The sequence below is a fragment of the Euleptes europaea genome, chromosome 12 (assembly GCF_029931775.1).
Source record: "Euleptes europaea isolate rEulEur1 chromosome 12, rEulEur1.hap1, whole genome shotgun sequence".
NCBI lineage: Eukaryota > Metazoa > Chordata > Lepidosauria > Squamata > Sphaerodactylidae > Euleptes > Euleptes europaea.
Window position 1 is genome coordinate 7,929,807 of NC_079323.1, and position 70,191 is coordinate 7,999,997.

Below are 70,191 nucleotides of genomic sequence, written 5' to 3' on the forward strand. Positions count from 1 at the left end.
AGCCGTTTGGGAGCCTCTAGCGAACGGGGTGGGGGAGGGGGATGAAAAGGGAAGAGAAGGAGCCATCCTAACATCACGCTACTGGACGATGAAAAAAAAGGAGGCGGGATCTAGGTACAGAAAGCCCAATCAATTGTCCCAGAGATTAAAAAAAAAAAAGGGCGGGACTGAGAGGCGGCAACGAATCAAAAAGCCTGGTCTCCCGACCGTCGCTGAGCGCAGGGCAATAAAGGCGTTGAAAGAGGCGGTGCTTGATCGAAAGTAACAGGGGGGAGGGGAGGGAATAGGCCAGGCAGTGTGGCCCAATCGGCGCGCGGCGTCGGGGCAGAGGCGGCCAATGGCGCGGCGGTAGCGAACCCAAAGCCTCGTCCACCAACCGTCGCTGAGCGCAGGGCAATAAAGGCGCTGGAAGAGGCGGTGCTTGATCGAAAGTGACAGGGGGGAGGGGATAGGATAGGCCAGGCCAGGCGGCCCAATCGGCGCGCGGCGTCGGGGCAGAGGCGGCCAATGGCGCGGCGGTAGCGAACCCCAAAGCCTCGTCCGCCAACCGTCGCTAAGCGCAGGGCAATAAAGGCGCTGGAAGAGGCGGGGGTGACGGTGAAGAGGAGGAGGCGGGGGGCGAGCGGGATAGGCCGGGCGGAGCTGCCAATCGGCGCGCGGCGCCGAGGCGGCCAATGGCGCGGCGGCCAGCGAACAAAAGGCGCGTCCCGAGAGCCCGCCCCCTCCTCCCCGGCGTCTCCCCGGAGCCATTTCGCATGACGCAACGGCCGGAGGAAGGAGGAGGGGGAGGGGGAAGAGGCGCTCGCCCGCCTGCCGCAGCCGCCGCCATTTTGTGCGTGCGCTCGTGAGGAAACGGAGGAGGAGGAGGAGGAGGCGGCCGGGCGAGGCGGCGGCGGCGGCCCGGCGAGGAAAACGACGGCGGCGACGGCGCGGACGATGGTCTAAGAGCGTCTCGGCGGGAGCGGCGGCGGCGGGGGCGACGAGAGCCGGCGCGGGAGGCTTCGGCAGGGGGGGGCGGCCGGTAGGCCTCGGCCTTCTCTTCTCTCTCCGCGGCCTGTCAGCCCCGCGGGGGGGGAGGGGAGCGAGCGAGCAGCATGTCGGGCGGCGGCAGCAGCAGCAGCTCGAGCGGCAGCGAAGGCGGCGGCGGGGGCGGCGGGGTCGGCGGCGAGGACGCCTGCCGCGACTACCAGTCGTCGCTCGAGGACCTGACCTTCAACAGCAAGCCCCACATCAACATGCTGACCATCCTGGCCGAGGAGAACGTGCCCTTCGCCAAGGACATCGTCTCGCTCATCGAGGCGCAAATCGCCAAGGTTTTTATACGCTCTACGCCGAAATACGCCCTCTCTTAAGACCCCCCCCACCCTCGCCCCCCCCACCCGCCCCTGTCCCCCTTCCCTTCCTTTTAGGAGCGCCCCCCCCCTCCGCCCCTATTTAGTCACAGGCAGGGAGTGGAGAGGGAAACAGAGGGGGTTGGCCGACACGTACACGAGTGGGTGTGAGATCGTGCCCCGCGGACACGTGTCTTTGCGCACGCCGCTGCCGGGCCTGGAACAACAGGTGGGGGCGCGCGTGCGCATCTGTGCGTTTTTGGGACACGCGTCTGTGCGTTCTGGACTCGCATTTATGTGTTTTGGACACGCATCTATGCGTTCTGGGCTCGCATCCATGTGTTTCGGACACGCATCTATGCGTTCTGGGCTCGCATTTATGTGTTTTGGACACGCGTCTATGCATTCTGGGCTCGCATTTATGTGTTTCAGACACACATCTATGCGTTCTGGACTCGCATCCATGTGTTTTGGACACGCATCTATGCGTTCTGGGCTCGCATTTATGCGTTTTTGGACACGCGTCTGTGCGTTCTGGGGCACTTTCCCACTGTGCTGAATAATCCGCTTCCGATCCGCTGCCAGTGCACTTTGCATCTGGGCTTTACGGTGCGAAATGACCAAATCCAGTTGCAAACGATGGTCGAAGTGGGTTGAAAATGGATTATTCAGCATGTGGGAAAGTGCCCCATGACTCACATCCATGTGTTTTTGGACACGCGTCTGTGCGTTCTGGACTCGCATCCATGTGTGGATTATTCAGCATGTGGGAAAGTGCCCCATGACTCATATCCATGTATTCTGGACACGCATCTGTGCGGTTTTACCTTGGAAATGCAGGGCGTGCGTATCAGACATGGGTACTTAAGCACAGGCATATGGCTGTGAGGTATTTTTTTTCGGGGGGAGGGGGTCTTTAGGTGTTTTTTTTTTAAGGGTGGGGGCTCAGGCGTGTCTGGAGGTGTGGGGAGAGGAGGTTGACAAGGGGATTGGGTGAGGCCGGGTGTGGAGAGATGGGTGGTTGGGGCCCTGGGCAGTTAAGGAGAGAGGGACCCTAAGAGTGTTTGGGTTGGGGGGAAAGGGCATGGGTATCAGCCTTTAGTTTGACTCTTTTTTTGCCCCCCCCCACCTCCTGTAGGTGCCCTTAGAGTGAGCTTGCATTAGGAATAAGAAAGTAAAAGCCTTCGAAGGTAGTTAAATGTTTGCCATATTGGGAATCGTGAAACGTTCAAAAAGTCAGGCTGGGGAATTTTTACCCCCCCCCCCCAAACTGTTCCACCAACATCAGGGCAAGTTTAAATTTAAAAAAAATTCAGGTAGAACTATGGGGTATGGGTTGGGGGATAGATTGTAGCTAGAGAGGGCTATAGTCTGACCCCTGGGTGTGTGTGGGGGGGAGGGAATTGATGTGGGGGGAGGGAATTGAAGAGTAGAAGGGAGCAGGGAAAGGGTGCGGAACTGGGGAGTCTAGAACTGGGCCCCAGTGGAAATAATGACTAGTATGAGTCCTTTTTTTGTGGGGAACCAAGAGGCTTTGGGGGATCTGGGTGTTTTAAGATTGGAAATCCCCTAGTTTGGATACTTGGATATGGAAGGGAGTTGTGGCAGAGACGAAGGTTAGGACAGGTGGCAAGAGAGAGGAACAGGGTAGGTTAGGAACAGGAAGAGGCTTTTTAAAGCGAGAGAACCCTGTTTACAGAAGGGATAATGACAGTGACACTTAAATGAAAAGGGCAGATGACAAGATGTAAGAGTAAATTCATCCAGCGGTTAAAGCAAAGTAAAAACAGATTGGGGGTGGGGGAGGGAGATGTCGTTTCACGGCAACCTTACCCGGAAGCAAAAGCTCCAGAGAAACATGGTAAATTTGAAGGGTGGAGGGAAGCTGTCTCCCCTTCCAAATACATATCAGGAAATGGAGATGGCTTTTTTCCAGCCTGCAGAAATGAGGCACACAACATGGCGGCCTGGCAGCGGCTGTCGAGCAGCAGATCTGCCTCGCCACTGTAGTTTTTCTGAGCGTTAATCCTGGAACTCTTATTTTAATTAGCTGTAGCATCTGATAGCATTCACAAATCTTGTACTGATACTTTTAAGTATGACATGGGGGGAGAGGTTTTGAAAAGATGCCACGCGACAGGAGAGAAGTAGGCTTGTGTACGGGATTGCTCCAGGTCGTGTAATCTAAGAAGGGTAGTGTAGTCTCAAGAGGTATCGGAAGGCATTTTATGTAGTGTTGAGAGTAGAATTTCCCCCTCCCCTCTCAGTTTGACTCAGCAGGGTCTTTAAGGTGGGAGGCCACTCTGTTCTGAGTAATACGATGGAGGTGTGCCAGATGAGAAGGGTGCGTGTGTGCATGGTAGACTGGCCAGAACAGCCCATTCGGTTAAAGGCAGGGGAAAGAAACGATCCACGCTGCTGGGAAGAGCTGTGTCGGCAGCCTGTGGGATCCCAACATGGCGCCTGAGAGGCACATGACGCAAAAAAAAAGAGAAAAAAAAGGAAGAGTAGGCGAGGCCCGAGCAGTGTGTTTGCTGACATGTCAGCTAGCTGCACATGTTTCAGATTTTATTACACCTTTTATGCCCAAGGGTTTCTGATCCTTCTCTCATTAGAATATCAAAAGGGGTTTCCTCTCCCAGTCAAACATAGCAGTTCAGTCTCTTTTCTTCTCCTCCTCCCTCACATCTCCAGGTTGCTGGGTTTTTTGTTTTGCCAATCTGGGATTTGAAATGATGATAAAATTTAATTGTGGGAGGGGGAAAGCTGCTTATAGTACAGGGTGGTTAACCTCAGCACATTCACCAGGTACTTTCCCTCCTCATTTTAAAGTTGTTTTCAGTCTTTCTGTTACTGCCTGCACAACATCCTAGCTCCCAACATTGTTAAGCTATTGGTTAGATGGGAGGTGGCATAATTTCCCCACAAGTGTATTTAAAGATATCTAAAACCTGTACCTCTAATTGGATTTGCCTAGTTGTCATTAGTGGTGGGGATGAAACAACATGAGTCTTGAGTTCTCTGAAAAACCACTCGAGAGTGTTGTCTGAAGAGTTTATTTTTTAGTGTAACACAGTGGTTTGATTACATTTTTAATAAATGATTTTGAAATGTGTGACTGGTATTCTAAAAACTGTAAATAAAATGTGTGAAATATGTATTTGTCTTTTTATTTACCGGGTGTAGTGCAGATTCTGTTTCCAGAGTGTTAATTATTCTGTGGCCTGTGGTTACAACTAAAGAGTTATGTTGGAGGTTCAGATCTTTTGGGGAAGTATAACCGGAAAACCATGGACCCACACATTTTAAACATTTGTTCGGGTGGCATTTGAAGGAGTGCAGCAGGCATTCTATAAAGAAATCCAAATATGTTTTCCCTGCAAATTGCCCTTGAGGTTAATTGCCTTCCGTTTCTTGGTGGTTTGTATTCCCTTCCCACCTTCCACACCTGCTTGGGGTAGTCCAATGATGGTTTACCTTGATTTGGAGGAGACAGTCCTCAGTAATTCCAGTGTTTCCTTTTTGAGACTAATGGAAGAGATCGCTAACAAAAACTTTACATGGAGACTTAAATACCGGCAGTCTAAAGATCTGGTTCTTAAACATGGCAGTCAAAACGTTTTAACTACTTAAAAAATGGGGTTTGTGCCTTCATCTCTAAAACCCAAGTTTGTGATAGACTTGCTTCCTTATTGTCTCACGTGCACTTTCCACAGTCCTGAGAGTATTATGGGGGCACTAACCCTTGCGCTAGCAGTTTTGCTGCTTAATAAATTAAAAGAAAAATAGCACATGCTTATCTTTTGGGAATAAGATCTTTTTGAGTCAGCTGTGTTTCTGTGACAGCCGTCCTTGTATGTCAGAACTATCACATTTGGAGCTTAAAAGCAAGGGCGCTCAATAAATAGTGTTAAAAGTGCCTCAATCCTTCCCAGCCCCTAGTATAACAACTAAAATTGGATCCTGACAGTGCATACTATCAACTGGTATCTAATCTAATTGTTTTCATTCCCAAACTATTAGGTAGTTAATAACTTCCTGTACATGACCTATGTATCAGTTTGTGGCCTTTATTTAATATGGAGGTATACTTCATTAAGTTTTCCTAATATGCCATCTGATGAAAACCCCATCTGGTTGAAGCCTTGGTATAGTTCTCCTCTCAAATAAAATTTAAAACAACCGTCTACTAATATGGTTTGAACGTTCTGTGTGAAGCCCTTCCATTTCCCCCCACCCCTTCACACATTTGGGAATGGTTTGGGTGTACCAACACTAGAATTCTTGTGTTGCCTGACTACCATTGGTAAATTTAATTCATAACTTATTTACGCTATTTAGCGGGGAAGAAATTAAAGACAATAAAGAGCAATTCCTCGTTTGTCTGGACAGTGGGTTTTGACAATGGTTTGCGGACCCTGTTGGCTGCCAGATGTAAAAATACATGTGCCTACTAGATCTTTTAGGATTGCTGGGTGGTAAATGGGAATTTTTTTAATCCTGTGGGGAAAGGACAGCGAATACGCAGCCTGTGTTAGCATAATTTAATGCTCCTTCCCAGCAAATCATTACACACCGATGCTTTTTGGAAACTTCCTACCCCTTCCTGGTACGGATTCATTTGGACCAGAACTAAGAAGGCTTCCATTTTCTTTGGAAGTTCAGTCTCGACGACACGCTATGCGCTGCACGACCTCGGTGCCTCTTGTGTTTGAGAAAGGTTCCGACTTGTTCCTTGGACATTGAGGGGTGCCCAGACTCCGAAGGCTGTCTCCCCTGTCAGTCCTTGATTCCAGTTGATCCTGTATGCTCAACACCATAATTCCACTGTGGATTTATCCTTTTTTTAATCCAGCTGTGTACCCTAACCCGCAGCTTTGAAAAATGAGTGGGATTGCTTCAACTGGCCTAAGATATGCATACCCATTGGTTTGGATTGCAAATGTGGGTCACTCCAAAGACTGGTGTTTTTTCTGCTGCAGTCCTCCCCACCCCCCACCCCCCGTTTGTAAAAAGCACGCTTTTTTGAGGGACCATGTATTGATTCATGTCCCATCTTCTAAAGGTACCAGTAGAAACTAGCATGGGGATCGTTTGAAGTGGGCTGTAGTAACAGAGGTACAAACTGCTGTGTTGTATACACCCAGCGGTTAAAGTCATGCCATGGGCCAATTCTGATTGCCATGGCAAACACACAAATGTCCCCTTTGCTTTAAAGACGACACAATCTGCCCAACGTAGCTTAACAAATGGTATTTAACTAGGCAGCTGTTCCAAGTAGATTATATGCAACATCACTTGGTTCGTAATTGGTACAAAGTAAAAGGTCTGGTGCTTTGAGGGAACAATAATGCCAATTTTGTTTTTCAAAAAAAAAAAAAAGATCAAAATGTTGTATAACTAAATGTCTCAGTTTTCTTCTTATCACTCCAGGCACCTTCTAATGAGAAACTTCCTGTTATGTACCTAATGGACTCCATTGTCAAGAATGTTGGAAGAGAGTATCTTTCTGCGTTTCCTAAAAACCTAGTTGCGACATTTGTAAATGTGTTTGAAAAGGTATATACAGACAAGCTTTCAGAAATGTTTTCAAATTTAGTCCTGTGTAAATAAATACTTGGCAATCAGTCTTGGGCTTTCTTGGGCACTACAGTGTAAGGAAGGAATACAGTACAACCTATGTCCAGACTTCATTTGTTCATGCATGGCTGATACTCAGAATAGCGTTTATGTAAAAATGTTTGCTGTGAGAAAGATTTAAGATCCAGAATGAGGGAAGAACTGAATGAATGTTTGCCCTTTTAATTTTACCATTAATTACAGTGTGCTTCTTCTTGGTTGTGAATGCTTTTTGTGGCTTAAAAAAATGTAACTAGTTCACTCTGGGGCTTCTTTCATGAATAACGAATTTTTTTTTTTAGCCTTACAGAAGAATTTTTAAATGGACGTTAGCATAGTCTTCTATTCATTTTGATTTAGACAGTAATTTGGTTAATGCCCACTTATGGGAATTCTTCCTTTCAGAAGGCTGTAAATGTTAGTTATTTAAACTGACTCAGCAATGGTCTGGAAATCTATTTTGATGTGGGCCCCTTTGTCTCTGATATCACACAGCCTTTTCAGTTTGGTACTCTGGCCTTTTCACGTTTCTTTTTTCAATCAGAGCCGCTTGATCGTACATGGCATTTCTAGCACAAGAAGTGTCTGTGTGGAGGAAGATCACGATGGGGCAGCCATGTTTGTCTGTAGCAGTAGAAAAGAGCAAGAGTCCAGTAGCACCTTATTTCTGGTAGGGTGTGAGCTTTCGTGAGTCACAGCTCACTTCTTCAGATACCGTGTGACTCACGAAAGCTCATGCCCTGCCAGAAATTTTGTTAGTCTTTAAGATGCTTCTGGACTCTGCTCTTTTGTACTGTGTGGAGTTTTTCAGCAGACTTGCATGAAGAGAAAGTAATTAGAATCTTTCAGGGTCTGTTTTTGTGGTGAATCACTCATACGTCAAAGCAATCAAATCTCCACCTCTCATGTTATTTTACATTTTTGTTTAATTTTTATTTCATTTATTAAAACATATCCTGCCTTTCCTGTTGGTTCAAGGCGGCTGACAATAAATGCCATTTGAGACAAATCTCTCTGCAATGTGATCTACAATCCAAATAGGTTGTATCTTCCTACCATACATGACTGATTGGCTCTGTTGGTAGCAGAGACAAAAGAACTTTGATCCGCAGCTGATAAGACAGTTTGAACCTGATCCTTCAGAGGAAGGTTCATAGATGTGCACAGGATTGCAGTTAATGCAATTTTATACGTGTGTATCAGTTTGAGTCATCTGGATTGTCTCTATCTCTTCAAGGAATACTAGGTGTAAAGTATCAGCGTTGTGATTTTAATCTTCCTGTGTGAATTGCCTTGAGGGGTCTTAACAGACTACAAGGCAGGATGTACATTTACGCAATTAATATATTGCTAATAATTCCTGCAGTGGAAGGCCAAATAAGAGGTTTTAATATATTCATGGCTACGCGATACAGACCATGATCCTTTGTTCACTTGCATAGGGACAGTTCTGTTTACTCCAGTACATACATGGTGAGCAGGTGCATCTGTGAACTTGTGCTAAGAAGCATAACAACTGTTTTCTAATAACTTGACAAGCCATAGAATTGTTCTGTTGTTCTTAGGTGGATGAAAATACTAGGAAAAGTTTATTTAAGTTGCGTTCTACGTGGGATGAAATTTTCCCTTTGAAGAAACTCTATGCCCTCGATGTCCGGGTGAATTCGATAGATCCTGCTTGGCCAATTAAGCCGCTGCCCCCTAATGTGAATACTTCTAGCATCCATGTGAATCCTAAGTTTTTAAATAAATCGGTAAGTTGCCATAACTGTTGTGTGATTCTTTAAACAGTAGTGCTCTTATAGTATGTCTGACCGTTGGAGTTCGACGAAAAAGGTGGACGGGTCTGATGAAGTTCTGAAAGTTTGCAGCCCTAACATGGTAAATGAGGGAGAAGCCCGGAGAAGAATATTCGTTGCTCACGTATAAATGTCTGAAACCTGTGTGGCTTCTAAATTCTAGTTAAATGCAAAGTGATTAAAACATTTTAAATTGACAGGGGAAACAGTGTAGATTTGAATTAACGCATGTTGCCTCTCACGCCTAAGAGTCATGTTCTTTGCCGTTTTCTTGGTAGCCTGAGGAACCCCCTGCACCTAGTTCTACAGTCTGCCCTCCTGTTATCTCCTCTACTCCGATTGTTCCTGAAATACAAAAGAATTTGACGCAAGAGCAGCTAATAAGACAACAGCTACTGGCAAAGCAAAAGCAGTTGTTAGAACTTCAGCAGAAAAAATTAGAACTGGAGTTAGAGCAGACTAAAGCACAACTGGTAAGTAGGATAGATGTGGCTGTGGTTGTCAGGATCAATTTCCCCGCCCACCCCAATCAAATGAGTGGTTGGATCCCATGGATATGTTCTGCTAGCTGGCTCCTTTTTTGGTGTCAATAGAAGGTTCCTCACACCAGACAACTGCCAAAGTTAGTGGAATGGATCTGTGGCATCTATCCTAAGATCTCTTGGTAGACCCGCAGTGGTCCATTCATTCCAGTTGACCTTTGAGTTGCAGGACTATTGCAGTTGGTATAGTTTTTCTTGCCAAGGGAATCAGCAGGATAACTGCAGTACAGTGAGATCGAAATGTGAATGGTTTCCTTTAAAAAACAACATATTTTACTGTTTTTATAAAGGGATACAAAAAGTAAAAAGGAATAAAAGGAAAAGGATCAAATCTGTTTCTTCCAACCATTACACAGTCTAAACTATTGTCGGAGCAAAATGACATCAGTCGTCGTAAACATATAAACATTATTATAAGCATTTGTTTAGTTTCTAAAATAATTCTCTAAACTCTTTGTTTATAATAAATATTCATGGCACGTGAGTAATGATAATATAAAGGTTGCCATTTTATCATGAATTCGTCCACTGAGTTCACTTTTTACAAGTGAGTTAATCTAGCCATTAATGCAAAGTCAGAAAGTTTAAAAACGTGAATGGTTTCTTGTGCGGCGCCTTCAGCGTATCGGCAAACACACAGTTGACCCTTCCATGTGAACATGACCATTGTCAGTGTAGCAAGTTTCCATCCCAGCTGCATCATGTACTTCAGCCCGCTGCTTGCCGTCACGTCCAGTTTCTCCAGCCTTGCCAGCAAACATGATTGGTGTGGCTCACAAATTGTAATTTAATAAGGTATGGGTTGGGATTAGACTTCCTATAGTGTATTCACACCCTTGGGGAAGTTTAATGTATAGACCAGCAGTCATGGAAAGCACTGTAGGAATGTTCTTGGTTTTACTTTCATCCAGAACTGAATGCCTTTGTGTATTGTTGCGTTTTGTGCTTTTCTGTAGCGGCTCTTGCAGGCTGCCTCATTTAGAAGTTTTCATTCCAGTTATTTATTAGTTTTAAATAAAGTCGGTCTTGCGAAGTCTATTGTAACGGTGTTGGGTTATTAGCCCCACCAATAAAGATTTAAAAACATAAAGAACAACATGCCTTTGGAAATACATATTACATCTCTCAGGACTTGGTGGTGAAAATAGCATTTTAGACATTCACAGACATAAGTATTGCAGAGGAATGCTAACAACTGAGATTTGTCCAGAAGTAAGTTAGATGGCTTAGTAACATCAGTTTTGTAGAACTTGGGAATTACAACCCTGGAAATCTCCTTATGTTAATGCCTATTTGAGTTACTATACGAGACATTGTCTTGTGCCGTTTAGGTTTTTTTACATATATTGCACATGAACATGATGATATTTGGAATGCTTCTGTTCTAAATATTTCCTGTTTGTTCTTGAAACTTTCTAGGCAGTTTCTCTTAATGTCCAGCAAAATACACCCAGTATGGGTTCAGTCCAGCCACCTTTGAAACCGCATGCTCCACAGCCACCTCACATGCCAGTCAAACCTCTCCATCCGGCTTGTCTGCCACCGGAGAAAAACCGCCTGTCTCCACTTCAAGATGTCAAAATGGCCAACAGAGACCCTCGTCTTAACAGAATGAGCCAACATCCTCCTCATTCTAAAGATCAGAGTCATAGGAAGGATTTTGCAATGAATCCAGCCAATCAGCTTGACAAGTCAGGTAAAATTCTGCAGGCTGAGAAGCATAACGTATCAAAGCAAGAAAAGCTCAAGCAGGGTGACAAAATGCAGAAGAAGGAGTTTGATCAGTTAGATGCAAAATTGAAATCGAAATTTCCATCTCCCTTGCAAAACAAGCTTCTTCACCCTAAAGATACCAGAAACCAAGAGTGTGAGAATACAAGAGCGTCTGAGATGAGCAAAAGAGACCCGCGGTTAAAAAAACATCTTCTGGACAAGCCTGATAGTAAAGAAGATGATATAAAAGAAAAGAGAAGAAGCATGGAGAGAAAAGATAAAGAAGAGTATCGATCTGTTGGCGGCAGAAGTAAAATTATTAATGGTGTTGTCCAAAAGCAGGACACCAGTGTGGAAGAGTCAGAAAAACAGGGTGGAAAACTAGGAAGGGCAAGTACTAGGAAAAGGTCACGTTCTCCTCGGTCTCGCTCACCGTCTTCCCATTCTCCAAAGCGAAGAGATAGGAGATCACCCAAACGGAGACTGAGGAGCCTTTCTCCTTCAGGACTAAAAATTGGGAAACCTCGGCAGTTGGGGCCCAAGCAGTCCCATCCAGAAGATTTTGGGCAAGGTTCCCGGGATGAAAGGGGCTCTAATAAGAGGAGCTTCAAGCAGGAAATGAGGGATTCCAGGAGGCCAAAGAAAGTGCACGAAGACCGGCCACCGGAAGGGATGAATCAGCACTCTTCAAGAGCGAGTTCGGAACCCAAAGAAAACATGGAAAACTGGCAAGGTTCCAAGTCAAGCAAAAGGTGGAAGTCTGGTTGGGAGGAAAATAAAAGGTAAGTTGGGATTTGTGACCTGATGAAAAATGCAGATCTAGCTTTGCTAGAGCCAGCATGGTGTAGTGGTTAAGAGCAGTGGTTTGGAGCGGTGGACTCTAATCTGGTGAACCGGGTTGGTTTCCCTGTTCGTCCACATGAAGCCAGAGGGGCGACCTTGGGCTAGCCACAGCTCTCTTAGAGCTCTGTCAGCCCCACCTACCTCACAGGGGGTCTGTTGTGGGGAAGATAAGGGGATTGTAAGCCTGTTTGATTCCTCCTTAAGGGGTAGAGAAAGTCGGCATGTAAAAACCAACTCTTCTACTTACGCTGAAGAAACAACTGGTTGGACCCAATCAGCTTTTCCATTGGTGGAAAAGAGAGGAAAGGGACTCCTTTAACCACACGAAAGGATCCATTCTAGGAATGATGGGACCTGCCTGGACAACAGCCGTGTTGGGGGAGGGGCTGTTGTAAGGGGAAGAACTTCCAAGCCAAAAAAGCTTGTCTGGATCCAACCCGGTACCTCGATCAGAGAAAGTGACATACTTATTTTCACTTGCATTGTGCGTAAGGGCATTAGCTCTGTGGACGATAAGATGTTTGTTTCCTTTATCGCTTTTAGTCCTCCATCTGCTGAAGACCATCAGGGAGCTTGTAAATCACCTCACCCAAGGCACAGGGACTCCTGGGCGAGTAGCAAAGGGTCGACCTCACCCCGCACGCCCAAGCAACAACATCGATTAAGCGTGGATGCCAACTTGCAGATTCCCAAAGAACTGACTGTGGCAAACAAGAGAGATTTAATTAAGAAGGTAGTACATTAAATATTTCCTTGATTTTTTTTAAAATGTAGATACAGACATATGCGTATATGAAACTCGCAGAATGTTACAATTTTCCTTTTTCCCTCCCCCCTTCCCCCACAGGCAAATGAACGCCTGTCATCTGGGGAAATAACACAAGATGAGTTCCTTAGTTTGGTTCACCAGATTCGCCAGCTCTTCCAGTATCAGGAAGGCAAACATCGATGTAATGTGTGGGATAGTCCCTCAGCGGAAAAAGGCGTTTTGAAGAAGAAGCCCCTGTTGTCTGATGCCGATTTAATATACCACGAACATAAAGCTAAGCTAAAAAGGACACAGGTTCAGCATTCGTTTCCGAGGCTCAACTTGGATCCTGATGAACTTTTAGAGTATCACTTGAGCGATACGTTGCTTTCCGGGCTGGAATGCGAACAAACGAAAAGCAAGCAGTTTAGCGAACGATCGAGGCGGCATTCCCCTGTAGGTGGCAGTAGACCATTCTCGGATAATTCAACACACGATGGTCGGAGAAGACACGATGAGTCCACCTCTTCAAAAGGTACAAGGCAATGGGCGGGGGGGGTGTAAACTCATGGAGAATCCATAGATTTTGGAGGAGTTAGTCCATCTAGACCAGCAGTTCCCAAATGTTTTGAGTCATGGAACACTTTTCAGGAGAGAAATTCATCACAGAGCACTAATTTTCACCTAGCACCTGAAAGGGCCGATATGATGGACAACAGACGGCAAACTTTTGAGTTTGGCACAATAAACACTTGACTAGTCCTTTATAGTTACTGCTTCACAGCACACTGCAGGAGCTAAATAATTTCTATTCAGTAATTACCTACACACAGTTCATGCCTGCAAAAATTCACAATTTTGAGATCTTGTCACATTTTATTTATTTTTCCAATCTCTACGGAGCACCAAGTGCTCTGTGGAGCACAGTTAAGGAATCGCTGATCTAGACCAAAGCTTCTCAAACTGTGGGTCGCGATCCCATATGGGGTCGCATAACAATGTGGGGGTCACGAAAAATTTGGCAACAGTAAATGGTAAAATTAGACATATACCAAAGAATTTTTTAAAAATGAATTTCTTTATGATTTATTATCAGTAAATGTTTGATTTGTGTACCTATTTTATATACCTATATACCCAGGGTCGCGTAACAATTTCGCGGGCAAAAAGGGGTCGCAAGTGGAAAAAGTTTAAGAAGCCCTGATCTAGACTAGCATCCTGTTTCCTACAGTGGCTTACCAGATGTCTCTAGAAGTCAAGAATGCAGAAGAAGCAGCCAACAGCCTTTCGTTGTTGATCCCCTGTAACTTGTACTTAGTACCATGCTGCTTCTTAATGTGGAGATTCCCTTTTAAAGATATATATATAGAGATAGAAATAGATATATAGATATCTTTATCTTGGAACCTTTTCTTTATGTAATAGGAAAAGTTGTCACCAATCCTATCTTAGCCCATAACAATGCTTTTCTCTTTTCAAGGTGTTCGAGAAGAGCAGAGGTCTCCCTTTAGCGACCAGTACAAGCGACCAAGATTCGAAGAGACAGAGAAACACTTTACGGAGAGTTCAGGATCACGCTTTGGGGTCATCGATGGAAAGCCAAGATTCGGCGCACTAATGGAGGAGAGGTCTCATTTTGAGGGCTCTCCGAGGCATCCCACTGCAAGGCCTGGCGGAGAGGGACAAGCGAGCCATTTTGATGGGCCCGCTAATACAAATTCTAGAATTGAAGGACCACCAGCACAGAGCAATTTAAGGTTTGAAGGGACCCTAGGCCAGCCTACGTCTCAATTCGACAGCCCCCCAGGGCAGTCAGGAGGAAAGGGCTCTCTGATGTTTGATGGACCCCCAGGGCAGATGGGTGGTGGTCCTCTGAGGTTCGAGGGGCCCTCTGGGCAAGTTGGGGCCGGGTCTGCTATACGTTTTGAAAGCCCTATGGGGCAGCCAGCAGGGACGTTGAGGTTTGAGGCACCCACAGGTCAAGCGATGGGTGGCATGAGGTTTGAGGGGCCTCACGGCCAGCCGCCAGGCGGGTTGAGATTTGAAACACCTCATGGCCAGCCCTCTACAGGGATGAGGTTTGAGGGACCGCATATTCAGCCATCCTCTGGGATGAGGTTCGAAGGGCCCCTTGATCAGACCTCAGGCGGGATGAGGTTCGAAGGGCCTCACGGCCAGCCGTCAGGCGGGATGAGGTTTGAGGGGGCCCATGGCCAGCCGTCGAGTGGAATGAGATTTGAAGGGCCCCACGACCATTCTGTGAGGCCTCACGGTCCCCCCGGAGCCGGACTGAGATTTGATGGCCCTCACAGTCAACCTGTAGGGCCTCATGGTCAACCGGGGGCTGGGCTACGGTTCGAAGGGCCACATCTACAGCCTGTGGGGCCCCACGGTCAGCCCGCAGGTAATTTGCGGTTTGAAGCGCCACATGCTCAGCCTTTGGGCCCACCTGGTCAGCCAACAGGCGGTCTTAGATTCGAGGGGCCGCACGGCCAGCCCGGCGTCGGGCCTAGGTTCGAGGGGCCTCATGGACAGCCTGGGGGGTCACACGGACAGCCAGGGATGGGCCCTAGATTTGAGGGGCCCGCGGTCCAGTCTGGGGGTGGACTTCGGTTCGAAGGACCCATCAACCAAGCCGGCCCCAGGTTCGATGCCTGTCAGTCCAGATTTGATGGTCAGCCGTCCCTTTTGCAAAGGCTGGATGGATTGCACGTACAGCCTGGTCCGAGGTTTGAAATGGGGCCTAATCAGCAGACTCCATCTCGGTTTGACGGTCCACCCGGTCAGCCAGTGCAGCCAAGATTCGATACACCGATACCTCAGAGGTTTGAAGACCCTCAGCACCAGCCAGCAGCACGATTTGATATCCCTCTTGGTCAAGGTCCAAGAATGGAAAATGTAGCCAGTCTCCCGGCCTCAAGACATGAAACTCCACCTTACGGACAAACTGGACCATACAACGAGCCTCCCAACCAGCCTTACAATGGGCCAGCGCAAGGAATGCAGTTTCAAAGACCAGAGCAGATGTTCGATTCTCCTCAAGGACCAAACTTCAGCGGGCCACCCGTTTCCACCGCACAGACCTTTCCTAATGCACTTAACAGGGCCCCTGGGCATTATTATGATGACAAGAATCTTCAGGGACCTCAATTTGGAAACTTCAGTAACATGGCGGGAAATGTTCAGCAGCAAGTAAGGGTTAAATAGAATTTCACTTTGCTTGAATAATATTCAGATCTGCTTTTCTGAACTCTTGGTAGCAGGGAAATCTTTTTTGCATGCTAAAAGTAATTTAAATTTTCTTGTCACTAGATTGAAGCAAGTCAAAGGATTTCAGGCAGTCAGGTTGGTGCTATGAAGATGGCTAGCTCTGTTTGTGAGCTAGATTTATTCTTGATCCACAGAAATTTAGAAAATCTTTGCATTTATAGGCACATAAAGGTTTGGATCCTTTCCCCTGAGAACTATGGTGCCAGAAGCTTTCTGAAGGATCCAGCCCAATGACTGATTTTAAGGGAACGTAACAGAATTCTCATGTTTGAAGAAATATTTAACAAAACTAAATGTATGTTGTGCGTCCCAATATACTGGTATCTTTGTATTTGGTTTCATTGTGAAATCATGATAGAATCAGCTAAACCAGTATAATCCTTCCATCGTAGGCTGAGTGAAGTATAACAATAAGTGATTGTAATTTTGTCAGTATAAGGAAAATTCAGTTAATAGTGCTCACATTTTCAATACAGGTGCTTCTTGAAAGCAAACTTAAGAGTTCATCTTGGTGTTCAGCAATTCTGGATGATATAATTTGTTCCAGAAATCAATTTGTTTTAGTTTGACTTTAATATTGACGTTTAACATTTTAATTTTTTGCTGTGGGGTTTCGTTGATACAACGCTGCACTTCTGTAAATGGCTTCGTTGCTGCTGGGTTTATAGCCAGGTGCAAAATAAATTCCGTTCATTGTTTTGGAATTAAGTAGTAAGATAGCTGAACGGTTAGACTTAAAAGCATTTTTCCCCCTCCCATCAGATTCCTGTTATGTCAATAGGATCTACTCAGCCTGTACCTTTCAGTCAAGGGCAGCCACTCTTACCAGTTCATGTTCAAAATCCTGGTACCTTTGTCCAGACTCAAGCAGGTAAGCATCTGAAGCTTTTGTTGTCTTTGTGAAAGCCAGTTTCTGTAAGCCAGCATGGTGTAGTGGTTAAGAACAGTGGTTTGGAGTGGTGGACTCTGATCTGGAGAACCGGGTTTGATTCCCCACCCCTCCACATGAATGGCGGACACTAATCTGGTGAACCGGGTTGGTTTCCCCAGTCCTCCACATGAAGCCAGCAGGGTGGCCTGGACTAGTCACATCTCTCTCAGCCCTCACAGGGTGTCTGTTGTGGGGAGGGGAAGGGAAGGTGACTAAGCCGGTTTGATTCTTCCTTAAGTAGGAGAGAAAGTCGGCATATAAAAACCAACTCTTCTTCATCAGAGGCCTTTGTTTGGAGCGTTCTGTTCACATTTGCACTTTCCATTCCCAAGCACATTCAGCAGCTGGGGTCTCTATGTCTGCCATGCCTCGGCTTCGGTCACTTGTGAACAGAGCATTTGGGCCAAGCTGGTATGCCAGTCTTGCTTTATGGGTGGCTCTGGGGCTAAGTGGGAAAGAGGTCCATGAAATTCAGAGCTCACATTCACTGCCCTGGCCACAATCCAGAAGACTTTGGCATTGCTCTGTGTTGGACCTGTTGAGTTTTTTAATTTGTGATTCTAAAAACAACAACCCCTCTTTGTGCCACACAGGAGGACGTTTTTTTTGGGGGGGAGGGATAAGGCATGAGGGCCTAGTGTCCAAAGGCAAACTTTCCAAAGCCACTGTTCTCTGTAACCTTTTTTGGCATGCCTGGGGTAGGGGTGAGTGTTTGGGCAGGGGCTTCTGGTAGCAGCAAGACTGGCGGCTTTCCCTTTGGGATGGGAAAATAGTTTGTGGGACCGCTGCTGTAGAAGTGGGACAAACCAGACTGGGGTTGAAAGGAGATAGGAGAAGAAATGAACACACGGAGGGGGAAAATAGTTGAATTGGGGAGGGAAGAAAGGGAGAACATATGAACACATGAAGCTGCCTTATACTGAATCAGACCCTTGGTCCACCAAAGTCAGTACTGTCTACTCAGACCAGCAGTGACTCTCCAGGGTCTCAGGCAGAGGGGCTGTGGCTCAGGGGTAGAGCATCTGCTTGGCGTGCAGAAGGTCCCAGGTTCAATCCCTGGCATCTCCAGTTAAAGGGACTAGGCAAGTAGGTGATGTGAAAGATATCTGCCTAAGACCCTGGAGTGCCACTGCCGGTCTGAGTAGACAATATCGACTTTGATGGACCAAGGGTCTGATTCAGTGTAAGGCAGCTTCATGTTTTCATGCGTATTCAACTCTCCTTTGGACGCATGGAATTAGTTGTGTGTATCTTTTCCATTGAAATCCAGTGGCGTGACTTGGGAAATAGCGCAAAGATGTAGAAAGGGGATAGAAGTGAGTGACTTGTTTTTGAAGCTTCTGGGGAACCAAGTTTCTGACTTTGATGGACGAAGTGTAAGGCAGCTTCAGTGTAAGGCAGCTTCATGTGTTCATGTGTGTTCAGCTCTCTCTTGGACGCATGGAATTAGTTGTGTGCATCTTTTCCATTGAAATCCAATGGCATGACTTGGGAAATAGTGCAGAGATGTAGAAAGGGGATAGAAGTGAGTGACTGCTTTTAAAGCAATGCTGGGGAACAAATGGTTGTGGGGTAACCATATGATCAATTAAGCCTTAACTATTGTGAACTATGGAAGGATGTTGCGTTGCACTTTCCAGGAGAAGGTACTAAGTATGGAATGAAATGTTCATCACTTTCTAGGGAATGCCCCAGTTTCCTACACCGATAATCACCTTGGACAGCTTGATGTAAATGAATTGTACTCAAAGCTACTTTTAACAGGAATCCTCAAAGTATTGCAACCTGATTCCACTTCAGCCCGTAAGTATAATTTTCACCCTTGTGATATTTGTGCTGAACCCTCAACAATGTTAAACGTGCAAGATAGGATGTCCTAAATGTTTTATAATGGTGGGCACTGTTTAAAATTTGCAGTAAAGAACCATTGGCTTTCTTTTTTGCTGGGCAGAAACGGGTAGAATGTGGAAATAGATCCTTGTCTTTTCTCTGTGTATAAAGCAGAATGGGAAATATCTTCTATCATTTGCTTTTCCCCCCAGCCCAACAGGCAAAAAATGCTAGAATGGTTAGACTTAAGATCTGGTTCTGCTCTTTACTCTGCCATGGAAAGTCTCTGGGTGACCTTGGGCCAGTCACACATCCTCAGCCTAGCCCACCTTTCTTTCAGGATTGCTGTGAATAAAATAGAGAAAGGGGGAAATGTTGTGAGCCTCTTTGGCTCCCCACTGGGGAGAAAGGCGGAGGATCAATGAGATATATAAACTAGAGGTTTTAAAAGGATTTTTAAAATGCCTGTTTGTGGTAAGCAAGGGGTTTTTTTAAGAAAAGAAAGAAAAGTAACCCTGACTCTTTTTGCAAAAATTGCTAGGTCAGAGATGTAGCATCATATCTGTCAGATAGGGTTTCTGACAGCATGGGCCAAACAGGATGGTTCCTCTGTAAACAATATGGATCCTTCCGTGCACTCCCCCTCCCCTCCTGTTTTGCACACGAGCCACAAGCTCCGGTCAGAGATCTACAATTGTATGGAGACCCGCCCGTGTAAATCTTTCATCTGATACCGGGCCTCGCTCACAATGCCAGGAACCCCACCAGCCCCTTCTCTGATCGCCCTTAAGTACCCAGTACTTGGTTTGCTGAAGTCGTTACCGGGAGAAAGAAATCTCATTGTTTCCTTTGTATTCCTGTAACTCAATCTCATCCATTGTATCCGTTCTATAAATATAGCAATGTCCCAATGCTCTGTATTCTAACCTTCTCCGTCTTGCTGAAACTACTACCTCATGAATAAACTCTCTGAATCACTGCTCCGTCTGGATTTGAGTTCTGTTGCCTGAGACGCCGTAGGCTTGCTGAAACCTGACAATATCCTAGATATGGCTGTTTTACAGTATCACAGTTCTAGAAGCTGATGTTCCTTCTTAACACTGACAACATCTCCTGTTTGTTTAGAAGCCAGTGAAGTTTCCACCCAGCCCACACCGGAGGAAGAGGAGGAGGACCTAGACCAGAGTGAAGATCAGGATGTCCCTGACCTTACTAATTTTGTAATAGAAGAACTGAAACAGTATGTATATCAGTGAAGGGGTAATCGCAAAAGCTAGTCACAGCATGTTAACAAGTAGTCAGTTTCATTGTCTTTGGATCTGACGCGAAAGGTCAGGAAAAGCTCCTCTTTTAAGAGCAAGCGAGGGCAAAGCCAGACGGTTTTCATGTTGTTACTGAGGATTTAAATACTACCCTGGCATTTAGAATAGGGTATTTTATTGAGTTACATGCTAACAAATGGCAGGTTTAAAATTGACTCCTTTGATCTAGATCAGGGGTATTATGGCCCACAGGCTGGAGCCGGCCCCTTGAGAGCTCTTATCCGGCCTGTGGGTCAGCTGAGGCAGCCACACACACACCCCAGACCCGATCTGGGCTGGCGAGGCCTGGCACGACCAAGTGACATTTATGTCATATCCGGCTCTCATAACAATTGGATTTGACATTCCTGGTCTAGATGCAAAGAATAGTGAGGGCCTTCATAAGGAAACATAGCTGCTTCTGGGTTCCCTGTACCTGGCCATGGTTTATATATGCTGCTTTGCTTCATTGCCTCTATTCCTGCAGAGCATTTGTGAGTGAATTACGCCATTGAGAAACTCACCAGAGTCCTTTTAGACACCTTCCAATTTGAAAACAAGCTTCGCCTTGCTTTTTTTTTTTACGTTGTCCAAATTTGTAAAGTTTGCCTCCCTCCCCCCCCCCCCGGTTCCCTAAAAGCAGCCCCCCGGCAACTGCTAAGAGGTTTCTGTCTTGCTTGCAGACGTTACGATAGCGTTATCAACCGGCTGTACACTGGCATCCAGTGTTATTCTTGTGGGATGAGATTCACGACGTCGCAGACGGACGTGTACGCCGACCACTTGGACTGGCACTATCGCCAGAACCGCACAGAAAAAGACGTCAGCAGGAAAGTCACTCACAGAAGATGGTACTATAGTTTAACGGTAAGGGCTGGCTCTGTATGGGCTGGGCATAGAGACTTAATTTCAGGGCATTGTGGCGGATGATAGTAAATTAAAAACAAAACGTGAAGGTAGTTTGCGCTTCAAGTGTAGCCTTTTGTAGACCTTCAGAAATTTAAGTATGCTGAAAATTCTGAGCCCCCGTGAAAGCTTATAAAGTTTCTTCTGGAAGGGGAGTTTTGTACTAATGACTATAGGAATGCCCTCAAATCACCAGCAGATTTTTGCCTCTAACCTCTTTCTTGGATTGTTGCTGATTTCTGCCTCTTTGACTGAAAGTATAATTGTTTTTCTGGGCTAAATCCTGCCTGCCTAAACTAGTCTGGGAGTTACATTGTTTTGTCAACGTTGCATTAACACAGTACTGCCCTCTGACGGTCACAGCTAGTCCTGGCGTGTGTGAAGCTGCCTCTTCCTGTTGCTCTATTTTAGAATATTTGCTGTTGGTAAGAGCCAAAATACGAATGTGTAAGCTTAAGAAGCTTGTGGTTCTAATAAGAAATGAAAGCAGTAGTAAATAGTATTAGTAGTCTGGAAAGCCTAGCTTGGCCTGAGTTGATCAGGGCTTGGGTGCCAAGGAGGTTTGAACACAGTTAGTAGAATCATAGAGTTGGAATGGCCCTCCAAGGTCATCTTGTCCAACCTCCTGCACAATGCAGGACATTCACAACTACCTCTCCCCCACACCCCCAGTGACCCCTACTCCATACCCAGAAGATAACAACAACAACAAAAAACCCTCCAGGATCCCTGGCCAATTTGGCCTGGAGGAAAATTCCTTCTTGACCCCAAACTGGCAATCGGCATGACCCTGGGCATGTCTCAAAGGGCCACGGGAACCAAGCGCTGTCGCATCCCATCCTGCCCTCCCTCTCGTGATCTGCCTAAGTTCACAGAATCAGCATTGCTGTCAGTTGGCCATCTAGCCTCTGCTTAAAAACCTCTACCTGGATGGGAGACCGCCAGAGGAGATTGGAGTTACTATGCAAAGGAATGCAATGGCAAACTGCCTCTGCTCATCCCACAGATGGGCTCACCATGAGTTGGTTATGCCAGCGTGGTGTAGTGGTTAAGAGCGGTTATTTGGAGTGGTGGACTCTGATGTGGAGAAAAAACTTGATTAAAATCTGGCTTTCAATCCTATACAAACTCAGTCCTCCACCTGTTCCTCAGCCTTAATGGAGTCACCACTCTGTGGTCATATTTCCCATCTCTATGATGTTTGTAAATAGCATTGTGTACTCTAATAGTGTTAAAGTTTTTTTAAATTCCCGGATGCATTGAAGGGAAATTGAATTTCAGCACATAGGCTGAAAGTGACAAAATTAGTATTTTTTAAATCTTCCTTGATAAGTAGCCATGTTAGTCTGTCAGTAGCAGTATAAAAGAGGAAGAGTCCAGCAGCACCTTAAAGACTAACAAAATTTCTGGCAGGATGCAAGCTTTCATGAGCCACAGCTCACTTTTTCAGAGACAGAATGTGAGTCAAGGATAGATGAGTGAATTTGACACTTGAGATGAGTGAATTAGACACACGATGGCAGTGTATGTCAAAAGCAAATAAATGACATTAGCAGGCGTGATTGGCATTAGGTGTGATATGCAGAGAAATTAAATCTTTCTGTTATCTTTGCTGCCCAACGGAAATACACAAAGGCTAGATTTTTTTCTTGGCTGTGGTGGCATGCTGTATGCCAACCCCTCCTTTTAAATACCTGTGCCTTTAATTTGGGATTTATTTAGCACCACACTGGATTACTAAAGTACACTTTTTATTTGGGCAGAACCTACAGAGCGTCAGTTATCACCCATGGAAGAAGCAGCAAAGTAATGTTTTGCTCTAAAAAGAAGCTGTGTCTGTTTTCGCTCCAGAAAGAAACCGTGTCAAAAGTTAGGTCAGAGCCGTATTGTGAAATCTCCTGCTGTGTCAAAGGCAAAGCCAGAACAAACCAGAACTAAGTTTCACCATCCGCTTTGTTATTTCTCTTCAGGACTGGATAGAGTTTGAAGAAATAGCTGATTTAGAGGAGCGTGCAAAGAGCCAGTTCTTTGAAAAAGTCCATGAAGAAGTTGTGTTAAAAACACAAGAAGCTGCTAAGGAAAAAGAGTTTCAGAGTGTCCCAGCTGGCCCTGCTGGAGTAGATGAGGTAAATGAGGCTGGGTGACTTATTTTTGGGAGAATAGCTGCGCAGAATTCCCTAGTTTTGCTGCTGTCTGTTATTTATTTGTATTTCCCCCATATCTAAATGATATTGTGAATTGGTGGTGGGGGGGATGAAGTACAGACTAACTTGATCACACAACTTTGCTTTTTGTACGACAAGGATTGTAAGTAAAAGCAAGTTCTGTAGGCGAAATGTGAACCTCACCGTACAGATTTAAGGAAATCTTCCTGGAAAAGAAATCCATGTTGACATGAATGCTGTTTGCCCTTTCTTTGGTGTCTTCCGTGAGAAATGAAATCTATATTCAGGAATGCTGCACGTGCTGTAATTAAGGGCACAGTCACAGGACATTAAAGTTACTTAATAAAAACCTAAGCAGTCTTGCATGTTAACAGAATAGTCCACGTGCATCATATATTGGTGATAATACCAGTGTGTGAGGGGCTGTGGCTCAGTGGTAGAGCATCTGCTTGGCATGCAGAAGGTCCCAGGTTCAATCCCTGGCATCTTCAGTTAAAGGGACTAGGCAAGTAGGTGATGTGACAGAACCCTGCCTGAGACCCTGGAGAGCCGCTGCCAGTCTGAGTACACAATACTGACTTCAATGGACCAAGGGTCTGATTCAGTATGAGGCAGCTTCATGTGCTCTTCTTAATTTGCAATTTTAAAATTGAATAGAGGACGTATACAGTATGTTGGTGCTCTCCTCTTTTCTGTGAAGTAGACTGGGTGGCCTTGGGCCGGTCTCTCTCTCAACCTGCCCTACCTCACTTGGATGTTGTGAGGATTAAAGGAAGGGGAGGGACAAAATGCCTCTGACCCGTCACCCTGAGCTCCTCAGAGGAGGGTGGGGGAGCAACAAATGCTGGACGCTGATCTTAACGTAATTTTGAAACACTAATGCCTGATTAGGAGCCTCGTGGTGCAAAGTGGTAACTGCAGTACTGCAGTCCAAGCTTTGCTCATGACCTGAGTTTGATCCCAACGGAAGTAGGTTTCAGGCAGCCGGCTCAAGGTCAACTCAGCCTTCTATCCTTCCGAGGTCAGTCAAATGAGGACCCATCTTGCTGGGGGCAAAGTGTAGACGACTGGGGAAGGCAACGTCAAACCACCATAAACATAGTGCGCCCAGTAAATGTCGGGATGTGACTTCACCCCGTGGGTCAGCAATGACCTGGTGCTTGCACAGAGGACTACCTTTAACTTTAAAGTCTGATGCCCTTTGAGCTGAATTGTATCTTGTGCATCCAGTCATTTTGGGTGTGGCTGTGAACTACCTCCTCTTGTAATTGCTCACCTGCTTTAATTATAGAGCGTATTTGCCCGGTTGTTCTCGGTCTGACTAAACACGGCTTCTTTAATGATCGAGAACCTCGCACAGTATGCTGTGAATGCAGAAAGGGCCATTAACTTGCTTTTCTGTGTGTTTTTTATTTCTTCCAGAGCTGTGAAATTTGCCAGGAGCAATTTGAACAATATTGGGACGAGGAAGAAGAAGAGTGGCACTTAAAAAATGCCATTAGAGTAGATGAAAAGGTAGCGTGAGCAGGTTTTGTATGCCAGTGGGGTGGAGGGGGCTTCATTGACTGCTTTTTCAGTAATCGTCTTACTGATCTCATCTTGGATGTTATGTTGGGGAGGAAAATCGTTCCTTTTGGTGGCCAAATGTTTATGGCCCTGGTAGTACAGCATTTACACAGTCTACTGATCTGCTCCCGAGCACAATTCAAGGTGTGTAGGCTTTGTCCTTTAAAGCCCTACATGGTTTAGGCCCGAGGCATTTCAAGGTCCGTCTTCCAGACGTTCCTGCCCGGGAATTGAGATCACAGGGAGAAGCCTGCCGGACTGTCCCACCAATCAGAAAGGCTTTTCTGGTGGCCACATGAAAGAGGGCCTTTTTGGTGACAGCCCCATGATTAAGGAACAACTTCCCCAGGGAAATGTACCTGGCCCCCTCACTGTTGGATCTTCAGTTGAAGACTGCATTTGACTAACCTAGTTTTTGTTTATCGGCAGCTCTAATTGGCGGTTTTTCACTGTGACCTTTTACGTGTTTCTATAATCGTTTTTTCATTCATATTGTTTTTATTGTGTTTTTTATAATCGTTTTATTTACATTGTAAGCCACCTTGAGTTCCACAGGGGGGAAAGGCGGCCAATAAATGTTTTAGTTTTAATTTTATTAATAAAAATGGACAGTCAACAGTAAATATATAAACTAAAAACAAATAGTCACATAATCACATAAAGTCACATAAAATACTTTACAACCCTGCATCCGTAGCCCCTTCTCGCTTTACTGAAACTATATCTTATTATAAAATGGACATTTCCATTCTTTGAATGGTTCTTGTCCATAACAGGCCTACACTATTAATATCATTATTTTTTTGGTAAGCGGTTAGCTTCACTAAAATATATACCTCTTTTATCTTTGACAACCAATCATGTATCTTAGGGGAGGTTTTCTGGATCCTCTGCCTAGCAAAATGTTTTAAATAAATTAAAATAAAATTAATTTGCCATAGACTAAAGTTAGGTCCTGCCCAGCAGCACGTTTGAAATACGGGCCAAAAGAGGACTTTGGGTTAGCAGAAATCAAAAGTAGGCTGTAAAAAAGCTTCTGAAAACAAAAAAAGTAATGATTGTGAAACAAACCATGTAGTGAAGTGCGTGGGCCAATTGGCCTTACCAATTAAACAAGCGTGCTACTATAAGTATATCATGCATAATCAAGTTTATACCAAGTTTTCAACAAACAATAGCGTTTTGTGTCGGATATCAAAATAACTACAGCAAAGTGCCGTATGAATCTTAACAAAAGAAATGACTTAATACAGTTTGTATGTAAACAGTCTTGTACAAAGCTTCTAGCAACAGTTGGGATTCTGTGAAAATAGAAATTGCTTTGAAGTATGGTTGTGTGTACCTTTTTAAGTAACGCAGACACTTAAGCTTGGTTTTCTTTTCTTTCCACAGATCTACCATCCATCATGTTACGAAGATTATCAAAATGTAAGTTTATCCTCATTGTCAAGCCTCTAAAAACACTAATTTGCTGCTTCCCTCATTGGAATGCAGAGTTCATTGTGTGGACCAAATCCACAAGCGCTGAAGTCTGCAGGTTAAAATAGAGCACACCAAGTAATTCATGTAAGAGGATGGGAAGCGGTCTCTGTTCTTCTAAAACTTGCCCTTAAATGTGGAAAAGAATGAGCCGCCTCTTCAAGATACTGCTGTGTTGTCTGCTAAAACAGGTTTGGTGGGTTTTTTAATGGTTTGAGATCCCATAGATATTTTTTCAAACAAGAAAGAAGGCAGAGGCTGGAAAGCTTTTTAAAGAAATGAAAGAAAGTCAGGATTTGCAGAATGCCAACAAGACAAAAAGTAGTTCAGTAGGCAAGATGTCATCATTCTGCTGTACACTGCATTGGTCAGGCCGCACCTGGAGAATTGTGTGCTATTCTGGAGGCCTCACTTCAAAAAGGATGTGGACTGAATGGAGCGGGTGCGGAGGAGATCGAGGAGGATGATCCGGGGCCTGGAGACCAAGCCCTACCAGGAAAGACTGAGGGACGGTGGAATGTTCAGTCTAGAGAAAGGAGGTTGAGGGGGGACATGATTGCTCTCTTGAAGTATTTGAAGGGCTGTCACTTAGAGGAGGGCAGGGAGCTGTTCCTGTTGGCAGCAGAGGATAGGGCTTGCGATAACGGGTTGAAATTGCGGTTGGAAAGGTACCAGCTGGATACTAGGAATTTTTTTATTTTACAGTAAGAGTTGTTCAACAGTGGAATCAGCTTCCTAGGGAGTTGGTGAGCTCCCCCTCACTGGCAGACTTTAAGCAGAGGCTGGACAAGCATTTGTCAGGAATGCTGTAGGCTGATCCTGCATTAAGCAGGGGGTTGGACTCGATGGCCTGTATGGCCCATTCCAACTCTATGATTCTATCACCAGACATAATTTGGACCATCCCGGGTGACGTACATGTTGCGAAAGCAACATTTGATACCTGCCTTTAACTTCAGTCATGTTGGGAAAGCCGCCAATGAAATGTTTGAGCAGTGATGAAAAACTCCAAATGTGGTATTACTTTTTTTTTTGCTTACAGACTTCCTCGTTTGATTCGACGCCCTCTCCTAGCAAGACACCCGTAGAAAACCCACTAAATATGATGTTGAATATTGTCAAGCAAGAGGTTCAGGACTCCTGTAACAGTCCTAAAGTCAAGGAAGAGCCAGAGGAAAAGCTTGACGAATGTATGGCTGGAAGCACATTGACACCTGCCGAAATTAAAACAGAACCTGAAAAGGTTGAGTCGGTTTAAACAAATTTGATTTTTTTTTTAATTACAGAGACGAGCTTACCTGTGTCCTAGCTGACTAGAAGGCAAAGAATTTTTATATGAATAAAGTGTTCTCCTGGGGCAGGGCCTCAGTTGCTTATTGGGTTAATAAATACATTTTTGTATTTGAATTTCTTATTGCCTGCACAGTATCAGGTGTCTATTGTGTGGAAGTTCTGTAGTTGGCGTACCAATTTAACAGGAATAGACTGTATATGTAAGAAGAAATTGTATGATTTTTTCCCCTCATCTGTGGAAATGTAAATTATAAATAAAAAGATATTTTTGCTATCTATGGAGTGTAATGTTTATGCACACCATTCAATAAAAAAATAGTATTTCTGATTTGGGAGTGTTTTGAATGGAACTGAACTCAGGCTTAGACGCAAGCCTCGTCCTTAAATAGGATTCTCAGAGGAGACAAGAAGACGGACTTTTTTGAATTCATAGGAAAGTTAAAGAGAGCATTGCTGTTCCAGAAGAAGTTCTTGCAAACGGTGGCTTGGTGTTTTCGTAACCTGCATTCATAACCAGATTCTTAAAAAGAAGGCTAGGAAGCATATATAACAAAGCGATGGGCGCTTGACTTTGGATCCGTGCCAAAGGTTTACAGTGAAAAGCCCCAGGCTATACCTGGAGCTGCGTTCTGAATCCACTTTTCTTAATTACTACTTTTTCCTTCCCCTCTAGCCAAACACTTGAGAACTTAAGGAATTTTCTTTCAGTTTTACAGAGGAGAAAAATGTAAGATTCTGCAACGTTGGTTTAACGTTTTTGTTGGTTTATAGCTTGGGCCTAGATGGTAAAGGGATTACCATGAGATGTTAATATTTATTTCGTGTAATAAACTAGAGTGAAGCATATTACCTGTGTCTGAATCTCGTTATTTCAAGGGTTGTTTTTGGGAAGCATGGCATTGGCGCCTAAACCAGGGACTGGAAACTAATGCGTCCTTGTTACCCCAACTTACTGGGAGCGGAAAGCGAGAATTCAGTACTTGCAAGCTTATTGAAGTTGGTTCCTTTTCATTTGCGCAAATGATTGGTGGTGAAATTACCCACATGTAGCAGAAGAAGAGTGTATTTTCAAATCTTTCTACGTGGGTCTTGTACAGGATGTGATGGCTTTAAGAGGGAAGTGGACATGTTCATGGAGGAGAGGGCTATCCATGGCTACTAGTCAAAATGAATACTAGTCATGATGCATACCTATTCTCTCCAGGATTAGAGGAGCATGTCCTATTATATTTGGTGCTGTGGAACACAGGCAGGATGGTGCTGTTGCAGTCGCCTTCCTCGTGAGCTTCCTAGAGGCACCAGGTTGGCTACAGTGTGAACAGACTGCTGGACTTGATGGGCCTTGGCCTGATCCAGCAGGGCTTTTCTTATGTTCTTTTAGAAATATTCACGCTTGGGCAATGCTTTATCCTGGCAGTAGCTAACCATGTGAGAGTTTTCGATGCAGCCTTTTCTGGGCGGTGCAATTGAGGCATCTTGCCACATATACCTTCCCAATCCTAATGGCTGGCACCTAAAAACTCATGGCTTGCATCCTGCAAACTGCCAGCAAAAAGCACTGATGGTCTAGCATCTCCCAACTTCCAGAACCATTTCTGATCCTGCAAATGTTTATTCCCATGTACCGTATGGCAGAGGAGCCATAGAGGGGAGGAGGAAGGGGATAAGATTGCCCATCCATTTTACATCTTTTGGAAAGAGAAAGAAAAAAGGTAATTTGCCCCCTGACCTTTCTCTATTGCACTGTCATCTTGTGTGGCTACTAGTACAAACAAGTCCCTCAACCCTGGGAATAAAAATTCCAGGATTGGAATTTTTTTTTTGGGGGGGGGGGAGATAGAAACAGAGCTGGAAGGTGCCTCAAGGGTCATCTAGTCCAACCCCCTGCACAATGCAGGAAATTCACAAATACCTCCCCCCGCACTGGCCCCTGATCTATTCCCTGAGGAAGGCAAAAAAACCTCCAGGATCCCAGAGTGTCCATCGGCATTACCCTGGACATGTAAAAAAGGGCCATGAGAGCCAAGCACTGACTCATCCCTTCCCTCCCTCTTGCAATCTGCCTAAATTCACAGAATCAGCCTTGCTGTCAGATGGCCATCTAGCCTCTGCTTAAAAACTTCCAAAGAAGGAGAGCCTACCACCTCCCGAGGAAGCCTGTTCCACCAAGGAACTGCTCTGTCAAGAAGTTCTTCCTAACGTTTAGCCGAAAACTCTCTTTATTTAATTGCAACCTGTTGGTTCATCTGGGGCAACAGAAAACAACTCCGCACCATCCTCTGTATGACAGCCCTTCAGATACTTGGAAGATGGCTAGTAACCTATGGTCGTTGAAGCTGCGGATCACAGGATCCAACCACATATTTACAAATTTGCAAAGAGTGGTGGTCACATAGGTTAGGAAAACCCACCTTTTCACAGATTTCAAATATTTGGCAAGGAAAATATGAGATCTAGAGTATCAGACGTGGGCCTGGAAGACTTTTGGAAATAGCCACTTGGCCATGTGGCTCATGAACACATTAAGCTGCCTTATACTAAATCAGACCTTTGGTCCATCAAAGTCAGTATTGTCCACTCCGACCGGCAGCAGCTCTCCAGGGTCTCAGGCAGAGGTCTTTCACATCACCCACTTGCCTAGTCCCTTTAACTGGAGATGCCAGGGATTGAACCTGGGACCTTCTCCATGCCAAGCAGATGCTCTACCACTGAGCCTCTGGCTCAGTGACCATCAGCCTAACATACCTACAGCCTTGTTAGGATGAAATGAGGGAGAACTTGTGTTAAGCTGCCTCAAGCTTCTTAGAGCTAGGGTAGGATAAAACTTGGGGAAAAAACCATTGGCGCTGCTGAGGTCCCTCCCATGGCTCCAGGAATCTCCCAACCTGGCATTGGCAACCTTCACCCAAGTCCATCCAGACATGAAGATAGTGTGGGAATTTGAACTCAGGTCTTTTCATTTACTAGTCTCATTACTGTCCAGGTTCAACCACCTGGAGGTTGACAACCCTATGCCAGGTAGGGTTGCCAACTTCCAAGCACTAGCTGGAGATCTCCTGCTATTACAGCTGATCTCCAGCTGATAGAGATCCGTTCACCTAAAGAAAAAGGGCCACTTTGGCATTGGAGTGGGGTTGCCAACCTCCAGGTGGTGGCTGGAGATCTCCCGCTATTACAACTGATCTCCAGCTGATAGAGATCAGTTCCCCTGGAGAAAATGGCCCCTTTGGCCATTGGACTTTATGGTATTGAAGTCCCTCTCCTCCCCAAACCCTGCCCTTCTCAGGCTCCGCCCCCAAAATCTCCCAGTATTTCCCAACCTGGAGCTGGCAACTCTTCATTGGAGTCCCTCCCCCTCCCCAAGCCCCGCCCTCCTCAGGCCCCGCCCCCAAAATCTCCAGGCATTTCCCAACCTGGCGCTGGCAACCCTGATGCTAGGGGGCCATGCAATGCTCCCTAGACCTTCCAGGGCTTGTTTGTTTCTGCACGTTTGAGGGAAGGGGGCAGCCAATCGACTCCGCCCCTTTCCTCAGTCGTCTCCTCAAGGGAGGCTGCATTTTTTTAATTAATTTTTTTAAATTATTTTCTTCATTTAAAATATCAACATATAAATCATCATCCATTATTAAAAATTAATACAAAAGTATCAAATTATTAAACATAGTGATTTAAACTTAAAATGACTTCCCCCTCACTCCCTTCCATCTACAAATAAATTGTATATCGAGACACTGTCCTTCAGTGCTACTCCTCTGAAGATGCCGGCCACAGCTGCTGGCGAAACGTCAGGAAAGAAAATACCAAGACCACGGTCACACAGCCCGGATAACCCACAAGAACCAATGAACTCTGACCGCGAAAGCCTTCGACAGTAAATTGTATATACTTTTGCTAACAGAATTAATCCTCATATTATTTGATTAAAATATAGGTATCTTATCTTGGTGAAAATATGTTAACTATCGACCTTAATGCAGCCATAGTACAAAGTGTATATAAGAGATTAAACCAAAGACTATCCTTTAAATCAGTGGTTCTCAACCTTTTTTTGACCAGGGACCACTAGGACCTTTTTGTTCGGTGCAGGGACCCCAAGGTTCAAAATAAAAATTCCGAGAATTTGAAAATAAACTTTAATCATAACTGTTAGTTAAACATTAAACTTAGAATAATATTTGAATATCTATTTTTATAATAGAGAACTTTTAATTGAAAATATTAATTTATTATGGGTTTATAACTTTGTTTTGCGGACCTTAATTTAGTTCCCCCGGTTGGGAACCAGTGCTTTCAATGAACCTGTTACGAATTGCTTTTCACAGTAAATTCTCCACGCCTCCCATTCCCCCCCCAAAAAATTGTACGTTATCAGTCTGATTTATCAACGCTGTCAGTTCTAGCATTAGGGGAGGCTGCATTGGTGGGCATCCCAGTTTGCAGGCATCAGATTCCAGCGCCCCCCCCCCAACTCCCCCTTCCAGTCCCAGTTCCGGAAAAGAGCCGCACAGGTTGTGTACACCGTCTCCATAGCAACCCTCCTGCAGCAACTGCAGGGGAAGAAGAGGGCAGCTCTCACCCCAAGCATCATGCCGGCTGCTGCAGCCCCAACCGGTGAGGCCAGCTTTAGGCTCTTCCTACAGATGTGGGATTCTTTGGGGGGGGGGGGGTTTATAGGCAGCTGCCGCAGGCCACACGGCAGGCAGGGTTGCCAACCTCCAGGCACTGGAGGAAGAAAATACCTATGCTGGAAAAGGTAGAGACTATAATAAATGGCAGGCCGTGGCTTCAAAGATAATATAATGTGAAATAGACCAACTGGAAAAGAAAACAGTATTATAGAATATAATAATTCTATTTTTTTTGGAAAATCCAAAACACGACATATATTCAAAAATATATGTTGTGTTTTGGGTTTTCCAAAAAATAGAATTATTATATTCTATAATACTATTCTATTCTATAATACTAATACTGTTCTATAATATTATATTCTATAATATTATATTCAAAAATATATGTTGTGTTTTGGGTTTTTCAAAAAATAGAATTATTATATTCTATAATACTATTCTATTCTATAATACTAATACTGTTCTATAATATTATATTCTATATTATATTCAAAAATATATGTTGTGTTTTGGATTTTCCAAAAAAATAGAATTATTATATTCTATAATACTATTCTATTCTATAATACTAATACTGTTCTATAATATTATATTCTATAATATTATATTCAAAAATATATGTTGTGTTTTGGGTTTTCCAAAAAATAGAATTATTATATTCTATAATACTATTCTATAATACTAATACTGTTCTATAATATTATATTCTATAATATTATATTCAAAAATATATGTTGTGTTTTGGATTTTCCAAAAAATAGAATTATTACATTCTATAATACTATTCTATTCTATAATACTAATACTGTTCTATAATATTATATTCTATAATATTATATTCAAAAATATATGTTGTGTTTTGGATTTCCCAAAAAATAGAATTATTATATTCTATAATACTGTTTTCTTTTCCAGTTGGTATATTTCGCATTAGATTATCTTTGAAGCCACAGGCTGCCATTTATTATAGTAACCTCCAGGCACTAGCTGGAGATCTCCTGCTATTACAACTGATCTCCAGCCCACGCAGCATGTAGGGTTGCCAACCTCCAGGAGGGTTGCCAGGTCCCTCTTCGCCACTGGCGGGAGGTTTTTGGGGTGGAGCCCGAGGAGGGCGGGGTTTGGGGAAGGGAGGGACTTCAATGCCATAGAGTCCAATGGCCAAAGCGGCCACTGATCTCTATCGGCTGGAGATCAGTTGTCATAGCAAGAGCTCTCCAGCTACCATCTGGAGGTTGGCAACCCTAGCCTCCAGGTATTAGCTGGAGATCTCCTGCTATTACAACTGCTACAGCCCGCACAGCATGTAGGGTTGCCAACCTCCAGGTACTAGGTGGAGATCTGCTATTACAGATCTCCAGATCTTTTGGCCATTGGACTCTATGGCATTGAAGGCCTTCCCCTCCCCAAACCCCGCCCACTTCAGGCTCCGCCCCAGAAATCTCCAGGTATTTCCCAACCTGGAGCTGGTAACCCTAACAGCATGGCTAGTTTTCTTTCTTCCTACCAAGACTCCCCATGCCTTCCCTATATAGGGTTGCCCCCTTTCTGTCCTAGGGTTGCCAGCTTCGGGTTGGGAAACACCTGGAGATTTGGGGGGCGGAGTTTGAGGAGGGTGGGGCTTGGGGAGTGGAGGGCCTGGAGATCAGTTGGAATAGCGGGAGATCGCCAGCCACAACCTGGAGGTTGGCAACCCGATTCTGTACCCAGAGATTCTGTCACGACTTCAAGGGGAATGCCTCTGAGCATATGCAGAGTACCTTCCCATATGGAGGAGGATACATGATTTTTAAAGCGACGGAATAAATTTTGAAATAAATGAGATTGACCGTTCACATTCGATCTCACTTCGAATTGCTACGTGATTCGGCATTGAATAGGGACTGAATAGGGCAAGTGCCTCTTACTTCCTGAGCATGGTTGCCAACCTCCAGGTGAGGCCTGGAGACCTCCCAGAATTAATACGGGTCTCTAGAGGGCGGAGATCACGCCCTCTGGAGAAAATGGCTGCTTTGGAGGGTGGACTGTATGGCACTGTACCCCACTGGGATCCCCAAGCCCAGCACTCCCGAGGCTGCACCCGCAGATCTCCAGGAATTTCCCATCCCAGAATTGGCAACCCTATATCTTGAGCGATTTCATCAAAACAGTTCACAAAACTGTGGAACTCCTTGCCCCAGGAGGTCTGTCAAATCCCACTCCTGGCTTTCGGGGGACTCAGTAGGGTTGCCGGGTTGGGAAATAACTGGAGATTTTGGGGTGGAGCCTGAGGTGGGTGTAGTTTAGGGAGGGGAGAGACTTGAATGGGGTATAATGCCACAGAGTCCACCTTCCAAAACGGCCATTTTCTCCAGGTGAATTGATCTCATCCAGTTGAGCTACCTTGGCCTCAAGGAAGTGAACTCGCTTCCTGAGAGCCAGGAGCTCCCTGCACCGAGCACCCCCCCTGACTTCTGTCCAGCAGGCAGATAATCATACATGTGACACTCCATGCAGCACACTGGATAGCCCCCCGACCCCTGCTGGCTTTCTACCTTCATAACTGGTATTTTATTTATTTATTAATTATTATATTATTCTTTGGTGTTGTAACCCTGCCCTTTACTCTCTTGCACTCTTCCTGTACCAAATAAGAACTGAGTACCGAAGTTCCTTGCCCTGCAGCTATCTGCTGCTAATTCACATAGACATTCAAGTTGCTCGGTACTCCAACTGGATGGAGAGAGTTACTCTGCCAAGATAACAAGATTTTATACTCACCCTACAGATCCCCAGTCACGATCCACAGGCTAAGAGCAGGAGCCTTGGAATTCAAATGCTCACAGCCCCCATCTCTCACACACAAGCTCCAATCACAACAACCCCACTTAACAAGGTAACAATCAAGCTTTCAGGCAGCAATCAACCTCAATCACCCACTGGCACAACAATCACAACCCTCTCCCAGCAAACCTCAATTAAATTCTCAGTTTATTTAGACTTCCCAGCGTTTAAAAAAAGGCAAAGTTTAAACTCACCCCTGCCTGTAGTTCCCAGCTCAGCTCAGCTGAATCAAAATGCATAATAGTGGGAGACCTCCAGCCACCACCTGGAGGCTGGCGACCCTACAATGGTCCAGCACACAGGAGGAAGAAAGAAAAAATGGAAGGAGGAAGATCAGTTCCCCTGGAGAAAACGGCTGCTTTAGAGGGTGGGATCTGTTTCATTTATACCTTGCTGAGGTCCCTCCCTTCCCCACATCCCACCCTCCACTCCCCAAATCTCCAGGGATTCCTGGAGATTTATTTGCTGCAAGTACCTGATGGGTGGGCCCTGCTTTTGACCGGGTGGCTCCCTGCTCCAGCTATGCACCACCCCTGGGTGGCAGATTCGTGCCTTCTCAGAGCTGGCCTACCTTTCTCCCACAGATCTCAAGAAGAAGCCGAGGTTCCAAAGCATCCATAAGGCGGTAAGAACTGGGAATGTCCGACAACTTGAGGACCTGGTAAATGCTGGAGCCAGCATCAATGAGGTGGACCCGATCCACAAGTTTACACCCTTGCACTGGGCTGCGCATTCGGGAAGTCTGGAGGTAAGAGAGATGGAGAACAGTTAGGAGCGGGCGGGTTGCTAGCTCCAGGTTGGGAAATACCTGGAGATTTTGCGGGTGGAGTCTGAGGAGAACATAAGAACATAAGAAAAGCCCTGCTGGATCAGACCAAGGCCCATCAAGTCCAGCAGTCTGTTCACACAGTGGCCAACCAGGTGCCTCTAGGAAGCCCACAAACAAGACGACTGCAGCAGCAGCATCCTGACTGTGTTTCACAGCACCCAATATAATAGGCATGCTCCTCTGATACTTGAGAGAATAGGTGTGCATCATGACTAGTATCCATTCTTACTAGTAGCCATGAATAGCCCTCTCGTCCATGAACATGTCCACTCCCCTCTTCAAGCCTTCCAAGTTGGCAGCCATCAATCACCACCTACTGGGGCAGGGAGTTCCACAATTTAACTATGCGTTGTGTGAAGAAATACTTCTTTTTATGTGTTTTGAATCTCTCCCCCTCCAGCTTCAGCAGATGACCCCACGTTCTAGTATTATGGGAGAGGGAGAAAAGCCTCTCCCTGTCCACTCTCTCCAAGCCATGCATAATTTTATAGACCTCTATCGTGTCTCCCCTCAGCCTCCTTCTTTCCAAGCTAAGCAGCCCTAAGCGTTTTAACCGCTCCTCATGGGGCAGTTGCTCTAGTCCCCTGATCATTTTGGTTGCTCTTTTCTGCACCTTCTCATCAATGTATGTTTCTCACACATGGACTCTTCAGATGAGACTACACCTCATTATTTTTATTACAACTAAGGACATTGATAATAGGCAATCAGCCATTGTTGGATACTTTGTTTGCATAGGTTCTCTATGTTTTAGTGTGTTAGTTTCATTTGCATAGCACATATAGGACTCACGGGTGTGTTTAGATTTCACTATTTTGGATTGTTAATAAAATGCTGTATTATTGTATGAGTAGCCAGTCTATGTGAGTTCAGTATTAGTTGTGGAAAAGCGCCGGAGTGATTGTCTTTTGTCGGACAGTGTCTTCAGTGGCTCCTCTGGCACGGAGCTGACAGGACAGACGTGACCGTAAGAGGCTGGAGCGCGGCTCATCTCGCTGCGATCCGAGGTCAGGATGCGTGCATGCAGGTAAAGCGTTCGGTTTTAAAGGCAGCGGGAGCCGGCCGAAAATGGCTGCCATGGTGGGTAGCGGGGCCAACGATGAAATATTGGGAGGTCGTAAAGCAAACATCTTACTAGAACGAATGCAGCCTGTTTCTGAATGGGGGTTCCCTGCAGACACAAAGGGGATGCCCCTAAACTCTTCCTGAAGCACCCTCTGGTACGTTAATGGGTTGCCAAGCCCCCAGTGGGGTTAGGGGAATATTGATGATTTTACCAAAGAGTCTCCAGTGATTCTTGGAGCTGACTGCCATCACTTCCGTATTTTCCCTGGGGGAGAGATGCTTGGACAAAGAAAGCGAACTAGTGATAGGAAAGGAAGCCCGTTTGTGGGAACCATGTTGGAGATCACTGAACTAGGGCATGACAATATTTCCATGCCCTAATTCCGAGCCTAGGCAGGGCTGCCAGGTCCCTTTTCGCCATTGGCGGGAGGTTTTTGGGGTGGAGGCTGAGGAGGGCAGGGCTTGGGGAGGAGGAGGGAGTTCGATGCCATAGAGTCCAATGGCCAAAGTGGCTATTTTCTCCAGGTGAACTGATACTCTGTCGGCTGGAGATCACTTGTAATAGCAGGAGATCTCCCCCTAGTACCTGGAAGTTAATCCTAGGGTTTTTGGTTTGTATGTTAACAGGCTCTTCTCCTCGATAACGTCGACCTCGGAGCCCAGGATAACCGAGGGTGTACTCCGGCACATCTAGCCGCGACTCACGGACACTCGTACACCTTGCAAACCATCCTCCGGAGTGGGGCGGTGAGAGAAATCCTGCCTTCCTAACCGCTCTCGCTTGAGACTTGGCATGTTTCCATTGTATCCTTATAGCTCCTTATGAAAACAACTGGATTGAGGAGTTAAGCTGGATGTGGGCTGCTAGGATTTTCATGTAACTAGACTTCTGCCAAGATGTCAAGCTTTGGAGATCTCCCACTATTACAGTTGATCTCTCCAGATAGGTATTGTCGAAGGCTTTCACGGTCAGAGTTCATTGGTTCTTGTAGGTTATCCGGGCTGTGTAACCGTGGTCTTGGAATTTTCTTTCCTGACGTTTCACCAGCAACTGTGGCAGGCATCTTCAGAGTATTGTCCTGTAAGTATGTACCATACCATACCCTCATTAGCACATTATCTTGATACTTACAGGACAATACTTTTGCAGGACAATACTCAGCTCAAACCCAACCCCTTTCTGACTATATATTACTCTTCCTACACCCTTGACACTGAGAGACACTGTCCTTCAGTGTTGCTACTCTGAAGATGCCTGCCACAGTTGCTGGCGAAATGTCAGGAAAGAAAATTCCAAGACCACGGTTACACAGCCCGGATAACCTACAAGAACCAATCTCCAGATAGGGTTGACAACCGCCAGGTAGTAGCTGGGGCTCTCCCGCTATTACAACTGATCTCCAGCCGATAGAGATCAGTTCCCCTGGAGAAAATGGCCACCTTGGCAATTGGACTCTATGACATTAAATTCCCTCCCCTCCCCAAACCCCGCCCTCCTCAGGCTCCAACCCAAAAACTTCCCGCCGGAGGCAAAGAAGGACCTGTCAACCATAATATTGCGCAATCTGGGTTCTCCTGGGTCAGGATTTGGAGCTGTGGGATGCAATTGTTCAAAAATATTTGCTGTGCGAGACAAACTTTACCCTACCCGGTCCTCTCTGAGAACAGTCTCTAGACCCTGAGCACAAACCAGCTACTGTTCAGTACTCCATGAAAGCCCCATGTTTAAATCCTTTTTCTCCACTTCTTTTCTTCTTGAAACAGGACGTAAATGTTTCCGATAGGAACGACTGGAAGCCCGCACACAACGCCGCCTTCCACGGCCGCCTCGGCTGCCTGCAGCTTTTGGTTCGCTGGGGGGCCTCCCTAGATGATGCAGACAACAACGGGAATTTTCCGGGTACCATAGGGAAAAGGCCCTTCATAACAGAGCTGGGTGGGGAGTAGGGTTGCCAGGGCTCCCTGTCCTCCGGTGGGAAGTTTTTGGGGCTGAGGTCACTTCTGGTTTACAATTGCCTCCCCCTCCTCTCCCCACAACAGACACCCTGTGAGGTAGGTGGGGCTGAGAGAGATCTTAGAATCATAGAGTTGGAAGGGACCACCAGGGTCATCTAGTCCAACCCCCTGCACAATGCAGGAAATTCACAACTACCTCCCCGACACATACCCCCAGTGCCCAGAAGATGGCCAAGATGCCCTCCCTCTCATCATCTGCTTAAGGCAGTGATGGCGAACCTTTTAGAGACTGAGTGCCCAAACTGCAACCCCAAACCCTCTTATATATCGCAAAGTGCCAACACGGCAATTTAACCTGAAGAATCCCCCTGAAGGAACCATGCAAAATAACAGTGGCGGGTTAGCTATGCACATGCTAATGGTTATGCAAACAGGAACAAAGGAGCAAGCGAGTGGGAGGGGTGGAATTTCTCCTTTTGCTTCGAGACCGTGAATAGGCAGTTTTAAATTCGCATTTTAAAAAAGAGCTTTTAGTGAACATCAAAACTGACCATGCATAAATGGCCAGGGTATCTGTTGTGGGGAGGGGAAGGTGATTGAAAGCCGGTTTGATTCTTCCTTAAGTGGTGGAGAAAGTCGGCATATAAAAACCAACTCTTCTTCAAAGTGAAACTTGATATTTGTAACTGAACCATCAGGGAAAGAGGTAAATGATTGGGGGAGAGACACCTGGCAACCCTAAGGCAAATATATGAAGCAAAACCTGCTCTATATTCAGAGGGTTCCGTCTGAAAAAAAACTCTGCAAGGGGGCTTATTGTTGAGTTCTGAGGATCTGGATGGGGAAAATGTGCATCTGAATGGCAAATCCAATGCAAAACCTCCCATTCATAAATGGCCAATAACCCCCCATGCAGAGTTTTGAATCAAACATTGCTTTCCCCACCCCCCACCCCCCACCCCGAGCCCCGACCTCCTCCTCGCCGCCCGCCTTGGCGCTGCCGGCCCTCGAGCGCGCATTCAAAACCCCGCCGCGCTGTGAGGGGAGGGGGAGGGTGGTGCTTTACCTCACACACCACCTCTCTTGTGTGTGTGTGTGTGGGGGGAATAAACCAGAAATGGGGCGGTGAGGAGAGGCTTCGTGGTCGACCTTTGGTGGGGGTGGAGCCTCCTCTGCCGGCAAGCGGGTAAGTGGCTCGGGACGGGACCGAAAGTCCAGGCGGGCGAGGCAGCGACGGATGGAAGCGGTGGAGAGAGAGCCAGCCCGCTTCCCGAGGGACGGGGCGAGGAACCGGCAAGCCAGCAGCCAGGAAAAGACGGAGCGCAGAGACGCGGCGGCGCGCTGCCGCACCCCAGCTGTAGCCCCGCCGCTCGGTCGCGCCTGCGCCAGTCAGAGGACTTGGCTGGGGGCGTGGGGAGGAGGGCAGGATGTTTCAGCCCTAATAAGGTCTTGGGGGCGGGACTAGAGGGAGGGCTGAAACATCCTGCCCTCCTCCCCACGCCCCCAGCCAAGTCCTCTGACTGGCGCAGGCGCGACCGAGCGGCGGGGCTACAGCTGGGGTGCGGCAGCGCGCCGCCGCGTCTCTGCGCTCCGTCTTTTCCTGGCTGCTGGCTTGCCGGTTCCTCGCCCCGTCCCTCGGGAAGCGGGCTGGCTCTCTCTCCACCGCTTCCATCCGTCGCTGCCTCGCCCGCCTGGACTTTCGGTCCCGTCCCGAGCCACTTACCCGCGTGCCGGCAGAGAGGGCTACGCGTGCCAGGTCGGGCACGCGTGCCATAGGTTCGCCAACACGGGCTTAAGGTCATAGAATCAGCATTGCTGACAGATGGCCATTTAGCCTTTGCTTAAAAACCTCCAGGAAGGAGAGCTCCCCACCTCCCGAGGAAGCCTGTTCCCCTGAGGAACCGCTCTAACTGTTAGAAGGTTCTTCCTAATGTCTAGACGGAAACTCTTTTGATTTAATTTCAACCCGTTGGTTCTGGTTCGGCCTTCTGGGGCATCAGAAAACAACTCGGCACCCTCCTCTATAGGACGGCCCTTCAAGGACTTGAAGATGGTTATCATATCACCTCCTACTTCTCTTGCTCCTGCTCCTCCTCTGGGGGTGGGGTGGAATTCATTGCAGCCCCCAAAGTGTCCAGGCTGAATATTGAAAATGTTAAAGAAGAGTTTGGTGCTATCTTGGGGGCAGGGGGGGGGGTTAGGGACGTTTGGTTGGTTTATAACGTTGGACAAGCGTTCTTTCTTGTGTCACAGTTCACATGGCGGCGATGGAGGGGCACCTGCCCTGCTTTAAGTTCGTAGTGAGCAAAATGCCCACCTTATTGCACTCCTTGAAAGCCCGAAACGACCACGGAGAGACCCCCAGGGACCTGGCTGAGCGGTTTTACAAAGCAGACATTGTCAACTACATCGACGATCTGCAGAAAGGGGCGGGTAAACCAAAGATGCAGGAAAGTGAGTCACGGGGGACAAAGGGATGTCAACCTTCCCAGGAGAGCCAGAGTGCTGTCGGGGTTATCTAGGATAGCCGGGTTCGAGTCCTTGCTCTGCCATGGAAGCTCACCGGGTTACCTTGGGCCAGTCCTTCACTTAGCTTAACCTACCTCGCAAGGTTGTTGTGAGAATGGAACATGGGAGGGGAACCCTGATACGCTGTCCTGAGAGTGTGGTCACCCAGAGGTCACGCTGTACCTGCCGAATTTCCCTTTTCCAACACGGCTATGAAGGGTGCAAGGGTGAACACATGAACACATGAAGCTGCTGCATCAGACCCTTCTCGCTCCATCAAAGTCAGTATTGTCTACTCAGACTGGCAGCAGCTCTCCAAGGTCTCAGGCAGAGGTTTTTCACATCACCTACTGCCTGGTCCTTTTTAACTGGAGAAGCTGGTGATTGAACCTGGGACCTTCTGCGTGCAAAGCAGAGGCTGTTCCTAAAGATGAACACAAGTGAAGTTTGCCTATACTGAATCACACATCGGTCCATCAAAGTCAGTATTGTCTACTCAGACCGGCAGCTGCTCTCCAGGGTCTCAGGCAGGGGTCTTTCATTTCACCTACCTGCCTAGTCCCTTTAACTGGAGATGCCGAGGATTGAACCTGGGACCTTCTGCATGCCAAGCGGAGGCTGTACCACTGAGCCATAGTTGAAAAACGTAGCTCCTTAGGTAAAAGGTAAAGGTCCCCTGTGCAAGCACCGGGTCATTCCTGACCCATGGGGTGACGTCACATCCCGGCGTTTTCTAGGCAGACTGTTTACGGGGTGGTTTGCCAGTGCCTTCCCCAGTCATCTTCCTTTTACCCCCAGCAAGCGGGGTACTCATTTGACCGACCTCGGAAGGATGGAAGGCTAAGTCAACCTTGAGCCGGCTACCTGAAACCAACTTCCATTGGGATCGAACTCGGGTCGTGAGCAGAGCTTGGACTGCAGTACTGCAGCTTACCACTCTGCACCACGGGACTCCTTAGGACACTGCTTTCTGCCCAGGAAGAGTGCTTCGGCTTCCATTCTGTAGCACTCTTGGTCTAGTCCAGTGGTTCCCAAAGTGGGTGGTATCACCCCCTGGGGGGTGGGTGGGATTATGTAGGGAGGGGGCACTAAGAGGCAAGGGGGTATCAGGGGGGCTCTAGAGGTGGGCCCCTCCAACTGTGTTGTTCACTAATTTACAGTAGATCAAGCTATGGCACCATGCTGGCAAACCTGGTGGAAACTATCAGAATTCCCCCCCAGACTTTGAAGAGCTGGTGCCGCCGGATCAAGTTCATCAGTTTTGTTGAATACATTTCAACTAAAAAGTTTTAATTTGTTTTTGAATAGATGTGCAATTAATTGTTACTGTTTTGAAATTTTTGTTGTTATTATCTTCTTTAGTGAGTCATGCAAAACCCTATTTTGAATCATGCTTTTTATAGGGTAGGGTAGGGGGTGCTGGGGTTGAGATTGTGGAACCAACGGGGCAGTGGCCCGAAACGTTTGGGAACCACTGCTCTAGTATCTCTGCTTCTGTTTCCTTCTCCACTTAGATGTAACCTTTCCAGGTCATGAGGCCGCCTACAAAGGGGATCTAGAGACCATAAGATCATTACTGGAAAACCACGTCATCAATATTAATGAACGGGATAACAAGGGATCGACTCTCTTACACAAAGGTAAGGAAGACCCCAATTCCTGTCACCACTGCTTTTCTACTGAACCTTTCTCTCCTGACCTTGGGCTAGTCACAGCTCTCTTAGAGCTCACTCAGCCCCACCTGCCTCACAAGGTGCCTGTTATGGAGAGGGGAAGGGAAGTGATTGTAAGCCGGTTTGATTCTTCCTTAAGTGGTAGAGAAAAGTGGGGTATGAAAACCAGCTCTTCCTCTTCTTCCTCCTCCTCCTCCTTAAGACACCAAAACATGCAGGCCAACGCACAACACATAATTAAAAAAGCATAAGAAAATTACTTCCATAAACGTACTTAACTCCATGTTCAATTACGATCCTAATCTGTTTGTTTTTTTTTTTTTTTAAATTATTAGATTTTAAAATGTGGGGTGCAAAAATTAGAAAAGGGATATTGGGGAAAAGAAAAGACAAACATCAACCTAAGCAAGGTAAAACAACCACCTGAAGCATTATTATTGGGATCCCTGTTATATTTACTACTTGGATATAGTCTATCAATATTAAAGATTATTACTAAACAAATAGTAATTTGTTTTATAAACAAATTATAGTATTATAATAGTATTATAAACAAAAATATAAATTCCACTATTTTATACCAATTACTGTATTAAGTTGAACTTTAAATACAATGTCATGTTATTATTTTTCTTAGGCAGTGTTTTGAACCGATTTCTGTGTTCTGAACCTATTTCCCTTCCATTACTATTGACGGATTGCTAGATATCCCAGAGGTCTTCTTAATAGACACGACTGCAGTTGAAAGTGTGATGAGTTAAATTCTAGGAAGAAAGACACTCCTTTTTCAGGGCTTACTGCCAAAAAAACCCAAATCAGTGGGTTGTAGATCAAATCAAGCCTGAATTGACCCTAGAAGCTAAAATGACTAAACTGAGGCTGTTGTACTTTGGTCACATTATGAGAAGACAAGAGTCACTAGAAAAGACAGTCATGCTGGGAAAAGTTGAGGGCAGCAGGAAAAGAGGAAGACCCAACAAGAGATGGATTGACTCAGTAAAGGAAGCCACGGCCCTCAATTTCCAAGATCTGAGCAAGGCTGTGAAAGATAGGACATTTCGGAGGATGTTGATTTATAGGGTCGCCATGAGTTGGAAGCGGCTTGACGGCACTTAACACACACATTTTCTTCCTCCAGCTGCCGGGCAAGGCCATTTGCACCTGTTAGAGTGGCTGATGGACAGAGAAGCGAATTGCAACATCACCAATGATGCGGGGGAGACGCCGAAAGACGTTGCGAAGAGGTAAATGGGCGACGTGGTTCTGCTGCGGGTTCTGTACCATCCCAGAGACACTTTCCAGATTGATCAACTTGGACTGAATTTTGCTGCATTCAGTTTGTGCCAAAGTAGACTAGGCATGTAGGTGATGGGAAAGACCCCTGCCTGAGACCCTGGAGAGCCACTGCCAGTCTGAGTAGACAATACTGACTTTGATGGACCTTAATGGTCTGATTCAGTGTATGGCAGCTTCATGTGTTCACTTCTGTTTTTTTTTAGGGGGGGGGGGTCAGAACACCTGCTTGGCATGGAGAAGGTCCCAGGTTTGATTCCCGGCATCTCCAGTTAAAGGGATTAGGCAAGTAGGTGATGCGAAAGACCTCTGCCTGAGACCCTGGAGAGCTGCTGCCGGTCTGAGTAGACAATACTGACTTTGATGGACCTTAATGGTCTGATTCAGTGTATGGCAGCTTCATGTGTTCACTTCTGTTTTTTTTTAGGGGGGGGGGTCAGAACACCTGCTTGGCATGGAGAAGGTCCCAGGTTTGATTCCCGGCATCTCCAGTTAAAGGGATTAGGCAAGTAGGTGATGCGAAAGACCTCTGCCTGAGACCCTGGAGAGCTGCTGCCGGTCTGAGTAGACAATACTGACTTTGATGGACCAAGGGTCAGATTCAGTGGAAGGCAGCTTCACGTGTTCAAGAGTTCATGTGGGCTTCACCCACCCCCTGTGCCATTCTCCTGGCCTGAAACGGTCCAGTTGGGGAGGGGGATTTGCATCTGTAGCCCACCAACCTGCTCTGACGAACATCTGAACTGTGCAGGTTTGCCCGGCTGGCTGTTGTGGAATTTTTGCGAGACAGAATGGGAAACGACTCCGACGAGGAGATCGACACCAAAGACAAGCGGTTCTTCGAAAGACACACCGTGGAAGGGAGCACCGACTGGAAGAGCGATGTGGGCCTGGATAAGCTGGGAAAAGCGGATGCTCGCGGTGAGTTGGAGTCTTCCACGTAGTTGGGGAAAAAAGGGGGTATCAGTAATATAGGATGGGAGGGAAGTAGGGATGCCAGCCTCCAGGTGGGACTTGAGGATCCCTGGGAATTACAGCTCATTTCCATAGAATCGTAGAGTTGGAAGGGGCCATACAGGCCATCTTGTCCAACCCCCTGCTGAATGTAGGATCAGCCTAGACTAGAGCATCCCTGACAAGTGCTTGTCCAGCCTCTGCTTAAAGGCTGCCAGTGAGGTGGAGCTCACCCCCCCCCAAGGTAGCTGATTCCACTGTCGAACAACCCTCACTGTAAAAAACCTTTTCCTAATATCCAGCCAGTACCTCTCCGCCTGCAGTTTCAACCCGTCATTGCGAGTCCTATCCTCTGCTGCCAACGGGAACAGCTCCCTGCCCTCCTCTAAGTGACAGCCCTTCAGATACTTAAAGAGAGCAATTATGCCCCCCCTCAACCTCTTCTTCTCCAGACTGAACATTCCCAAGTCCGGGCTGTGTGACCACGGTCACACAGCCCGGATAACCTACAAGAACCAATGAACTCTGACCGTGAAAGCCTTCGACAATATTCCCAAGTCCCTCAGTTTTTCCTCATAGGGCTTGGTCTCCAGAGTACTGAGATCAGTTCCCCCCTGGAGAAAGTGGATTCTTGGGAGGGAGGACTCTGTGGCATTGTACCCCACTGAGGTCCCTGTCCTCCCCAGGCTCCATCCCCAAATCTCCAGGAGTTTCCCAGCCTTGGTCTGGAAACCCTATCCCCCACCAGTGGCCAGGAGGGACCTGGCAACCCTAGAGGGAAGGGGTCTCATCAGATCTCAGAAGCTAAGCAGGGTCAGTACTTAGAAGGGAGACCACCAAGGAAGGCTTTGCAGAGGAAGGCAATGTCAAACCACCTCTGCCTGGAAAAGGCCCTTGCTGGGGTCACCTTAAGTCGGCTGCGACTTAACGGCACTTTTCATGCACATGATAATAAACGGGATTGGTCTGGCAGCTGGAAATCCCCTGGGCAACGGTCTGTGGATGGACCGCCCTGTTGACAACTAGCCCGGTTAGTATATTTCCTGGTCAAAAGAGTAAAATGAGAGACTGATGCCTGCAGCGGCTGATTTACCGAGATGAAGATTTTGGATGCTCAAAGTTGAGAGCATCAGATGTTCAGGGGGGGTCGCCGTGTTGGTCTGCAGTCGAACAGCAAGATTTGAGTCTTAAGAACATAAGGACACAAGAAAAGCCCTGCTGGATCAGACCAAGGCCCATCAAGTCCAGCAGTCTGTTCACACAGTGAATCAGATTTATTAATACGGCAAAGCCATTAAAATATTCATACAAAGTAGGATTAAAAGATACAGTATCTAAAAGTATGGGATATATAATTCTTAAATAAATAAATAAATAAGCTAAAAATCTCAGATTAATATAACATTCTCCATTTTAGGTTAAATTGCCAAGCCCCCGCTTTGTCTGACGAATCTTGGCCAACCAGGTGCCTCTAGGAAGCCCACAAACAAGACGACTAAAGCAGCATTATCCTGCCTGTTTTCCACAGCACCTAATATATTCGGCATGCTCCTCTGATCCTGGGGAGAATGGTTATGCATCATCACTAGTAGCCTTTTGACTAGGAGCTATGAATACCCCTCTCCTCCATAAACATGTCCACTCCCCTCTTAAAGCTTTCAGAGTTGGCGGCCATCACCACATCCTGGGGCAGGGAGTTCCACAGTTTATTAATGCATCATGTGAAGACCTTAAAGCCCAACCAGATTTCCAGGGTATCAGCTTTCAACAATCAAAGCTCCCTTCGTCGGATGAAGCTTTGACTCATGAAAGCTCACATCCTGGGAATCTGGTTGGCCTTTCCGGTGCTCCTGGACTTGAGTCCGATCCCTGTGACATCACGTGGTCTGTCTGGTGAACTAGAAGGTATAAGCATGTCCCTGATTGAGATGGCACAGACCTTGACATTGAGGGGTCTGGAGACCAAGTCCTATGAGGAAAGGTTGAAGGTGCTGGGTATGTTTAGCCTGGAGAGGAGAAGACTGAGAGGGGATATGATAACAATCTTCAAGTACTTGAAGGGCTGTCATAGAGAGGATGGTGCCGAGTTGTTTTCTGTTGCCCCAGAAGGTCGGACCAGAACCAATGGGTTGAAATTAAATCAAAAGAGTTTCCGTCTAGACATTAGGGAGAACTTTCTAACCATTACAGTGGTTCCACAGTGGAACAGGCTCCCTCAGGAGGTGGTGAGCTCTCCTTCCCTGGAGGTTTTTAAGCAGAGGCTAGATGGCCATCTGTCAGCAATGCTGATTCTATGACCTTAAGCAGATGATGAGAGGGAGGGCATCTTGGCCACCTTCTGGGCATGGAGTAGGGGGGTCACTGGGTGTGTATGTGGGGGAGGTAGTTGTGAATTTCCTGCATCATGCAGGGGGTTGGACTAGATGACCCTAGTAGTCCCTTCCAACTCTATGATTCTGTGAAAGAAGATTAGAGGGGGTGATCCCTTTCTCATGGAAATTGGGAGATGCCCTTAACTACACATAGCCTGGGTGCCGACTCTTTGGTTGGATCCAAGATGGCATTTAGGAAGAACATTAGGAAGAACTTCCTGACAGTGAGGGCTGTTTGATGGTGGAATGCACTGCCTCGGAGGACGGTGGAATCCCTGTCTTTGGAGGTCTTTAAGCAGAGGCTGGATGGCCATCTGTTGGGAGTGCTTTGATTGTGGGAACCTGCATGGCAGGGGGAGGGTTGGGGTCACTGGGGATGTGGGGGGAAGTAGTTGTTAATTTCCTGCATTGTGCAGGGGGTTGGACTAGATGACTCTGGTGGTCCCTTCCAACTCTCTGATTCTATGATTTCTACGCACCCTTGGCCTGCGTATATCCCTAAGGATGTGGGGGAGCTCTCGGGACCATGGATCCTGGCAAGGAGGGTGTCTGGAGATAACAGTATCTTGCTGGGGGCAACAAAATACGGTTATCCAGCCTTTTGTGAGGGACAATAATATCTGGTCGTGGTTTAAAAGTGAACCATCGCGCATTTGGAAATTCTGGAGTTCCTATCGTCACATTTGGTGGGGGGACAATTCCCAGGGGTTGTCCCAAAACCTCAGTGCGACTGTTTTCCTTCCCAGAAAGAGCCTTCCAGAAGATACAAGAGCTGAAGAAGCTTCTGGAAATCGCCACCAGCAATTTCAGGCAGCTCGGAGGCATCACCCCCGAAGACAGAGCGAAGAAGAAAGTCGAGAAGGAGACTGAAAGGTAAGAACTCTGTTGCAGCCAGACAATTTTCAGGAAGCATCGCGATCTCTGGGAATGCTGCGGGGGACCTGGCGACCCTTCGGCTTGCAGATTTGTTTTCTTTTTTTGGGGGGGGGGTTCCACAAAATTCTCTATTGGGCTTTTCAAAAAGAAACCTTTTAACAAGGGGAAAATAGGTTTCTGGGCGAGAAGAAGAAGAAGAGTTGGTTTTTATATGCCGACTTTCTCTACCATTTAAGGGTGAATCAAACCGGCTTACAATCACCTTCCCGTCCCACAACTGTGAGGTAGGTGGGGCTGAGAGAGCTCTAAGAGAGCTGTGACTAGCCCAAGGTCACCCAGCTGGCTTCATATGGAGGAGTGGGGAAACCAACCCAGTTCACCAAATTAGCATCCACCGCTCATGTGGAAGAGTGGGGAATCAAACCCGGTTCTCCAGATCAGAGTCCACCGCTCTAAACCACCGCTCTGAACCACAACACCATGCTGGCTCTCAGTGTGGCCCTAAGGCCTTTTCTGCCACTTGTTTCTGTCTTATGAATAGGGTTGCCAACCTCTGGGTAATTCACAGTGGGTAGCCGTGTCAGTCTGTCTGCAGTTGTAGAAAAGGGCAAGAGTCCAGTAGCACCTTAAAGACTAACAAAAATATTTTCTGGTAGGGTATGAGCTTTCGTGAGCCACAGCTCATACCCTACCAGAAAATATTTTTGTTAGTCTTTAAGGTGCTACTGGACTCTTGCCCTTTTCAACCTCTGGGTAGTAGCTGGAGATCTCCCACTATTACATCTGATCGCCAGTCGATAATGATCAGTTTCCCTGGAGAAAAGGGACGCTTTGGCCATTGGACTCTATGGCATTGAAGTCCCCTCCCCAAACCCCGCCCTCCTCAGGCTCCACCCCAAAAAAACTCCCATGGGGGGGGGCGAAGAGGGACCTGGCGACCCTACTTATGAAGGGAATGGAGGAAGATCTTGCAGCCGAATTTCGGTTGAAAGCTAGGCGTTTGTGGAAAAACAAAATAAGTCAGGCTGCGCAGAGGGATGCTGGGTCAGAGAAGCAAAGGAAGATCGCCCTTCCTTCAGAACGCCCTTCCTTAGAAAGGCAGGCTGCCAGGATGCATACCACAGAATACAAAGAGACCCTAATTTTTGCAGATCTGGAGAGGGGGGGAAATCACTCCTCCTTTGTACAGGCCTGTGGGAAGCATAAAGGAAACCCAGGGCATTCCCATGCTTTAATCTTTACTGCTCTGCTGCCCTCTCCCGGCTGTCCTATGCCAAGGCTGACCTTCCACACACTTGTTGGGCTAAGAAGCCCCATTCAAAAGTCACACTCGGTATCTACACGTGCCCGATCTTTTGTGCTGGTGACAACCCTCATATGAAACAAAACCCTCTTTAAAAAGCTAGCAAACCAGGGGTAAAAATTCTAGTCCCGTAGTCCACCCAGATGCGTTAGGTGGTTTATTTAAACTTTTTAAAAATGTATTTATTTATTTTTTGTTCTTATAATCTGCTCTACCCCAGCAAAGCCAGGCTCAGAGCGGCTCACGTAAACCCCAAATATACAGTAAATATGAAATCATCTAAAACAGTAGTTTAAAACGACCCAAAACAAGTTTGAAATCACATTTACTGGATGGCGCATGAAGTTGTGATATACTGCCACAGTATGGCCTGCAGGCAGGATATCACAACTTCATGCGCCATCATACATAATCCGTGCTAAGATAGCAGCAGTGGTGGGTACAGTAACGATGGGATAAAGTAGGGAGGCCAGCATTATAGAGAAAACCATAGCTGGCCTCAGCCACGGGCCTGGCGGAACAGTTCTGTTTTAGAAGAAGAGTTGGTTTTTATATGCCGACTTTCTCTACCAAGGGAGACTCAAACCGGCTTACAATCACCTTCCCTTCCCCTCCCCATAACAGACACCCTGTGAGGTAGGTGGGGCTGAGAGAGCTCTAAGAGAGCTGTGACTAGTCCAAGGTAACCCAGCTGGCTTCATGTGTAGGAGTGGGGAGACAAATCCAGTTCACCAGATTAGCGTCCACCACTCATGTGGAGGAGTGGGGGAATCAAACCCGGTTCTCCAGATCAGACTCTACCGCTCCAAACCACCGCTCTTAACCATTACACCACGCTGGCTTTTACAGGCCCTGCGGAAGTTTGAAGTGGTCCACCCTGTGCCCCCCTGATGCTACCACCTCATTCTTTTGCTTATGTAGTAGGGTTGTCATTTGCCCAGTGCCACCAGGAAACACCCGGCCCTGCCTTCGGTCCCCTGCCCTTGCCAACTTTAGCTGCAAGAGAAAAATTTCATGTGTGTTTGTATGGGGCAATGACGGACATGGTGACACTCTAGGAATTTCCCTCCAGCTCTACGGTAAAGACCATAGAGATTGGGGAAATTCCTCCTAGCATCACTGGGAAGTGGTGCCACGCCACCAACTCCACCCCCACAAATCTCCTGGCATTGGCCAGAGCTGGGTTGGCAGCCTTAATATGTAGACCAAACTATTGTACTTGCTCCGGAGGATTCATGAAAAAATACCCCCACTATCGCTTTAGTGGCTGCTTTTTGTTTGCAAGGCGATACTATTCGTCTGTCCTACTTAGTGGACGGGAGTCTTGTGGGAGCCACCCAACCTGTTGTGTTTTTAACGCTCTCCCAGCAGCTCAAAGCTCCATGCAAAAAAAAAAAAAAAAAAAAAAAAATCTCACACCGGATCTGGCTGTACGCTATAGAATCGCTGCAACAAAGGCCAACTCTTCATGCTTCTGATGAAGCACGCTTCGGCTCCAGAGAGCTTATCCCCGCAGCAATCTATTCAGTAGCTTTCAGAGCGGCCGCACTTTGTCATTTGAAACAGAGGTAACACGTTAAGTGGCAGGACGGGAGCAGAACATGACCGAAAGGCGCAAGGCGCTGTCCTTGTATCATGGCTGGGCACGCCAAGCCTGCTTCTCACTTGCCTTCAAAGCCCCTTGCTGGGGTTCGGACTTGGTCGGCCGTGACTTGGAAGGCTTGAAGAGGGGAGCGGACATGTTCATGGAGGAGAGGGCTATCCATGGCTACTAGTCAAAAGGGATACTAGTCACGATGCATACCTATTCTGTCCAGGATCAGAGGAGCATGCCCATTATCTTAGGTGCTGTGGAACACAGTCAGGATGGTGCTGCTGCGGTTGTCTTGTTTGTGGGCTTCCTGGAGGCACCTGGTTGGCCCCTGTGTGAACAGCCTGCTGGACTTGATGGGCCTTGGTCTGATCCAGCAGGGCTTTTCTTATGGCCTTATGTTCTATGTTCTTATTCTCCTCCTCCATTTTATCCTCACAACAACCCTGTGAGATAGATTAGGCGGAGAGTGTGTGACTGCTGCAGAAGAATGCTGCTGCAGTCGTCTTGTTTGGGGGCATCCTAGAGGCACCTGGTTGGCCCCTGTGTGAACAGACTGCAGGACTTGATGGGCCTTGGTTGGATCCAGCATGGCTTTTCTTATGTTCTTGTGTGACTTGATGGCACTTTGCACACGCACGCACCTATATCTCAACAAAAACGGAAAAAAAATAAAATAAAATGCCAAATGCAAGAAGGCTAAAGAGGCTGGGAGATCTCTGAACTTCCCGGCGTTTATTAAATGCAAACAGTCATGGCGTAGGGCTCCAGTTTCAGACCACTGTCTCAACAGGGAGGGTGGGGGTGATGTGGGGCTCAGCCCTTCCACCTTAGCACCGTTCAGCTGGCCCAAAACAGACCCTTCCGATGACGGTGGAAGGGAGCAGCCCCACCCAGTTGCATCCTCTGCACTTTGTCTCGGACAGAACGGTCAGCGAGTTGCAGGCTCAGCTGGAGTACGAACGGATCCAGCGGGAGAAGCTAGAGGCGCTGCTGGATGAGTACCGGGAAGAGATAAAGAGGCTCAAAGAGCGGCTGGAGAAGGAGACCCAGGAAAATCCCCCCGTCACCGCGACGCCAGTCTCCGGGGTGAGTATCTCACATTGCACTTTATTTTGCCCAGGGGTCCCCACCATGGTACCTGTGGGCACCCTGGCACCCACCGACATCTTTTTTTAGTGCCCTGGGTGGTGCCAGGGTTTTTTTTGCTGGTCGCGGCTTCTGATTGATGCCAGTTCCAGGTTGGGAAACTCCTGGAGATTTGGGGATGGAGCCTGGGGAGGACAGGGACCTCAATGGGGTAAGATGCCACAAAGCCCTCCCTGCAAAGCATCCATTTTCTCCAGGGGAACTGATCTCTGTACTCTGGAGATTAGCTGAAACTCCAGGGGATCCCCAGGTCCCACCCGGAGGCTGGCATCTCTACATCCCTCCCATCCTTTATTACTGTTACCCCCTTTTCTCCCAACTGCGTGGAGGTCTCCAACTCACTGCCAGCATCCACTTTCCCCAGCTTATCCAGGACCACACCGCCCTTCCAGTCGGTGCTCTCTTCCACACTGACGTCCCCAGTTAGAATATTAAAACTATTTATTTTATTTACTTCATTTATATCCCCTCTCCCTCCAATGGAGACCCAAACTGGCTGACTTCATTCTCCTCTCCTCCCTTTTATTCTCACAACCACCCTGTGAGGTACGTTAGGCGGAGAGTTTGTCACCGGCCCGAAGTCACCCAGCGGGTTTCCCAGGCTGGGTGGGGATTCGAACCTCAATCTCCCAGATCCTGGCCCGACACCCTAACCCCCACCCCGGCTCTCAATGCAGTTTCACGTTGGTCCGTTCGGATGTCAGGAACGCGGCGCTGGGTTCAAAGTTTCCCCTTTGCTTCTGCAGGCCAGCGAAGTGACCTCTGATCCAGGAAAAGAGAAAAAGAAAGTGAAGAGAAAACCCCTCTACAGCCCTGGGGGTATTTTTGTGAAAAGATACTAGGGAGGAACGAGTGGGAAACGATGGTCTTCCAGCCAACCTGTTGGGCTGTGAAGTCAATTTCAAGAGGAAAGGGCTTCAGATGAAAAACGCAGTTGTTCCTAAGATATTTCCAGGGTGGAAAACAGCATGCCCTGCCCTCTCCACACCCATGGAACAGTGCCAGACACAGAATTTCCACCGCCCAAAGTCCGTACACCCAAGATACGCTCCTCATCCGTCTGTCTTGTGGAACGACACCCTTTGATAGACCCTTAAAGGAGGGCAGGAGCAGGCCGCCCGCCACGCAGCAAGGAAGGAACTTTTGACGCGTACGATCAATGAAGACGCAACAGAACTTCGTTAAAGTCTCGGTCTTTTAATTGCTTCCCTAAATTCGCGCCCACCTTTTCGAGCAAGGTCCCTGAAGCGGCTTGCAAATGTTACAAAAAAAAATTTCAGGGCTTCATACACACGCCCACAAATAAAAGTATGTAAGTAAACATAGTTAAATTGTGGAACTCCCTGCCCCAGGATGTGATGGTGGTTGCCAACTTGGAAGGCTTGAAGAGGGGAGTGGACATGTTCATGGAGGAGAGGGCTATTCATGGCTACTAGTAAAAAATTGATACTAGTCATGATGCATACCCATTCTCTCCAGGATCAGATGAGCATGCCTATTATATTAGGTGCTGGGGAACACAGTCAGGATAATGCTGCTGCAGTTGTCTTGTTTGTGGGCTTCCTAGAAGCCCCTGGTTTGGCCACTGTGTGAACAGACTGCTGGACTTGATGGACCTTGGTCTGATCCAGCATGGCTTTCTTATGTTCTTAAACAAAAGCCTAACTAAATGGATTAGGAGCAACTGGAAAAAAAAAACACATATCAGCAAGTGCTGCAAATGGCTGCAGATATCCTTCAATGCAGCATCAATCTGTCATTGACTGCTGGCTTTTGCTGAGGCCAGCAAAAGCCCGACCCAACAGACAGCTCTTCACCATTCTAGAAGCTAGAATGGAGTGGGCGTGCAGGGCCTTCCTGGAGAGAGAAGTCCACGTTGTCCTCCGAAACGCCCTATCCTTAACAGCCTTGCTCAGGTCTTGCAAACTGAGGGCTGTGGCTTCCTTTATAGAGTCAATCCATCTCTTTACCTGCTGCCCTCAACTTTTCCTAGCATGATTGTCTTCTCCAGTGACTCTTGCTTTCTTATGATGTGACCAAAGTACGACAGCCTGTTTAGTCATTTTAGCTTCTAGGGTCAGTTCAGGCTTGATTTGATCTATAATCCACCAATTTGTTTTTTGGCGGACCACGGTATCCATAACACTCACCTCCAACACATTTTAAAAGGAACCTACTTTCTTCCTATCAGTTTTCTTCATTGTCCAGCTAGTTTCATTAATAACCCCTCCAAAAACTCATTTAAAAAGGTCTGCCTGAAAGACTAGGTTTCCCCCCCACACATGTGCCATGAGGAAATAAAGTATATGCATTTGCATATATAGTTTGGCCCACAAGCTTTTGAGCTCAAGGTAAAATCCTCGCCCAAAATTATGCAGAAATGCAGTTTTCTGGTGTGTAAGGATTTACGGAATGGGGTACTAAACTCTTGCATTTGACAAATAGAACATCCTAGACTCCTTCTGGAAACCAGGCAGCCAAGAAAGGAGAAGAATTTGCTGTGGCCAAACACTCATCTCTCTACAATAGGGGTCTGCAAGCTTTTTGAGCCTCCGGGCACATTTGGGATTCTGACATGCCATGGTGGACAGAGCCAGCCACAAAATGATTGCCACAGCTTAACTTCAGTCACACAGTGAAGATCCTTGTGCCGTGGTGGCTGCCGCCGCCAAAGCAACATTAAAAAGAAAATCTGCACAGTCAACCAAATCCCCAGTAGTCAACCAGAAGCCTTGCTGGGCAAAAGCCCTACCTGGCCCCACCCACTTCCTAAAAATACCAGAAAAGGTGTCAGCAGGCACCATGGCGCCCACAGGCACCACGCTGGGGACCCCTGCTCTACAACTTCCATAGAAGTTCAGTTAGATCTAAAGTTAAAACCACTGCTGGTACTGTTTTGCTGTGGGATGTTCCTTCTCCTTGGAACTTTACACATTTGGGGACCTTTCCACCTGGCCCAGGGGTTGTGTGATATTGCCTCTTATCACCCCCTTCCCCAAAAACGTTTCATGCTTTATTATAGAGTTTGAGGGGGAAATCAAACATTACTCTGACCCACCTGTACGTAGATCTCTTGTGTCTGCGTACACAGGTATACTACCTCTGAACATGGAGGTTCCATTTAGCCATAAATGGGGAGGGGAAGAGCCTCTGCTTTGCAGGCCGAAGGTCCTAGGTTGTCCCTGACATCCCCAGGGCCAGGCCGTAGGTGATATGAAAGACCTCTGCCCGAGACCCTGGAGGGGCCAAAGGCCTGATTCAGTATAAGGCAGCTTCGTATGTGCACATTTAACAGCTAAAAAGCCATGGGTGGACCTCACCTTTCATGAATTTGTCTGATCCTTTTGAAGAAGAGGGTTTTTATATGCCGACTTTCTCTCCCACTTAAGGCAGAATCAAAATGGCTTAGAATTGCCTTCCCTTCCCTTCCCCACAACAGACACCCTGTGAGGTAGGTGGGGCTGAGAGAGCTCTAAGAGAGCTATGACTAGCCCAAGCTGGCTTCATGTGGGGGAAACAAATCCAGTTCACCAGATTAGCCTCCACCACTCGTGTGGAGGAGTAGGGAATCAAACCCGGTTCACCAGATTAAAGTCCACCGCTCCAAACCACCACTCTTAAGCACTACACCACACTGGCTTAGACATCTAAAATAATATAGCTCTTCTGGATCCACCACTGCCCTGCTTTTTAGACACAGCAACATCCATAGTCAGGCCTTCTTCATATAAACTCTCAACTGAACCGCCTTCGAGAACTTGACGGCAAACCTGGATTTTGGGGAGATTTACTGCCCGGCAGCTTTGTCAAGAACCAGCTCACGCCTGTGTAAGTTGGTTCCTGTGTAAGTTGGCTCTGTTAAAGTGACCCAACGCACCCTGTTGTTCAAACAAAGATTTTAAAACCTCTTCTTTCCTGCCCATATTAAACACTGATTTGAAATAAGGAGATGTCATTCTAGCTATGGACACTAGGGGTCAGAATGGTCCCAGCACAGGTAACTTGAAGAGGCTCAAGTCCCAAAAAGTGTTTTAAATGGTCAGCCGAAGATGCAGCCATCCGCTGGAATTGTTTCTGTTGACCGCAACAGTCCTGATTCTTTGCAGAATTAGGAAACACGATAACCCGCTTGACTGGGATTTCGGTGCTCCTTTTAACCTAAAACTAACTTTCTCAAGGTTGACTCAGCCTTCAAGTCCTTCAGAGGTGGGTCAAATGAGTACCCAGCTTGTTGGGGGTAAAAGGAAGATGACTGGGGAAGGCACTGGAAAACCACCCAATAAACAAAGTCTGCCTAGTAAACGTCGGGATGTGACGTCACCCCATTGGTCAGGAATGACCTGGTGCTTGCCCAGGGGACCTTTACCTTTTTAACTTTTAAAATGCTAAAAATGCAGTGCAAGATACATCCCATCGCCCCGTATAAAATTGATTTCCTAGTATTCGTAGGGAGTGGGCAGAGGAGACCAATTTCAGAAGGGTTCCATTCCTGGGGAGAGCAATCAAGGACCACATCAAGAGCTGGAAACCCAACAGGTCTTGGAGAACGTAAGCGGAAGAAGAGTTGGTTTTTATATGCTGACTTTCTCTACCTTTTAAGGAGAATCAAACCGGCTTACAATCACCTTCCCTTCCCCTCCCCACAACAGACACCTTGTGAGGCAGGTGGGGCTGAGTGAGTTTGGAGAGAACAGTGACTAACCCAAGGTCACCCAGCTGGCTTCATGTGTAGGAGTTGGGAAACAAACCCGGTTCTCCAGATCAGAGTCCACTGCCCCAAACCACTACACCAGAATCAAATGGGGGAAAGCGCACAAACAATTCCCACAACACACCCTCAAAGGCACTTTTGGGTTTTCAAAATGCTTTGCAAATCAATGTGCGCTGACCGTTACCGGAGATCACCCCCTGGAGATCTGCATCTTGGAACTCAAAGGAGAACTCAGGGATTAAAGATCCACAGATCTGACCTGAGCGATCACTCCAGAAGAAGAGACAAAGGCTCCCATACAGCAAGGATGCTATGGGGTGGTTAACTCACTCGGCTGTTCCTCGCATCAGATCTCTGGGGAGCACACGGCCAAGCAGTGGCATTGTGGACGCAACCCAATGTGAAAATCCCGATGTGCAAAGGGTGCTTTTGTCTGTAGCCAAGCCCCGTAACTGTGTTATTGAGCTAAAAGAGGGGCGTGTTCAGCTACAGGATTGGGCAAAACCTTTTGCCTTCAACGGCCAGCCAGAGGAGACGAGACAGGGTGAGATGGAATATAATGCGGACTAGAAGCCGATAAAGGCAATTCTGAGATCAGGAATACATTCTCTTTGTTACCCTTCAAAAGAACATCAACCTTTGAACACCATCTCTACTGCAACTTTCTTCATCTCAAACAAAGCACGACTGATTGCAGCAGGTTTTATGTGTACACAACATTTAGTGTGCGCATATTTGGGGGATGCATTAGATCAGGTCTGCAGCTGAACTGCAAACCACACGAAAGGGCAGATATACTACATTGTGTGGGGGGGATAGATCACGATGGGTAGCCGTGTTAGTCTGTTTGCAGCAGTAGAAAAGAGCAAGAGTCCAGTAGCATCTTAAAGACTAACAAAATTTCCGGCAGGGTGTGGGCTTTCGTGAGCCACAGCTCACTTCTTCACCTGAAGAAGTAAGCTGTGGCTCACAAAAGCTCACACCCTGCCACTTCAGATACCTGAAGACGTTGCATGCAAAAAGGGTTGGAGATTCGAAAAATCCAAATGGGTAAGTGTGCAAAGAATCCCACAATGAACCCTCAAAGCCACTTGTGAAGACAGGAAAAGCCATTCAGTGTTAGCTTTTGCTTAGCATCACTATTCTCCATTTTGAATGCTTAAGAAACTGCTGCTCTGTTATTGTAGAGGCCTAGCAGAGACCATGGATAACAAGATGCACCTGCAGCCTGTTACCAGGCAGATAAGACCCGTTCAAGGCTGAGCCAACGTACCAGCCTAATTGGGAGCTAGTTTCATCCGTGGGAAGTTGGGAGGGGGGAATGATCTCACTCTTCACTCCTACGGCCCAGTTCGGCCTGAACCATCTAGAGGTTTCCTTGAACCACTGTTTCTGATTGGAAGTCATGGGTCATCTGACTAGGATCCAGATTGCCATAAATTTAGCTATGCTTATTCTATGCTAACTATCATCATCATCTGAACTGCTTTAGCATGTTACTCTGCTCAGCTACAGCAATGCTGCAATGCAAGAAACTAAGGCCTGAACCAGCTTAGCTTAAGAATGAGCAACTTCAGCTATGTAGTAGAGTTGTAAGTATAATTAGAAGACTTTGTTATTCTCTTTGCCAGTGTGCCTTTAAGATTACTGTACTCGCATTTTAATTACTTTGACTTTTTAAAATTTCTTAATAAATCTTTTCATTTAAAAGGTGGTTTGGGTTATTTGACCTGACTCGGTTACGTTACAACACAGCTGGGGCTCTGGAGAGGGCAGCCAGTCGTGATACCACTCTTGGGTTTTCAAAATGCTTTGCAAAACAACGTGCGCTGACCCTTACTGTAGATCTGCATCTCGGAACTCAAAGGAGAACTCAGGGATTAAGGGCCCACCGATCTGATTGAGCGATCACTCCAGAAGAAGAGACGAAGGCTTCCGTACAGCCAGGATACTGAAGATGTATCCGAAGTACCTTAAAGAATGACAAGATTTCTGGCGGGGTATGAGCTTTCGTGAGCCACAGCTCACTTCTTCAGATACAGCCACAATGGCTGCATTCTAGCTGTACCTGAAGAAGGGAGCTGTGGCTCACGGAAGCTCATACCCTGCCAGAAATTTTGTTAGTCTTTAAGGTGCTTCTGGATTCTTGCTCTTTTCTACAACATGGCGGGGGAGGGGGGTTGCAACGTGGGCTAGGGAAGCTGCCGGAGGAGAGCTGAACAAACCCAGACACGCACGTGGAATATGTGACGACGGGCAAAACCTTCTACCCGCTAAGGGAGCCCGTTGTGTTTCTGGCCTCCAGGAGGTGGGAATGTCCGGTGAAAGGGACTGACAACGTGCGGCTGGGTCTGTCGGGCTTGCTGACAACACCCTGTTTGGTACAGAGGCTGGAAAATCCATACCAACGCAAAAGGCTTTAACTGCACTGCCAGAGGGCGAGTCCAAGACACGCGGAAGGCGAGTTCGAGAAGGGCTCGTGACAATCCTTTGTTCCCGCGACTCTTTCTTTTATTTCCAGAATCGATAAAATCCCAGAGCGATCGCAAGACAAGTGAAAACAGAGGCTGTAAACAAAGAGGACAAAAAGACAACATTTGGGCTGGATGTGTTAAAGGGTTTTAATCCACCTGTGGAATGGTGGGTTCTCTTAAAACCTTGATGAAATATTCAGCTCGTCATCAGGGGGCCCCTGAAACTTCTTCCCCCACCAGACTTTGAGCTCCCACTTATGAACTTGGGGAGACCCTTCCAAATAACCCAACAAAGAAGAAGAGTTTGTTTTTATATGCCTACTTTCTCTACCACTTAAGGAAAAATCAAACAGACTTACAATCTCCTTCTCTTCCCTTCCCCACAATACACCTGTGTGGCAGGTGTGGCTGAGAGAGTTCAGGGAGAACTGTGACTAGCCCAAGGTCACCCAGTTGGCTTCATGTGGAGGAGTGGGGAAACCAACCTGGTTCACCAGATTAGAGTCCGCCACTCATGTGGAGGAGCGGGGAATCAAACCCTGGGAGAGGGGCCATGGCTCAGTTCGTAGAGCATCTGCTTGGAATGCAGAAGGTCCCAGGTTCAATTTCCAGCATCTCCAGTTAAAGGGACTAGACAAGTAGGTGATATGAAAGACCTCTGCCTGAGACCCTGGAGAGCCATGGAGAGAGGCTGTGGCTCAGTAGGAAAGCATCTGCTTGGCATGCAGAAGGTCCCAGGTTCAATCCCCGGCATCTCCAGTTAAAGGGCGAGGCAAGTAGGTGATGTGAAAGACCTCTACCTGAGCCACTGCCAGTCTGAGTAGACAATACTGACTTTGATGGACCAAGGGTCTGATTCGGTATAAGGCAGCTTCACGTGTTCATGTGTTCACCACTCATGCCATGGAAACTCACTGGGGGACCTTGAGCCAGTCATACTACCTCAGCCTAACCTACCTCACAGGGTTGTTGCGAGGATAAAATGGAAGGAGAAGAGAACGATGTAGGCCCCTTTGGGTCCCCGTTGGGGAGAAAGGCAGGGTATCAAGGAACAAAATGAATAAATAAATAAACGGTGCAACATTTCAGCAGGCCTCTAGCCCCACCCCTCCATAGACAGCCGAGACAGGCTTTGAAAAGGAGCACCATAAGCACTTTTACAAGAGGGCCCTTAATAAAATGAATATGTTTTAATGCCTCCCAAAAAGGCAACGGACGCTCTCGCCATGTACGTACCTGCCAAATAACGTATCGTGTCGAGCTTGTTCGATTCCATGAGCGTTTTCAGGGCCGCGATTTCAGAGTCGATTTTATTTCTGACTTCCGTTACGGCCTTGTTGGTGCTCGAATCCTAAATGCCAGGGTACAATCTTAGATTTCCCCCATTTGTTAAGAACAGAGTTTTAACAGACACCACTTAAATAAAAAGAGAGAGGGTGAAGAAGAAGAAGAACTGGATTTTACATGCCGACTTTTTCTATCACGTAAGGAAGAATCAAACCGGCTTACAAGCACCTTCCCTTCCCCTCCCCACAACAGACACCCCGTGAGGTAGGTGGGGCCGAGAGAGCTGTGACTAGCCCAAGGTCATCCAGCTGGCTTCCTGTGGAGGAGTGGGGAAACCAACCTGGTTCACCAAATTAAGAGTCCACCGCTCCAAACCACCGCTCTTACCCACTACACCACGCTGAGAAGAGAATGGGCACACTTTACCAAGGTCTTCCATTCAGAGGTTTACTGTCAGAGAATGTAGCAATGGCCACAGGCATAGACAGCTTGAAAAGGGGATCAGACAGATTTCGCCCTGACCTGGATGGCCCAGGCTAGCCCAGTCTTGTCAGATCTCGGCTGCTAAGCAGGGTTGGACCAGGTAAGAAGAGGAGTTGGTTTTTATATGCTGACTTTCTCTGCCACTTAAGGGAGGAATCAAACCGGCTTATAATCGCCTTCCCTTCCCCACAACAGACACCCTGGGAGGTAGGTGAGGCAGAGAGAGCTGTGACTAGCCCAAGGTCACCCAGCTGGCCTTGTATGTAGGAGTGGGGAAACAAATCTAGTTCACCAGATTAGCCTCCGCAGCTCATGTGGAGGAGTGGGGGAATTGAACCCAGTTCTCCAGATCAGAGCCCACCACTCCAAACCACCGCTCTTAACTACTACACCACGCTAGCTCTCTGAGGCGGGATGCTGGACTAAACTCGTCCGATCCAGCAGGACTCTTCTCATATTCTTAAGGTCTTACCCAAGGGGATGCATTCGAGTTTGTTATTTCGGTCGCCTCTTGCCTGGACTATCGCAGCCTCCTCTTCTCTGACCATCCGGTCACTCCTCGGACTCTACGCCCCTGTAGTCAGACCTTGCCCACTGAAAACATTCACTTCTCCTGGTCTTCTGGCCTTCCCCTTTTTCATCCCCACACCAGCTTCCTGTCCGCTCCCAGAAGTGGCCCCGCTCCAAACACTTACTTTTTTAAGGAACTCCGTTGTGGCTTCCATGAGTTTTTTCTCTTGATCTGTGAACTGCGGGGTTTGGGGGGGGAAAGTCAAGAAATTACAAGGCACAGGGAAAGTGGAACCGGGAGGGGCAGGAAGATGGGGTACACCGGGTGGGGGGAGAGATTTGCAAACAATTCTTTACCATATCGGTCACCCTGCTTCTTTCCAAGTTTATGTCCAGTTTGTTATCAGCTCGTATTCTGCTGGTTTCATTCTTTGGACAAGGGTTTTTAAAAAATAAAAAGAAAGCATTGAATACACACATGGACACATAAATATGAAACTGCTTCACGTCAGGACACTGGTCCAACTCACTGGGAGCAGGTCTCTAGGGTCCCAGGCAGGGAAAACTACTTTAAAACACCAGTTCCCTGCGATCCTTGAAAAAGAAGTGCTGTGGCTCGAACTCGGGACCTTCTGCATACAATGCACATGCCTGGAAACAAGGCCCTTCCCTAGTTCAGACACACCACACTGTGGGGTGTAAACACCTACAAAGGTACTGTTCCCGTCTAACCCCCTTCTCAAAGTCTATCGCTCTCTTCGGAGGTCGAGAAACAGAACCCAGAAAGATCACTCTTTCACTCCCCACTCTTTCACTCACAAGGACCGGAGTCACAAACTTGTAAAGATACGAAGCTGTCTTTTACTGGGTTGTCTTATACAGAGTTGTTTTCTGTTGCCCTAGAAGGTCCAACCAGAACCAACGGGGTGAAATTAAATCAAAAGAGTTTCCGTCTAGACCGGTGGTTCCCAAAGTGGGCAGTACCACCCCCTGGGGGGCAGTGCGATTACCTAGGTGGGCACTATGAGGCAAGGGGGCAGTGGGCTGTGAGTGCTAGTGGTGGGCCCCCTCAACTGTGTTATTGGATAGGGGGTGCTGGGGTTGAGTTTGTGGAACCAAGGGGGGGGGTGGCCCGAAAAGTTTGGGAACCAGTGGTCTAGACATTAGGAAGAATTTTCTAACAGTTAGAGCGGTTCCTCAGTGGACACTTTGGGGGCTGCAATGAATTCCACCCCGCCCCCAGAGGAGGAGGAACAGGAGAAGTAGGAGGTGATATGATAACCATCTTCAAGTACCTGAAGGGCTGTCGCATAGAGGAGGGTGCTGAGTTGTTTTCTGATGCCCCAGAAGGCCGGACCAGAACCAACGGGTTGAAATTAAATCAAAAGAGTTTCTGTCCAGACACTAGGAAGAACCTTCTAACAGTTAGAGCAGTTCCTCAGTGGAACAGGCTTCCTCGGGAGGTGGTGAGCGCTCCTTCCTTGGAGGTTTTTAAGCAGAGGCTAGATGGCCATCTGTCAGCAAAGCTGATTCTATGACCTTAGGCAGATGATGAGAGGGAGGGCATCTTGGCCATCTTCTGGGCATGGAGTAGGGGTCACTGTGTGTGTGTGGGGGGGAGATAGATGTGAATTTCCTGCATTCTGCAGGGGGTTGGACTAGATGACCCTGGTGGTCCCTTCCAACTCTATGATTCTAGGATTCTATGGCTGTTCCTGTCGGTCTTTCTATCCTCACTAGCTGAGGCTCCACCCAAAAATCCAAGGGTGCATTCGGACACCGCATATTTATTCACGAGTTTCAAATCTTCCATTTCCTTCTCTACCTCTGTGTCCCTCCTCTGATCGTGTTGGGAGAAGGCTGGGGTTAGGGTTTGTTTCTTGCCCAATTAAGGAGGATTCGAAACCAGGGAAGGATGAGCCGAGTTAGACTGAGAAAGTTGTCAGCCGCAGGTTCACGCAGGAGAGAGGAAGCACGCGAGTCTTAGAATCTTTGTTCCCCTTGCAAGCTATTAGTGGTTTCCGAGCAATGTCTGAATCCCCGCAGGACTGTCGGAAGGGTTCTCGTCAACTCACCATGAGCTGCTGTTTCACTTGATCCAGTTCGATTTTCATTTTCTAGGTACCCAAAAAAGAGAGGGGAGGGAAATGTGGAGTCAGCTGAGGCCTTTGCAAACAAGGAAGTCGCACAGTATGGATGTGTGTGCTGCCAAGTCACAGCTGACTTAGGGTCACCCCGTAGGGCTTTCAAGGCAAGAGACGTTCAGAGGTGGTTTTCCATTGCCTTCCTCTGCATAGCGGCCCTGGGATTCTGCGGTGGTCCCCCATCCAAATACGAACCAGGGCCGACCTCCTGATGGTAACATTTGGTTAAAAGCTTCCATTTTTGTGTAGGAGGCATCTTCACGCCACGCGACACAGCAAGACGCCCAAAACTGGCAGGGCTACCATTTCCCTTGGGAAATAAACAGTGCTAGTTGGGCAGGGGGGGGGGAAGGGAGAATACCTCATTTTCTGTTCTCAGGTTTGCAAATTCACTCTTCTCCAGGATGACCATATCTTTCCGAATGGAGTCCAAGTGAGCCATGATTTGCTGCAGAGTTATCTCCTAAAGGAGACGAACGCCCACTTTTGAAACATTCCATTCCTCTGGGTGGAAAACATATTTTATAAGTAATAGAAGAAGAGTTGTTTTTTATATGCCAACTTTCTCTCCCATTTAAGGAAGAATCAAACCAGCTTAGTCACCTTCCCTTCCCCTCCCCACAACAGACACCCTGTGAGGTAGGTGAGGCTGAAAGCTGTGACTAGTCCAAGGTCATCCAGTTGGCTTCATGTGGAGGAGTGGGAAATCAAACCCGGTTCTCCAGAGCCAGCATGGTATAGTGGTTAAGAGCGGTGGGTTGGAGTGGTGGACTCCGATCTGGAGAACCGGGTTTGATTCCCCACTCCTCCACATGAACGGCAAACGCTAATCTGGGCAACCGGGTTAGAATCATAGAATCATAGAGTTGGAAGGGACCACCAGGGTCATCTAGTCCAACCCGCTGCCCAATGCAGGAAATTAACAACCTCCTCCCCCACACATCCCCAGTGACTCCAACCTTCTCCCCACCATGCAGGATCCCACAATCAAAGCAAAGGATTGGTTTCCCCATTCCTCCACATTAAGCCAGCTGGGTGACCTTGGGCTAGTCACAGCTCTCTTAGAGCTCTCTCAGCCCCACCTACCTCATAGGGTGTCTGTTGTGGGGAGGGGAAAGGAAGGCGATTGTAAGCCGGTTTGATTCTCCCTTATGTGGAAGAGAAAGTCGGCATATAAAAACCAACTTCTTCATCATCAGAGTCCACTGCTCCAAACCACTGCTCTTAATCACTATGCCACGCTGGCTCTCCCGGACTTTCCCGTCCCTGCCCAAAAGAATAGGACTACTTTTCAGACACAAGACAGCTTCATACGTTCAAGGACAGTGTCCCTAGCAAGGAATGAGAGCAGACGATCAGTTACCTGCTGAGCTTGAGTTACCATATCCTTGTAGACGGTATCTAAGCTGACGGTAGACAGGGCCATTAACGCCGACACAATCGTTTGGGCCTGTTCTTTTGCGAAGCCTGGTGGGGGAGAGGAAGACCCGACATTAAAAGCAGGAAACTTCAAGGAAAGATTGCTAATGGCTATGCAAATGAAGGAACGAAGGAGCACGCAAGTGGTGGGGGGTGGAATTTGTTTGACTTTCTCCTCTTGCATCGGGACTGTGAATAGTCATTTTAAAGGGTGGATTTAAAAAAGCAGCTTTGAGCGAGCATCAAAATCGACCCTGCATAAATGGCCAGAGAGAGACAGAGATACAGTATAGTCCATCTTACTCCAGTATCTATCTTCCACCACCCATCATTTTAAAACAAGAATTCAGTTTTGCTCGTTCAGAATGCCAGTTGGGAAGGTGGAACGTTCAACAAATAAACGTAGTAAATAAGATATCGACACTCAACGAAAAGAGCAGCAGCATTCCGGTATCAAATATACAAAAGGATAGATAAGAATTTAATATCTACGTTGCACTGGAGTGCTTGCAAACTTAATAACAGGATTCTAAACCTGCTGAAAAGTTGCTATTAATTCCTTGACTGCAGTCACGCATGCCAAAGTTGGAATTCACACCGATTAAGGCTCAATTTTCACACTGCTTCTTTAGGCATGATAAAAAAGGTGAGAGATAGAGATGCTACACTTGCCAGGTATCTTTATGCTATGTCTTCTGCTAGTAAACAAAAGAGGGAAAGAATCTGGCCTGACATTTCCTTAAAGACAAGTGAGGCAAAATTGCTGTTTTGCCCAGAGACCAAGGAACAGGGAGGAGAACGCAGACTATAAGTGTGGTGAAGTGGTTAAGAGTGTCGGACTAGTATCCGTAAGACCCAGGTTCAAATCCCCACTAGTGCCATGGAAGCGCGCTGGGTGACCTTGGACCAATCACACTTTCTTGGCCTAACCTACCTGGCAGGGGTGTTGTGAGGATAAAATGGAGGAAAGACGAATGATGTAAGCCACTTTGGGTCATCATCGGGGAGAATGGTGGGGTGCAAATGAATTACAAGACAGCCAGTGTGGTGTAGTGGTTAAGAGCGGTGGACTCTAATCTAGAGAACAGGGTTTGATTCCCCACTCCTCCACATGACCAGCGGACTGGAGAACCGGGTTTGATTCCCCATTCCTCCATATGAGCAGTGGACTCTAATCTGGTGAACTGGGTTGGTTTCCCCATTCCTACACATGAAGCCAGCTGGGTGACCTTGGGCTAGTCACAGTTCTCTCAGAACTCTCTCAGCCCCACCTACCTCACAAGGTGCCTGTTGTGGGGAGAGGAAGGGAATGTGATTGTAAGCCACTCTGAGACTCCTTAAAGGTAGAGAAAAGCAGGGTATAAAAACCAATTCTTCTTTTTCTACATTGAATTTAAGGCTTTGTATTCTCCCTCCATAGTGGAAGGTCAATGTGACAGCAAAGACTCAGGTTTTGCTGTTCAAGTGTGCTTTGCCTCACCATGTGCTTCCAGGTCTCGCACGAGGCTGTGGGTGTCGAAAGTGAGCTTCCGTTGCTCCAGCGGGGTTATTTCGACTCTCCGGACATCGTACGAATTCACAGAGGCAGAGGTTGCAAAACCTGAAACGGGAGAGATGGCAATGAGTTCCAGAGAAACCTTCACTGGGGTGTGACACGTCATCGGCTTATGGAACTCACTGCCACAGGATGCTAGCTTAGATGGTTTTAAAAGGGAACGGGCCAAATTTATTGGGTAATTGGAATACAGGCAGGACAATGATGCTGCAGTCGTCTTGTTTGTGGGCTTCCTAGAGGCACCCAGTTGGCCACTGTGTGAATAGACTGTTGGGACTAGATGGGCCTTGGTCTGATCCAGCAGAGCTTTCCTTTTGTTCTTATGGAGGACGGGGCTATCCATGGCTCCTAGTCAAAATGGATACTAGTCATGATGATGCATACCTATTCTCTCCAGGATCAGAGGAGCATGCCTATTATATTGGGTGCTGTGGAACTCTGGCAGGATGGTGGTGCTGCTGCAGTCGTCTTGTTTGTGGGCTTCCTAGAGGCCCCCGGTTGGCCACTGTGTGAATAGACTGTTGGGACTTGATGGGCCTTGGTCTGATCCAGCAGGGCCTTTCTTATGGCTCCTAAAGGGCTATTACTGTTGACGGTTCAATGGAACTTCCATGTTTAGAGGAAGCATAGCTCGCAATGCTCCCTGCTGGGGGAGGAACAGCAGGGGAAAGCTTTGGGCTCTGTGCACTGCTCTGAGGCCTTCTCGGGGCATATGGCTGACCGCTATGGGAAGCAGAATACTGGAATGGTTGAATTGTTGACCTGTTCTAGCGTGGGTCTTCTTAGGTTATTTTAAGATAAAACCGGACTAGTATGTCTCTTGACACGAGAAAAAGTTTACTTTCAAAATGTGGAAGAGCAAGAATGACCCACCCTCACATGTGTCTCTGCATGAGTCACTGTTCTGTGGGTGCTTCCTGCATGGATGCAGAGATGGAACAAGAAAGCTCCTCTATAAATTCCTCTATAAATTCCAATGCCTCCATGCACTGGGGGTGATTGTATCACACCCAGGGCGGAGAGATGGCACAATGACCTATCCCACCAGAAGAAGACTAGAAGAAAGCATGGCCAGAACAGTAAATCAATCAGAGATGCAGCTTGCCAGGGAGAGAAAGGAGGGTGCCTCCTTTCTGGTGTCGGACCAGAACCAACGGGTTCAAATTAAATCAAAAGATATTGTCGAAGGCTTTCACGGTCAGAGTTCATTGGTTCTTGTAAGTTATCCGGGCTGTGTGACCGTGGTCTTGGTATTTTCTTTCCTGACGTTTCGCCAGCAGCTGCGGCAGGCATCTTCAGAGGACTAACCCTGAAGGACAGTGTCTCTCAGTGTCAAGTGTGTAGGAAGAGTAATATATAGTCAGAAAGGGGTTGGGTTGAGCTGAGTCATTGTCCTGCAAAAAGTATCAAAGGTAATGTGCTAATCATTGTCCTGTAAGTATCAAGATAATGTGCTAATGAGGGTGTGGTAGGTTAATATGGAACCATTGTATCCTAAAGTGATCTGATAATGTGTGCAATCCAAAGCTAATCCTCATGGCTATTGTGGACTGTAGTCTTTGTTAGTCTGGAGGTTTTCAGGACAGGAAGCCAAGCCTTATTTATTCTTAAACTCTCTTCTTTTCTGTTAAAGTGGTGCTGATGTTGATGAATTTCAATGGCTTCTCTGTGCTGCTGGCGAAACGTCAGGAAAGAAAACACCAAGACCCACGGTCACACAGCCCGGATAACCCACAAGAACCGATGAACTCTGACCGTGAAAGCCTTCGGCGATATATATGAAGTATTGCATTGGATTAGAAATTAAATGCAAAGGTGACAATAAAGTTATCGAAAAGATAAGAGGAGGGGAGAGGGGAAGTCAGCGTAAATATATGAATTAATTAGTTATATAGAATAGAGAAATATTGTTTATATCATAGGATCATCTTAATGAAGGATGGAAATTACTGCAAGGTAAAAAAAAACAATACAAAAATGTTATAAAACAAAAAGTCACGTGTGAAAGCGATCTAAAGTGTTGCGACCCGCGGCCTGATGCAGGGGCTGAAATACCTTTCCGGGTGGTCGGGAATCCGTGGCTGCTTCGCATTAAGAGCCTGGCGCCCCCCAGCCCCCCAAACCGCAGCATCCCCCTCCCCTTGCGCAGAAGCCCCATACCAAAGAACAGCAGGGAAGCTCCGCACCACCCCGGGCAGCCCAACTGCTCGCTGGGAAATGTAGTTCTTTGTAGGCTGGGAGTCCTCGTGTTCTCCTCCTACTTCGGAGCATGCTGGGAAATGTAGTTCTTTGTAGGCACGCTGGGAGTCCTCGTGTTCTCCTCCTGCCTCGGAGCATGCTGGGAAATGTAGTTCTTTGTAGGCATGCTGGAAGTCCTCGTGTTCTCCTCCTACTTCGGAGCATGCTGGGAAATGTAGTTCTTTGTAGGCACGCTGGGAGTCCTCGTGTTCTCCTCCTGCCTCGGAGCATGCTGGGAAATGTAGTTCTTTGTAGGCACGCTGGGAGTCCTCGTGTTCTCCTCCTGCCTCGGAGCATGCTGGGAAATGTAGTTCTTTGTAGGCACGCTGGGAGTCCTCGTGTTCTCCTCCTGCCTCGGAGCATGCTGGGAAATGTAGTTCTTTGTAGGCACGCTGGGAGTCCTCGTGTTCTCCTCCTGCCTCGGAGCATGCTGGGAAATGTAGTTCTTTGTAGGCATGCTGGAAAATGTAGTTCTTTGTGGGCACGCTGGGAGTCCTCGTGTTCTCCTCCTGCCTCGGAACATGCTGGGAAATGTAGTTCTTTGTAGGCATGCTGGAAGTCCTCGTGTTCTCCTCCTACTTCGGAGCATGCTGGGAAATGTAGTTCTTTGTAGGCACGCTGGGAGTCCTCGTGTTCTCCTCCTGCCTCGGAGCGTGCTGGGAAATGTAGGCGGTGCGGGCTGATCCCCGGAGACGCTCCGAGCAAACAGGCAAGGGCCCATGTAGGAAGGGAGAGCCGCTTTCCTTTCCTAATCTGCGTGCTTGGAGGGTCTCTTGGTCTATTGGTCTAATGCAGTGATGGCGAACCTTTTAGAGACCGAGTGCCCAAACTGCAACCAAAAACCCACTTATTTATCGCCGAGTGCCAATGCGGCAATTTAACCTGAATGCCACCCCCAGAGGGGGCCCAGAGGGAGAGGCTAGGGTTGCCAAGTTCCTCTTCACCATGAGTGGGAGGTTTTGGGGTGGCGCCTGAGGAGGGCGGGGTTTGGGGAAGGACTTCAGTGCCATA

At 47.1% G+C, this 70,191-nt stretch overlaps 3 protein-coding genes across 3 annotated transcripts; 2 read left to right on the forward strand and 1 right to left on the reverse strand.

The window, feature by feature from the left end:
* Window positions 1-1,094: 1,094 nt before the first annotated feature.
* On the forward strand, window positions 1,095-27,326 carry PCF11 (PCF11 cleavage and polyadenylation factor subunit). The gene is made up of 16 exons (XM_056858841.1): window positions 1,095-1,313; window positions 6,765-6,890; window positions 8,516-8,704; window positions 9,028-9,222; window positions 10,711-11,786; window positions 12,391-12,580; window positions 12,695-13,130; window positions 14,076-15,787; window positions 16,628-16,736; window positions 18,480-18,599; window positions 19,752-19,866; window positions 20,611-20,794; window positions 22,804-22,959; window positions 24,421-24,513; window positions 25,957-25,992; window positions 27,086-27,326. The coding sequence occupies exons 1-16, from the start codon at window positions 1,095-1,097 to the stop codon at window positions 27,299-27,301; spliced, it is 5,172 nt and encodes a 1,723-aa protein (XP_056714819.1). The 3' UTR covers window positions 27,302-27,326.
* Window positions 27,327-31,922: 4,596 nt separating this feature from the next.
* Window positions 31,923-53,201, forward strand: ANKRD42 (ankyrin repeat domain 42). The gene is made up of 12 exons (XM_056858842.1): window positions 31,923-31,947; window positions 35,375-35,538; window positions 36,539-36,646; window positions 37,312-37,431; window positions 38,449-38,584; window positions 40,894-41,094; window positions 42,663-42,788; window positions 43,960-44,065; window positions 44,866-45,035; window positions 48,187-48,313; window positions 52,137-52,299; window positions 53,106-53,201. The coding sequence occupies exons 1-12, from the start codon at window positions 31,923-31,925 to the stop codon at window positions 53,199-53,201; spliced, it is 1,542 nt and encodes a 513-aa protein (XP_056714820.1).
* Window positions 53,202-59,559: 6,358 nt separating this feature from the next.
* CCDC90B (coiled-coil domain containing 90B) lies at window positions 59,560-67,048 on the reverse strand. The gene is made up of 8 exons (XM_056858843.1): window positions 66,868-67,048; window positions 65,332-65,435; window positions 64,330-64,431; window positions 63,900-63,941; window positions 62,182-62,253; window positions 62,010-62,063; window positions 60,781-60,895; window positions 59,560-59,637 (listed from the first exon to the last, which is right to left on the reverse strand). The coding sequence occupies exons 1-8, from the start codon at window positions 67,046-67,048 to the stop codon at window positions 59,582-59,584; spliced, it is 726 nt and encodes a 241-aa protein (XP_056714821.1). The 3' UTR covers window positions 59,560-59,581.
* Between the last annotated feature and the right edge of the window lie 3,143 nt (window positions 67,049-70,191).

What these genes read in the sequence shown, in the direction of transcription:
- PCF11 (XM_056858841.1), top strand. Translation starts at nt 1,095, where the DNA reads ATGTCGGGCGGCGGCAGCAGCAGCAGCTCGAGCGGCAGCGAAGGCGGC. An exon ending in AGCAGACTAAAGCACAACTG is followed by an intron (nt 9,223 to 10,710) that starts GTAAGTAGGATA and finishes GAAACTTTCTAG; the next exon opens with GCAGTTTCTCTTAATGTCCA. An exon ending in AGAGAGATTTAATTAAGAAG is followed by an intron (nt 12,581 to 12,694) that starts GTAGTACATTAA and finishes CTTCCCCCACAG; the next exon opens with GCAAATGAACGCCTGTCATC.
- ANKRD42 (XM_056858842.1), top strand. Translation starts at nt 31,923, where the DNA reads ATGCCGGCTGCTGCAGCCCCAACCG. An exon ending in TAAACCAAAGATGCAGGAAA is followed by an intron (nt 41,095 to 42,662) that starts GTGAGTCACGGG and finishes TTCTCCACTTAG; the next exon opens with ATGTAACCTTTCCAGGTCAT. An exon ending in ATCGACTCTCTTACACAAAG is followed by an intron (nt 42,789 to 43,959) that starts GTAAGGAAGACC and finishes TTCTTCCTCCAG; the next exon opens with CTGCCGGGCAAGGCCATTTG.
- CCDC90B (XM_056858843.1), bottom strand. Translation starts at nt 67,048, where the DNA reads ATGACGTGTCACACCCCAGTGAAGGTTTCTCTGGAACTCATTGCCATC. An exon ending in GAAGCAGGGTGACCGATATG is followed by an intron (nt 62,064 to 62,181) that starts GTAAAGAATTGT and finishes CAAACCCCGCAG; the next exon opens with TTCACAGATCAAGAGAAAAA. An exon ending in CACGATACGTTATTTGGCAG is followed by an intron (nt 59,638 to 60,780) that starts GTACGTACATGG and finishes CTTTGTTTACAG; the next exon opens with CCTCTGTTTTCACTTGTCTT.